The sequence below is a fragment of the Triticum dicoccoides genome, chromosome 4A (assembly GCF_002162155.2).
Source record: "Triticum dicoccoides isolate Atlit2015 ecotype Zavitan chromosome 4A, WEW_v2.0, whole genome shotgun sequence".
NCBI lineage: Eukaryota > Viridiplantae > Streptophyta > Magnoliopsida > Poales > Poaceae > Triticum > Triticum dicoccoides.
The window spans coordinates 137355219-137426563 of record NC_041386.1 but is presented as its reverse complement, the minus strand read 5'-3'; the positions used below and the strand labels follow the sequence as shown (position 1 = coordinate 137426563).

At 46.5% G+C, this 71345-nt stretch overlaps 3 protein-coding genes across 4 annotated transcripts; 2 read left to right on the top strand and 1 right to left on the bottom strand.

Moving 5' to 3' along the window:
- Window positions 1-15282: 15282 nt before the first annotated feature.
- LOC119285418 (mitogen-activated protein kinase kinase kinase 11-like) lies at window positions 15283-18561 on the top strand. The gene is made up of 3 exons (XM_037564687.1): window positions 15283-16240; window positions 16462-17569; window positions 18104-18561. The coding sequence occupies exons 1-3, from the start codon at window positions 15843-15845 to the stop codon at window positions 18386-18388; spliced, it is 1791 nt and encodes a 596-aa protein (XP_037420584.1). The 5' UTR covers window positions 15283-15842; the 3' UTR covers window positions 18389-18561.
- Window positions 18562-21275: 2714 nt separating this feature from the next.
- On the bottom strand, window positions 21276-25700 carry LOC119285417 (NADH dehydrogenase [ubiquinone] 1 alpha subcomplex subunit 8-B-like). The gene is made up of 2 exons (XM_037564686.1): window positions 25365-25700; window positions 21276-21712 (listed from the first exon to the last, which is right to left on the bottom strand). Exons 1-2 carry the CDS (start codon window positions 25559-25561, stop codon window positions 21577-21579), a joined length of 333 nt encoding a protein of 110 aa, XP_037420583.1. The 5' UTR covers window positions 25562-25700; the 3' UTR covers window positions 21276-21576.
- Window positions 25701-57639: 31939 nt separating this feature from the next.
- Window positions 57640-69346, top strand: LOC119285415 (ubiquitin-activating enzyme E1 3-like). Of its 2 annotated transcripts, none has more exons than XM_037564685.1 (7): window positions 57640-57842; window positions 57969-58252; window positions 64707-64873; window positions 65433-66227; window positions 66309-67177; window positions 67368-67800; window positions 68459-69346. In XM_037564685.1, exons 2-7 carry the CDS (start codon window positions 57982-57984, stop codon window positions 69053-69055), a joined length of 3132 nt encoding a protein of 1043 aa, XP_037420582.1. In that variant the 5' UTR covers window positions 57640-57842; window positions 57969-57981; the 3' UTR covers window positions 69056-69346. The 2 variants fall into 2 exon arrangements, with proteins under 2 accessions (XP_037420582.1, XP_037420581.1); XM_037564684.1 differs by having other exon boundaries at window positions 57685-57842; window positions 64656-64873.
- The last annotated feature ends 1999 nt before the right edge of the window (window positions 69347-71345 follow it).

The following is a 71345-nucleotide window of genomic DNA, read 5'->3' as shown; positions in this document are numbered from 1 at the left end:
TGCTCCCTCTGAGTGTTGGTCCGAACTGAGCTGCCTGCGGGGCCACCTCGGGGAAACTTGAGGGTTGGTTTTACTCGTAGCTAGTCTCATCTGAGTGTGCCCTGAGAATGAGATATGTGCAGCTCCTATCGGGATTTGTCGGCACATTCAGGCGGTGTTGCTGGTCTTGTTTTAACCTGTCGAAGTGTCTTATGTTACCAAGATACCGAGTCTGATCGGAACGTCTTGGGAGGAGGTCTATTCCTTCGTTGACCGTGAGAGCTTGTCATGGGCTAAGTTGGGACTCCCCTGCAGGGATTGAACTTTTGAAAGTCGTGCCCGCGGTTATGGGCAGATGGGAATTTGTTAATGTCCGGTTGTAGATAACTTGAACCTTAATTTAATTAAAATGAATCAACTGAGTGTGTTACCGTGATGGCCTCTTCTCGGCGGAGTCTGGGAAGTGGACACGGTGTTGGAGTAATGTTTGCGCAGGTTGCTCTCTAGTTTTTCGCTCGTGCTTTGCCTCCTCTTCTCGCTCTCTTTTGCGAATAAGTTAGCCACCATACTTGCTAGTCGCTTGATGCAGCTCCACTCATACTTTACCTTGGCTTGCCTATAAGCTTGAATAGTCTTGATCGCGAGGGTGCGAGATTGTTGAGTCCCTGTGGCTCACAGATTACTATTACACCAGATGCAGGGCCTGATGATTCCGCTCCAGGAGACGTGTATGAGCTCAAGTGGGAGTTCGACGAAGACTCTCAACGATACTACGTTTCCTTTCCCGATGATCAGTAGTGGTGCCCAGTTGGGGGTGATTGGGACCATTATTGCATGTTGGGTTCTCTTTTATTTTGGCGCCGTAGTCGGGCCATGAGTGTTTGGATGATGTAATGTTATTAATGTGCTTGATTGACGTGGCGAGTGTAAGCCAACTATGTTATCTCCCCTTTTATTATTCTATTACATGGAATGTTTGAAGATTGCCTAACTTGCGACATATGCCTTCAATGCGATTATGTCTCTAAGTCGTGCCTCGACACGTGGGAGCTATACCGCATCGGGGGTGTTACATATATCTAGGGTCATCGGCGGTGGTTTACAATGGAGTTTTTGATCCGACGATCTTGGAAACTTATGCGTGCAGGGAGGCTTTGGCTCTTGCTAGTGATCTTCAGGTGTCACATATGATAATAGCATCGGATTGCCAAGGAGTGGTCAATTACATTAACCAAGGAACATGAGGTCCGCACTCTGTGATCATCCATGAGATTTTGGGGCATAGGAACTCTTTCACCTCTGTTTCATTCGTTCATGAGCATAGAAACTTTAATTTCGAGGCTCACAATCTTGCCAAATTAGCTTGTAATCTTTAGTCTGGTAGACATTTATGGTTGGTCAATCCTTATGACCAACGTATTGTATCTGTCGTGGGTCTAAGACTGACAGTAGAATGGGGGGTAGGTATGAGGAGGCAAGATCTTAGCTATGGAGTAGTTGTACACACGAGTTTTACGAGTTCAGGTACTTCTCAGAAGAAGTAACAACCCTACGTCTCGGTGCCCTGAGGTGGTCGACTGGATTATGTGTGTGTGTGTCTGTGTTTACAAAAGATGCGAACCCTTGTCCCAGAGGAGGGGGGTGGCTTATATAGAGTGCGCCAGGACCCCTGCTCCCCTCCGTTACATAGGGTTCAATGTACATTAAGAGAGGAACGGTACTGGTAACGCTAGCCATTAAGTGCTATAAATGACAATTAAGCCTATAAGTAAATGCTCGACCGTTGTTGGTGCAGAGTGGCTTTAGATCTTCTGCTCGTCGAGTGGCTTCTGCGACGGTCGAGTGACATTGATTCTTCCGAGTGGAATGTCGTTGGTCGAGTGGGTGATGGTACCCTTTGAATGATTCTGGTTTTAGGGTGATGTCCTAGGGGAAGGTGTCTAGGTCAGGCCTATGACCCTACCCTAGGTACATAACCTCATCATTAGCCCCCGAATGGTTCAGGGTCCGAGTGGAGAAGGAGTTGATAACCTTTCCGATTCAGCTTTTGCGCTTCGGAAATGTCTTGTCCAGAGGTCGAATGACCATTCAAGATGACTTCAACTGCTTGTTCAATCGCCTTGATCCATTCTTGGTTTTGTCGAGTGAACTTTCATTGTTGGGCTTCGAGTGTTGATATGGGAAAAATCTTCCGTCTGACGGTTGCTCTGTTGTGTGCGGATTTCACGGGATTCGAATTTTGGGAAGCGCGCCGAACGGGGGAGGCCGCAGTAATCGGGGCTGATTAAGCAGGCCGCCTCGATCACCGTGCCACCTTTTTCGCCACATATCGCGCGCGCGACTGTTGCGGGATTTGATCGGATCGCCTGGGCCCACTAGTCAGCCACTCGGAAATGCCCTCATATAAGGCGTTGGACGGGGATTTTCGCATAGTGCGTGCGTTCTCATTGTTCCCCTTCCTCCTCTGTTTTCTCCACCGCATCTGCCTCTGCTCTCGGCGTCGTCGCCCTGCTAGAACTCGATCCGCTGCCATGGGGAAGGAGAAGACGGTGGTGTTAGAGCATGCGAAGAAGGCGACGGCGAAGGCAAAAGGGAAGAGGACCAGCTGGGGCGGGTCTTCGTCGAGGTCCAGCCTGCCACCTGGCTGGATCCAGGGCGAGTGGATCCGCTCTACAATCGGCCAAGATGATATCGATGACTTGGTTGAGGGAGGACTGATCCCCCACGAATCAGCGCGGCTCCCGGGGAACGAGACCGAGCCTCAGCCGCAGGAGGGTGAGTGTGTTCTCCTTGTCACTCATGTCGACCGCGGGTTTTCTTTGCCTCCCCATCCATTTTCCGAGGTTTACTGAACTTCTTTGGGGCTCAACTCCACCACTTTTCTCCAAACACCATCGTGTACCTTGCCGCTTTCGTGTCCATGTGTGAGAACTTCTTGGGTTGTCGACCACACTGGGTCTCTTCAAGCACATATTCACGTGTCGCTCTCAGACGGTCAAGAAGGCCAACTCGAGTGACGAGAGGACGCACATGATACAGAGGTGCGGGGGTCTTGGAATTCAGATGAGGAACAAAATCACTTTCCCAACTATGATCCTTCCTGACTCGGTCCGGGGTTGGCAGTCGACCAGGTTCTACTGCAAGGACCAACCGACTCCAGGCCAGTCGACTGGACTTCCCCCCTTTTCCATGGCTCGAGTGGAGAAGCCCTCCACCTTGAGAGTGATCCCAGAGGAGAAGGTGCAGGTGAAGGTGTTCGTCGAGCGGGTTGTCCAACTCGTCTGCGATGGAGTGACGGGTATGGACCTGCTGGAGGTCTTCCTCAGTCGTCGTATCCAACCGCTCCAAGCTCGTGACCATCCGATGTGGATGTATTCGGGACTCAAGGATTCCACTCGGATCCACCCGGAGGACGTTAGCGAGGACACGGTGGAGTAGTGGCTGAGAGGCATTACTGGCAATAAGGATAACCCCCGGGGGTCCAGGAGGGTGGTTCCATTCGATCATTTGTGCCAGCCGGAACAGGTACGATTCTGCATCATCGAGTTTCTTCTTGATTTAGACGGCCGACTGTCTTTCTTTTGTTCGTTGTCTTTCAGGCTCTTGTTGATATGTACTCAATGCCCAATGGAGTGCAGGAGCAAAATGTCGAGGGAGAGGCGAGCGGGGGCGAGAGTGGCGAGTGGCACTCGGATGCAGAGGAGGACGAGGAGAGCGACGACCCGAGTGATGAAGAAAAGGTCGACTTGCCTCCTCGCAGAGAAAGGAGGTCCAAGCACGCTCACAACCCGGCAAGCACCCCTGACCTGGTGGCCGCACCAACTGGGCAGTCTTCGAAGCGCCCTCAGACGTCTTCTTCAGTGCCGACCGAGAAGGTATCGAAACAGCCCAAGACTGCGCCGCCTCCAGTGTCAAAACCGCCAAAGGCCACATCTTCCAAACCTCCGAAGGCTTTGCCCCAAATCAAAGTGGTCATTCCACAGTCTCTGGGTAACAATCTGGCCTGATCCTTTGGTTGACTTAGGTAACAGAATGTAACCGACTAAATGATGATATTTGCAGTGCTGCCACTTCTTGAACTTCCACCCACCAGTACCGAGACAAGGAGATGGAAGACGCGGTTACCTCCAACCCAGGCACAACTCTCGTGATCTTGTTCTTGATTATTTGGTGGATTAAATTCTGGTGATTCACTTGGGGTCGACTGATTTCTTTGCAGCCCCACTCAATGTTATCGAGCTTCCGGGTGACGATGAAGACGTGGTACCTAGGCCCAGAAAGAGCAAGAAAGCAGCAGCTGGCAAGATATCCCAGTCGGAACTGGCGACATAACCAATGGTCCAGCAGCCTGAAGATGCAGGTAGAGCCTGTGTAACTTTTGTTGTCCCAGTGTCGAGTGAACGCCCCGCACCTTCGACTATACCAGTGTTTTCTTCAGTCATTCAACCTCATACCTCGGAGCCCCAAGCTGCTGCATCTGGACCATCTGTCCCCTTCTTCACCAGCTATCATGTTTCGGAAAGCCAATCGGGCGCTGCTGTTGAGGCTATCCGTCAGGCTGGCAAAATTATGGAGCGGATGAAGGCGGTGCATGACAATAGTCAGGCTGCTTACGACGCTAGCGTGGCTCTCCGAGCCAATGTACAGGTAAGTTGACTTCCGACTGAACTTGTTCTATTAGGATATGCTACCTGAATATTTTCCTTCGTACAATCTCTTGTTGTCTGCTTAGAATCTGTACACCCAGTGGGTGTTTTGTTGTCTTTAGTATTTGCACTCTTCCACTCGGTCTGGTTGAATGGGATCTGAACCAGTGGGGCACGCTAAGTGCACCCATTGGGTGTAGTCCCCGAGAACGCAATCGACTGCGAGCAGTCGGTTGGGGTCTGAGCGCTTCTTTCTCTTTCCTTTTCTTCACTCGACCTGGGCGGAGCATGCCGAGTGGGATCTGAACCAGTGGGGGCACGCCAAGTGCACCCACTAGGTGTAGTCCCCGAGACCGCGGTTGGCTGCTGGCAGTTGGCCGGGGTCTGAGTACATTGTTTTTTTACTCGACCTGGGCGGACCGGCCGAGTGGAATCTGAACCAGTGGGGGCACGCCAAGTGCACCCACTGGGTGTAGTCGCCGAGACCGCAGTCGACTGCTGGCAGTCGGTTGGGGTCTGAGTAAACTTTGAAGTTGTATTCACTCAAAAGTAAATAATCTTTGATCTTGTCGATTGATATGTCTTTTACTCTTTGCAGAAATCTTGTACTCTCATTTCCAAGTTTGCCGAATTTGAGGAGAAGCAGAGGCAGCTCAACCTTGACCTAGAGCTGGCCCAACAAAACTTGAAGAAGGCTCAAGATGAAGTTGCCGGTATGGAAGGTAACTGCCTGTCGACTGCTCATGTCGATCGTCTTTTTAAATTATCCCTTCGATCTTTTGTTTGATCTAAATGCTTATTTTGCAGAGAAAATGAGGTTGGCCTGGAGAAGAAGGACTTGGACCTTGCAGCTGCGCAGAAGGAGGCTCAAGAGAAGACTACCCTTGGTGACAAGAAGCTGGCTTCAATCGAAGCGCTGGAAGAGGAAGTAAGCAAGCTGAAGTCCTCTGTCACTGAATCCAACTGAGAGGCGACTCGTCTGAAGAAGGATAAGGTGGCTCTGAATGAGAAGCTGGAATCCATGGCTCGTAAGAGAAATGACTTGGAAGCTTATCTGAGAACCCTCACCAAGAAGCTCTTTCTTATGCTCGAAGGTACCCCTTTTAATCCGACTGCTTTACTGCTTGCAAGTTAGTCCTGTCCAGTCGACTCACTAACTCCTTGACTGCAGAATTTTGCCAAAACTTTGACGAGGAAACTAGACGGATCAAGACGTGTTTGGATCCTATCGTTTCTCCAGTCGGCGACGAGACTGCCATGAATGTGCTTCGACTAGAATCCCACGTCGCCAGTGTTACAAGTTATCTTGCTCGTCTGAAGGTGGCAGTTTCACGCATTGACTCATCGCTCTGGCCAAGGGCGACGCTTCAAAATGATATCGAGTCTCTGATGGCTCGACTCAACGAGGTCCCCGATCGAGTGCAGGAATGGAAGAAGTCCTCTGCCTGATGCGGTGCTGACGTGGCTCTGTAGCTGGTAAGAGTCCATTGCAAGGAGGCCCGCGAAGATAAGCTGGCGGCGATCAAGGTCGCCAACACCGAAAGGCATGACTTCCAGTCCTTCATGGAGACTTTCATTGCTGCTGCCATTCGGATCGCTGATGGAATTGACTTGGATGAATTCGTCGAGCCTGCGAGCCCTCCTCCTGCCGAATGAACAAACTTGAGATTTAAACTTGCCTTAAATTTGCCTCGGAATGCTGAGTGGTTTCTGTAATCGTTAAACTCCTTCGGGCCTGATGCCCGAGTACTTTTATCTTCGTTTTCAAACTCTTGAGATTTTTTTCGATCTTGGTTTATCTTCTGCACTTGCTTGCGTTCATCTTCGAGTAGAACTTGTTCTTCGCTCGGACTCTCCTTCAAAATGCAACTCTGAAGGGGATATCCCAGTTGACCTGCACCTCGCCGTCCTTGCGGATAAGGATGGAGCGCACATTGTATTTGTGGCGCAGCTCCGAGGAGAGGGTTGCGGTCGACCTGCACCTCATCGTCCTTGCGGAGAGGGATGGAGCGGACATTATACTTGTAGCGTAGCTCCGTGAGAGGATTGCAGTCGACCTGCACCTTGTCATCCTTGTGGATAGGGATGGAGCGTACATTGTACTTGTAGTGTAGCTCTTTGAGAGGATTGCAGTCGATCTGCACCTCGTCATCCTTGCGGATAGGGATGGAGCGGACGTTGTACTTGTAGCGCAGCTCCGTGAGAGGATTGCAGTCAACCTCCACCTCGTCATCCTTGCGGATAGGGATGGTTTTGGAACTTAGGCGAGTACTAGACTGCAGCTAAACCTCCGAATGTGAGGTTTGCTCATCACTCAGTAGGATTTTTGAAACTTAGGCGAGTACTGGACTGTAGCTAAGCCTTCGAGAGTGAGGTTTGCTCATCACTCGGTAGGATATTTGAAACTTAGGCGAGTTCTGGACTGCAGCTAAGCCCCCGAGTGTGAGGTTTGCTCATCACTTGGTAGGATTTTTGAAACTTAGGCGAGTTCTGGACTGCAGCTAAGCCCCCGAGTGTGAGGTTTGCTCATCACTCGATAGGATTTTTGAAACTTAGGCAAGTACTGGACTACAGCTAAGCCCCCGAGTGTGAGGTTTGTTCACCACTCGGTAGGATTTTTTGAAACTTAGGCGAGTATTGGACTGCAGCTAAGCCCCCAAGTGAGAGACTTGCTCATCACTCAGTAGGATTTTTTGAAACTTAGGCGAGTACTAGATTGCAGCTAAGCCCCCGTGTGAGAGACTTGCTCATCACTCGGCAGGATTTTTTGAAACTTAGGCGAGTACTGGACTGCAGCTAAGCCCCCGAGTGAGAGACTTGCTCATCACTCGGTAGAATTTTTGAAGATTAGGCGAGTACTGGACTGCAGCTAAGCCACCCACTAGGGGATTTCAGAAACATATATAAACAATTGACAATCTTTTTGGAAGACTGTAAAAATCTTGTCTTTGATAAACAAAATACAAAGGTGTTTATTTTATTACATCTCAGCAGACTGAGTGTTTAAGTATAAAAGGGGCGGAGCAGCTCCGCATTCCAGGCGCGTGGCTCATCTTTCTTGTGCTCGACGTCGTAAAGATTGTACGCTCCATTGTGGAGCACTCTGGTGACCACGAAGGGGCCTTCCCAAGAGGGAGCAAGCTTGTGTGGTTTCTGCTGATCCACTCGGAGAACTAAGTCTCCCTCTTGAAATGCTCGACCCCTCATATTTCTAGCATGGAATCGACGCAGATCTTGCTGATAAATGGTTGATCGGATCAAGGCCATCTCTCTTTCTTCTTCAAGGAGGTCAACTGCATCTTGTCGCGCTTGTTCTGCTTCTTCTTCTATGAAAAGCTCGACTCGGGGTGCATTGTGGAGCAAGTCACTCGGAAGTACAACTTCGGCTCCATAAACCAAGAAAAACGGGGTTTTGCTAGTCGACCGATTGGGAGTTGTCCTCAATCCCCATAATACTGATGGAAGTTCGTCCACCCAGGCTCCTGCTGCGTGTTTGAGGTCATGCATCAGTCGAGGTTTCAGTCCTTTGAGAATCAATCCATTTGCCCTTTCAGCCTGTCCATTCGACTTGGGGTGAGCGACCGAGGCATAGTCGACTCGAGTACCTTGTGAAGCAAAAAAAGTCCTCAACTCATCAGAATCAAAGTTTGATCCGTTGTCAGTGATGATGCTGTGGGGAACACCATATCTGAATGTTATCTCTCTGATGAAGCTCACAGCAGTACTGGCATCAAGGTTCTTGATAGGCTTGGCTTCAATCCACTTGGTAAACTTGTCGACTGCTACAAGCACATGAGTGAATCCACTCATGCCAGTCTTCAAAGGCCCAACCATATCCAATCCCCAGACAGCAAAAGGTCAGACGAGCGGAATGGTTTTCAGGGCTGACGCAGGCTTGTGAGACATGTTGGAGTAGAACTGGCAACGTTCACATTTGTCGACTATTTCTTGTGCCATCTCATTTGCTCGAGGCTAGTAAAATACCGCTCGGTATGCTTTGGCCACAATGGTCCGAGAGGACGCATGGTGACCACAGGTCCCCGAGTGGATATCAATGAGGATCACTCGCCCTTCTTCAGGTGTTATGCATTTCTGGCAAACTCTAGTCACACCTTCTTTGAACAACTGACCTCTTATCACGGTGAAGCCCTTAGATCGACGGATGATCTATTGAGCCTCTTCTTCATCATCTTGGAGTTCTCTTCTAAGAATGTATGCGATATATGGTACTGTCCAATCGGGGGTGATGGCCAAAACTTCCATGATCAAGTCGACCATGGCTGGAATCACAATTTCAGTCGGATCGGTGGCACTCTTCGGCTGTGGGGGCTCTTCAGTGAAGGGATCTTCTTGAACTGAAGGTGCATGAATATGCTCTAGGAACACATTACTGGGAATGGCTTCTCTCTTGGAGCCTATCTTTGCCAGATCATCGGCTGCTTGATTTTTTAGTTGGGGGATGTGATAGAGCTCTAATCCCTCAAACCTATTTTCTAACTTTCTTACTGCATTGCAATAACCAGTCATGGCTGGGCTTCTGACGTCCCACTCCTTCATCACCTGATTGACCACTAAATCCGAGTTGCCATAGACCATAAGGCGATGGATGCCGAGTGAAATGGCCATACACAACCCATACATAAGTGCATTGTATTCAGCCTCATTGTTGGAGGAGTCAAAATGAATCTGGAGAACATAATTGAGTTTGTCACCACGGGGGGATACCAATACCACTCCAGCACCGGAACCATTCAGCATCTTGGACCCATCGAAGAACATGGTCCAATGCTCCGAGTGAATTTGGGCTGGAAGTTGCAGTTCGATCCACTCGGCGAGGAAATCAGCTATTGCTTGGGACTTAATAGCCTTCTTTGCTTCAAACTTGATATCCAGGGGAAGGAGTTCAATCGCCCACTTTGCCACTCGACCAGTTGCATCTCTGTTGTTCAGAATCTCCGATAATGGAGCATCGCTCACGACTGTAATGGAATGATCAGAGAAATAGTGTGCAACCTTCTTTGTGGTCATGTAGATTCCATAAACAAGCTTCTGATAATGGGGATATCTTTGCTTTGATGGAGTCAGGACTTCAGAAACATAATATACTGGGCACTGAACTTTATAAGTTTTTCCTTCTTCTTCCCGCTCGACCGTGAGTACTGTACTAACAACTTGTCCAGTGGCTGCAATGTAAAGCAGTAAAGGCTCTTTGCTGATTGGTGCAGGAAGCACCGGCTGGGTGGAAAGCAGGGCTTTGAGCTCTAAAAACGTTGCATCAGCTTCGGGAGTCCACTCTAACTTATCAGACTTCTTCATCAGTCGGTAAAGAGGCAGTGCCTTTTCACCGAGACGAGAAATGAATCGACTCAGAGCGGACAAACAACCAGTAAGCTTTTGGACATCGTGCACATGCACAAGGCGTTTCATCCGAAGAATGGCACCAACTTTCTCTGGGTTAGCGTCGATCCCTCGTTCGGAAATGAGGAAACCGAGTAACTTTCCGCCAGGAAGTCCGAATATGCACTTTGATGGATTAAGCTTGATATCATACCTTCTGAGGTTGGCAAAGGTTTCAGCAAGGTCAGCCAGCAGGTCAGAACCTTTACGTGACTTGACTTGACTACAATGTCATCCATGCATGCTTCCACATTCTGACTGATTTGAGTGAGCAGACACTTCTGAATCATCCTCGTGAAAGTGGCTCCGGCGTTCTTTAGGCCGAATGGCATAGTGACGTAACAAAAACATCCGAATGGAGTGATGAAAGCCGTTTTTATCTCACCGGGTCCATACAGTCGGATCTGATGGTACCCGGAATAGGCGTTCAAGAAGGACAAGCGCTCACACCCCGCAGTTGAGTCGACAATTTGGTCGATGCGGGGAAGAGGAAAATGATCTTTCGGGCAGGCCCGATTGATATGCTTGAAGTCAATGCACATGCGAAGTGAATCATCCTTCTTGGGGACCATGACAACAATGGCGAGCCACTCGGAGTGGTAAATCTCTCGAATGAACTCAGCTGCCAGGAGCCGAGCCACTTCCTCGCCAATTGCTTTTCTCTTCTGGACGGCGGACTGTCGGAGATGTTCCATGACTGGTTTTACTTTCGGGTCGACTCGCAAACGATGCTTAGCCAGTCCCCTGGGTACACCCGACATGTTAGAAGGTTTCCATGAAAAGATGTCCCAGTTCTCACAGAGGAACTGGATGAGCGCTTCTTCCTATTTGCTGTCGAGTGTTGACGAGATATGGGTCGGAGCAGCATTGGGATCGGTCGGGTGGATATGAATCGGCTTCATTTCTCCTGACGACTGAAATGCGGACTCTGTGGCAGGCTTCTTGGCTCGCAGCAAATCACCCGGATCTGCATTTTTCTGGTACTCTTGCAGTTCCACTACTGCCATCTGTGCATCGGCAATTTTTGAGCCCTTCTGGAAACACTGTTCTGCCTACTGCCGATTGCCGGTAACAATGATTACTCCTTTGGGACCAGGCATCTTCAATTTGAGATACACGTAACATGGTCGAGCCATAAAACATGCATAAGCAGGTCTCCCCAGAATGGCATGATAAGCACTCTTGAAATTCACTACCTCAAATATCAACTTTTCCTTGCGGTAATACTTGGAATCACCGAAAACCACATGAAGTGTGATCTGGCGGAGTGACCGAGCCTTCTTGTCGGGCATAACTACGTGGAAACTCATGTTGCTTTCACTAAGCTTGGACATCGGAATGCCCATTCCCTTTAAGATTTCAGCATAAAGGATATTCAGGCCACTGCCACCATCCATCAGCACTTTAGTCAGTCAAGTGCCTTCGACTACTGGGTCGACCACCAGTGCTTGCCTCCCAGGGGTGGCTATATGTGCTGGATGGTCTGACTGGTCGAATGTGATGGCAGTCTGGGACCACTTTAGATAACTGGGTGTTGCTGGAGCAACCATGTTCACTTCCCTGTTAATAACCTTCAATCGACTTTTGCTTTCAACATCAGCAAAAATCATCAGCGTGGAATTGACATTGGGAAAGCCGTCATCATCTTCTCCCCATATCCTCGCCTCCATCCAACTCCTTTTCCTTTTCCTTGGGTTGTTTCTCTCGGAACTGCTGGATCAGGAAACGACACTGTCGAGTGGTGTGTTTAGGGTAAATGATGTTCCCCTCTTCATCTTTCTTGGTATGAATATGGCACGGTAAATCCAACACATCATTTTCATCTTTATCCTTAACTCTTTTGGGAGCCTAGGGCCCTCTGGGTTTTCCTTTGAACTTTCCTTGGGCAACAGCTAAAGCTTCACCAGGAGCAGCTAGTTCGGCCTTTCGCTTCTGTTTCCAACTGGAATTCCCTCCTCCGGTTTCTTGGGTGACTGTTTTGTGTTTTCCACTCCGGAGTCGGTCTTCCTCTTCACCATTGGCATATTTGGTGGCAATCTCCATCATCCGAGTCAGAGTCATATCTCCTGTCCGACCGAATTTCAGGTCCAACTCCCGATACTTAACGCCTTCCTTGAAGGCACAAATTGTTTGGTGATCTGACACATTCTTCACTGTATGGTGCAACATGATCCATCTCTAGATATAATCTCTCAAAGTTTCATTCGGTTTCTGGACACAACACTACAATTCTGTCAATCCAGCCAGCCTTTTGCAAGTGCCTTCAAAGGTCCTAACAAACACTCGAGCAAGTTCTTCCCAACTTTATATGCTACCAGGAACCAACTGATTCAACCACGCTCTAGCAGAGCCCTCCAACATCAAGGGGAGGTGCTTCATGGCTACATCATCATTGCCACCACCAATCTGCACAGCCACTCGATAATCCTCAAGTCAAGTATCTGGCTTGGATTCGCCGGTGAACTTGCTGACTCCAGTCGCCAACCTGAAGTTTGGAGGAATCACTGCTGCTTTGATGGCTCTGCTGAAACACTCGGGTCCTGAAACGTGTACCCTGCTTCCAGTAGGATGATCTCTATCGTGGCCTTCTCTGTGAGCTCTGTTTCTATCAACCAGACCTTGAACGAGGATTGACCTTGCATCAAAGCCTGGTTCTCTGGGGTCGACTGAAATTCTCCGTTCGTTCCTGTGGGGGCGCCTGTCATCTTGCCGTCGAGGCACGTACGACCCACTCCTTGGAGGAGGCGTGGGCACTCGATGATGATCGTCGTGGTCGAGTCGATGATCATACTGCTCACGGTTCCTGTACTGATCTTGCTGGTATCCACGTCCCTCATGCCGCGGAGGCGGTCTCGGGCTATGGGCAGACTGGACAGTATCCGCCACCACAGACCTGCTATGAATCGTATTCCGCGACTGAGATACCGTTGTATTCTGCTCTCCCGCTGCCCGGAGTAAAGCCCGGATCTGCATCAAACCTCGGCCAGCTTCTAACTGGGAAGGTTGAATTGACTCTGCTATTCGAGCTGCAGCTGAGAGATTCTGGATCGGAGTTCGATATACCTGAGTCGGAGGCGGAAAAAGTTGTCGTCGACTGGACTCGAGGATCCGCTGCCGAGCACGCTCGTCGAGTGCGCGCTGGAGGTTCTCTAGTCGAGTGCGCTCAGCCAAGTTGGCCAGGCGCGCCTCCTCCAAGGCCTGGGCCTCGGGGGTTTCTCCAACGATAGGAGTGTGAAGTGCATCCATATTGCGGCGACGAAGATCTTCCCTCCGCTGCGAAGAGAGGGGTTCGGGGCGGTACTCCTCGTGAGCACGCGACGGATCACCACCGCCATCGCCACTGCCTTCCCGAGTGAAGCCAGGAGGACTGCGTGGTCCATTGACCATCAAGACTTCCGCCGCGGGGTCGCTGCTGTCGCATTCGGACGCAGTCTCGACGAAGCCAATCGACAGATCAAACGGGCCGTAGAGAGTTTATCGGGCTCGAGTGCCGTGATTTGCAGGGTGGCTGATTGGCGGGCCACCGCGTGCTCACCCACCGCTAAAGTCGCGACCGACCGGATCGCTGGCGCCGGCGAACAATGGAGAGGGAGGTTGCCACAGGAGTCGACTGATACGGAGTCGACGGTTGTCGAAGAAGGACGCCGCGAACGCACACACGGAAGTGCGTCGCCCCTCGGACGGGGAACGCCTCGACGTCGAGTGGAGCTTCGTGAAGCCAAGCGGAGTCGTCGGCGATGAAGACGAGCGCGCCGAGACGGATCTCGTGGCCTTCAGCCAATCCTCCGCCGGAAACCATGATGATGGGAATCGGAAGAATCGCAACTTCTCCAATAAACTGCTAAGACACCTGCCCCACGGTGGGCGCCAACTATCGTGGGTTTAAGACTGACAGTAGAATGGGGGGTAGGTATGAGGAGGCAAGATCTTAGCTATGGAGTAGTTGTACACACGAGTTTTACGAGTTCAAACCCTTCTCGTAAGAAGTAACGGCCCTCCGTCTCGGTGCCCTGAGGCGGTCGACTGGATTATGTGTGTGTGTTTACAAAAGATGTGAAACCTTGTCCCAGAGGAGGGGGGTGGCTTATATAGAGTGCGCCAGGACCCCTGCTCCCCTCTGTTACACATGGTTCAATGTACATTAAGAGAGGAATGTTACTGGTAACGCTAGCCATTAAGTGCTATAAATGACAATTAAGCCTATAAGTAAATGCTCGACCGTTGTTGGTGCAGAGTGGCTTTAGATCTTCTGCTCGTCGAGTGGCTTCTGCGACGGTTGAGTGACATTGATTCTTCCGAGTGAAACGTCTCTGGTCAAGTGGGTGATGGTACCTTTTGAATGATTCTGATTTTAGGATGATGTCCTAGGGGAAGGTGTCTAGGTCAGACCTATGACCCTACCCTAGATACATAACCTCGTCAGTATCCACGAACATTACTGATAATCAATAAAGTGGCGAGATTACTCAAAAAAAAAAGATTATGTCCCCCTTTGTATCTTTGAAAGAAAAGATAATGCCCCCCCTTTGTATCCTTGACAGAAAAGGTAGATGATGCCCTTTGCGACATGATTCCATCTCACCGCTCCCTACAGTGGCGAGCAGCACATAGTAGCAGTCGTCAACCTCAAGCGACGCGACACTTGTCGCTGTGTACCCAGCGAGCCTCGTCCTCTACACTACAGAGAAGGATACATACGATGATATCCTGACCGAAACGTCTTGTTAAGTATCGATCGGCGAGAAATGGACGTGGAAGAAGAGTAAAGCTGGCTGGCGAGGCGATCCCCGATATCTACGTATCTATCTATCAGATGAGGCAAATGGACAAGACAGACACACACACAGGCAGGCAGCAGCCGCCGCAGAGAAGCCATCCTTTCTCGTGATACCATCAATGTATTGCCACAGCCGGGGGAGATGAAATGAAAGGAAATCCCTTTTTTTACCACGTCTTGTCCGAAACTTCCATGCTCGCTGCAGATTATTTACCGCCGTCCGTCTCTCTCGAGAATGCGCATCTCTGTCCAAGCGTCTAGTGCTAATCACCCTTTCAAAGCTAAACATAGTTAGTTAGTGCTAATCCCTTGCATACAGATACAGTGCGTGAGACAAAAAAGACGAGGCTCATACATACAAGGGCATTTGCAAGGAATCTCATCCTTAACTGGGTTTTCTGCGCCTGTCAAGCGCAGCAAAATCACATGAGCGCACCAAACCCGCCCTCCTTAAAATAATCGCGCCTCTACACCAGCCCCACCCTCTCCCCATGATGCATGTTCCTCCACCTCCACCTCTCTCCCCCTCCCTCCCTGTCATGGGCCAGAGCCCCTCTCTCTCTGCTCTGCTCTGCTCCGCTGCTACAAAAGACGGCATCGTTTTCTGCCCCCCTCTCCTGCTTGTCCGGCTCCTTTCTCCCCCTCCAGTCCTGCCCCATTCCAGCTGAGCCGGGAAGCTGGACACGCATAGCTATGCAGAGGAGGAAGCATCACATCTCGTGATCCCCTCACAAATCCACCAAGAACGGCATTCTCCGAGCTGTCCCTCTTGCTGCTTCACCTACTCCTTTTGCAGTGTTTTCCTAGTTCCTACTAGCAGTCTCCAGTCTAGCACCGCACCAAGAACCAAGAAATCCAGCAGAAGGGATTGATTCCATCCTTTTTGCGCCTACTCTGTCCCAATCTGCCACGCACAAGTTGCCGAGACAAGAACCGCTCTTGCAAGATCTTGCCATACTCCTCCAGCAATTTGGCGCCAGCTAGGCTGCCAATCTCGCGCCGGAGGTTGAGATTTAGAGGCGGGAGAAGCCTAGTCTCCAGCGATGGCGGCCGCGCTGGAGTGCTGGTCGGGCCGGCCGAGCACCGACGAGGAGTCCATGGTGGAGCAGGTTCTCATGAAGCCCCACGCCCGCTCGGACGGTTCGCTCCCCACCTGCGCTGACTCGGTCGGCGCGGGTGACCCGATTTCGGGCCCGGCGGCGCCCAAGAAGTGGCAGCGCCTGGGCCGCAACTTCGCCGGCGCCATCGCGGCATTCAAGAACACGCTCAACCTGGACAACGGCGGCGTCCCCCGCGACCCCTCGCCGCGCGCCGGCGGCGAGAAGCCGCCGCTCCTCCTCCGCGGCCTCGCGCAGCTCTACTCCCGTGGCGCCGCAGCCCAGCAGCTGCCGGAGAAGCTCGTTTCTGACCTCCGCCGCCACTTCGATGCTCTTCCCAACAGGTGAGCGACCATCTTCGCAAGTTCTGGAACAGACGAAATTTTGCCGCGGCATCAAGCGGCCACATACCACTTAAACTGCTTCCTGTTTCTAATTTCTATACAGTATTTACGACCTTTTATCTGGTTTGTTAAACCAGAGGTGCTAAATCAAGCGCATAATTTATTTATTTGGATGTGCTGAATGGTTCCGTTGCTGACGGTCAGAAATCTCGGTTTTGCAGCTACGCACAGGCAGGATTTGACATGAAAGATGTCCTCTTGCACGCCCGCCTTGTAGAGCAGGCGGCCGGTGAGGATCAGCCTGCACTGAGCATCGAGGAAGTTCATGGCAGCAATGGCAGAGAAAGTGGTGCCGAGGGCACTGTATTTCAGCTCACCTTTGCCTGCAACGCCCCACTTTCATGGCAGTCAATGTCAGGCTCACTCGACAGCCCATTGTTCAGTTGCAAGAAGATCCAGATCTTCGAGAAGAGAGGACTGACACTTGGTGTCGTCCTGATAATTGTGCAATTCGGGAGCGAGGAGCTCTTCAAGAGCCGGGTCGAGGCCGCGCTAAAATCGGCGACAAAGAAGCATCGGAAGAACAGTGGAGGCGGCAGTGGCGGTGTGAAGCTCCCCTTCGGGCTCTGCGGCTGCCAGGAAGAAGGATCGCGCAACTTCGACGAGGAGTCCATGTTTGATCCCGAGGAAGGCCAGGATCTTGACAATGAGCCTGCTCGCAGGCCATACCTTCCCACTCCCCTACCACAATCATCAGTCTTTGTCTCAGTAGATGAGTGGCAGACCGTCCGATCCGGGGGCGAGGAGCTCGGCCGCTGGATTGTGAGCTCCGAGGAGATCGAATTCGTCGACTGGGTTGGCCAAAACTCGTTCAGGGGAGTCCACAGAGGAAGGAAGGTTTGGGTTAACAAAATGAGGGGTTGCAACATGGGCAGTGCTTACGATGTCGAGATCCGTCAGGACTTGCTGCAACTGATGAGCTGCGGTCAGAAGAACATCCTCCAGTTCCATGGCATCTGCTTCAACGAGAGCCATGGCCTCTGCATAGTGACTAGGATGATGGAAGGGGGCTCGGTTCATGACATCATTATGCAGAGAAACAAGAGACTGTCGCTCCGGGACACGATTAGGATTGCTCTTGATGTTGCTGATGGCTTGGCGTTCATGAACGGCTACGGCATTGCGTACCGTGATCTTAACGCACGAAGGATCCTGCTAGACAGACAGGGAAATGCCTGCCTTGGGGATATGGGCATTCTTACCCCTTGTAATAATGCTGGCGAGGTTACTGAGTATGAGACGTCTGGATATCGCTGGCTAGCTCCAGAGGTTAGTTTTCTTGACTTGATTTAATGTAAATAAACTCTTCTAGAAATGCTCTTTCTGAAAGCGAGTTTAGTCCCAGCATGCTAGAAGTTCTTTCTTTGAGCTAATTGCTCTATTTTAACTGTAGCCATTATCTGGGATCTTCAAGTAACCCAGTAAAACAGCAACATTGACGATGAAACATGTATTTTTACTTGTCATCCTGTAGGAGTACATAGAACTCTAGGACAAACCGTGTAGAACACTGCATCATCTTGCCTTTTAATTTTATGAGCAGAGCATAATAAAACTTCAAATACGAAATGTGAAAGAAATACTACTTTGATCTGACCAACTTGATGCTCTTATGCACTAGATCAGCCTGCCAATGCCAGTTAGTAGTACTATCTTGTGTCCACCCAATGGTCAGGGAATCCATCCTTTTAACCCTGAAAAACCAATTTTGTGCTCCTATTGTACTCCTTATCATCCTTTTAAGCTTATGTTATCTGAACTTATCCTTACTGAGAGGTGGTTACTTAAATGCTTTGTTTACAGATCATTGCTGGAGATCCAGAAAGCGTATCGGAGACCTGCATGAGCAACGTCTACAGCTACGGCATGGTTCTGTGGGAGATGGTGACCGGCGAGGAGGCCTACTCGACGTACTCGCCGGTGCAGGCGGCGGTGGGGATCGCGGCGTGCGGGCTGAGGCCGGAGATACCGAGGGACTGCCCGCCGTTCCTGAGGTCGCTGATGAGCCGGTGCTGGGACAATTGCCCTCTCAAACGCCCTCAGTTCTCGGAGATCATATCCACCCTGCAAAAGCAGAGCCTGAGATAGTTTTTTTCTCTTCTTCTTTCTTTTTCTTTCCTTTTTACCATTATAAATCATGCTATAGTAGTATATGTGCTATGTTTGGCTGAGTGCCCAGAGATGCAGGAGACTGCATATGAGATGAGATGAGATGAGAAAAAGTATAATATATGTGCAAAGGCTTGATATATTTTGCTGCCGTTTCTTGCCCAATGCATGCATCTTGGATGAGCTATGTTAGTAGGTCCCCACATCCACATGTAGAGTGAGTGAGATGAAAAATCAACAGAGAGCATCAAAGATTTAGTTTAGCGGACGGATCTATAGGACAAGGGACAGTTGTTTTTTGCTTGCCCTCCCTATCCTATGCTATCATCCACAACGAACTAACTGCACAGTGAGTCCATGCAATGCTCTTGGGACACTTGGACGCAGGCTGCTCATCTCATCTGCTGCTATAAACAATGGTGGATCTCATCTCCTTTGTTTTGTTTGACCCGTTCAAGGGTGCGGCTGGCTGGCTGGCACGCACACCTGGGCTGGGTCCAAATTTGACGAGCAAACAGCCCTTGGGTCGTTTCCACACCACATCTGGCGATTAATCAGTGACTGAGCGTGATGCATGTGCGGCTGTTCCTCCAAAGTTCATGGCCATCATTAGTTTCCAAGGAACGGTGCAAACCCTACGTAGTATGTACGACTTTGTCATTCTTGTATGCGGCCAAATAAGACGATGATGCTTTCTCTTTTTCGTGCCTTTTTGATTCGCGGGATTGCAAAAACACAGGAATAGAAAAAACGTGGGATTGAAATGACATGTCCATTGGATTTCTATAGGATTTGAGTTTGTTTGATTGTATCACAGAAAAAATAAAGGATTTCTTCCAAGAGGTCCGAGCCCATCCACCTCCTCCCTCTCCAGCTCCGGCGCTCTGCCCACAGTCGGACGCTCCGCCCATGCTCGAGCACTCCGCCATGGTCCGACGAGATGGCCGAGCAACAGGCCATCCTGGAGTCCATCCAGAATGAGGCCTATGTGGAGGCCAACTGGGCGTTTCTCCGGCAGGAGTAGGCGGAGACCGACGCGCTCTTCACCAAACTTGATGCGAAGATAGATGCGGAGGAGGCCGGAGCGGAGCAGCCGGAGCCGGGCACGGAGATTGTCGTGATCTCCGACGAGGAGTGGCTAGGATCGATGTAGTACGTAGGTTCTACTTTTTTTGCGTGTCTTTATATAAATATAAGAATCGAGTATGAGATGTCCGGATGCAACAAGTGAAATTCGAGGCGTGCCCGGTCAATGTCCACGGACGCGCCGGGCATTTGAAGGGCCATATTTGTCATATATGGTCATAGATACTGTAAAGCGAGCCGAAGGTGTCGCCGCTCCCCCGTTGTAACCGGACAAAACTTGCTGTTGTAGACGGACAAGAAGTCGTTGTGCTAAGGCCCCATAGAACCAGCGCATCAGAACAACAACCATCGCTGTTGAAGAGTAGCGGATATTAGAAAAATACAACTTGAAGACGCACGAACATAGACGAACTACGGACAGACCCGACTAAATCCACCAAAGATAGATAAATTTTTTTGTTCCGAATGTTGGGAGGCCCACAGACTGAGATAGATACCCGTGGACTGCAAGATTTGTGCATCCCAAGCTGGCGTGGCAAGTTGCTCCATGCTCTCCTCCCATTCGAGGGTGGTTTGCCCGGAAGGAGCGGAGGCGGCTTTTCTTTGGCACGGTGCGGGGGCTCTGCTCTGCTGTGGCGCGCACGTATGCCATGAGCCGGGGAGGCCACCACAGCCCCGACACGGCTTGCAGGGGCTGCGCTGTGACTGACCGCTCACGCGGGCGCCGGAATTGCAGGTGGCTGGCTCCCTCCCTGCACGGGCGACTCCCCTGACCCTCCCCGGATCGGCGCTGCAGCGGCAGCATCCGATGAGGCGGGCGGCTGCTTGTCCATCGCAAAAGTAATCACGTACTAGTAAAATCAAATAACCATGGGTGCCATCCATCTGCAAAACGGTAAATGCAGCAGTAAGTGCGCGCTGAACCTTTGTACAGCGACTCCATTGAACCGAGGCATGGGCACAACAGAGACAGCAGGAGTAGTAGTGGCAGCAAAGGTACAGCGCTGCATCTGCATCTGCATTACTGCATCCATCCATCCACTCAAGGCTGAGGCCATAACCATGACTCCATGAGGCGTGCAACGCGTGCACGACGCAGTGGAGTGCCTCGGTCGGTTCGTGCCATGCCATGAATCTTCACTCTCTGCGGCCCGCGGATCGTCGGCACTGTCGCTCACGCGCCTCTCGCTGAGCGAGCCGCATTCACGCCTTCCCTGCGTGTCCTTGCCACGCCTCCTCCCGTGCGTTGGCCTGGCGTCATCAGCCAGCGCCCCATGAATGAATGAATGAACGAAATGAATGGCATGGTAGGATGGTACAGGCCGTAGATCTGAAACAATTCCGTAGCTGAGCTGCTACAGCCTAGAGATAGATAGGCACGCAGGAGCAGAGAGCGCACGGAGCTATTGATAGTGACGGAACGGACGCCATGAGGGCCTCTTTGGAAACAAAAGCAGACGCAGTAATAAGCTCTGGCCCATGCCATCCGTCGTCGGCGCGCTTCACATGAAATTTTCCTTTCAGGACCATGCTCCTGGTAGCACAAATTTTGTCTTCCACAACAACTGTACATTTTTTTTCGAGAGTACTCAACAACTGTACATGAACCATGCAATCCAAACGAAGGGTTAGGATCCTCCGCAGTAGCCCACCATACACTACTGCAGAGAATCTCAACCCCAAACGAAACATGAAATGGCCGCTTATATTCCTACCAGTTGCTTTTCGTTTCTACTCTACATGGATTTGATAGGGCCATCAATTCCTGTATTCCAAGAGGTAAAAGGACATCACGTTACGCTGTTAACCAAAGCCAAAGGAAGAATCATCATCATCAACAACAACTTGGGACTACAGCTGAGTCAAGTTTGGCATCCAACTCGAAGGTTAAAACAGAGATGTAATTGCTGAAGAAAGACGAGCGAATGGGATGAGCAGCTCAATGACGCGCTATTCACCCATACAAACAAAACTCTCTGGGTACAATAAACATGGGAGATCGTCAACTTGGAGGGTTTGCCGGCTTTTCTCCTTATTTCTCAAGAGATCACTGGGGGTAAAACTCGCTCTCAGAGGACGGGCTACTCGGAAATAGGGCACGCACCCTCGAAAGCTTCCTGCTCCTTGCGGCAGAAGTCAAATTCATTCGTGTAGTAATACATGCACCCAGCATACGCATCCATCTCCTTGGGGCACTTTTGGTGAAGTTCTTTCAACCTGCAATCAGAAATGTGATCACAAAGTGATTACTTACCAGAATGAGAAAGTAGAGCAGGTAGATGAAGAAGACACAAAAGTGATTGGCTTCACGGAAGCGACATCACAGCTAAGCAGTCTAAAAAATATGTACAAGAAACATGATGAAAAGGTCTGAAATCTGTAGTCCATAAAGGGAAGGAAGAATATCCAATTTTCAGATTTAACACACGGAATAAGAACTTTTAATGACAATAATAGATCCTGCTAGGTTGCTACTCAAATTGGATGCCCCTATCAACCTTTTTGACATGACCAAACACAATCAGGAAAACAAATACAGGCATAAAATCATCATGTATGCATTTTTGTTCTCCATACGTAACACCCATGCAACATCACCCAAGAGGCAAAACAACTTGAACATGGAGCACTACCTCACCAACTTAAAAACCAATCCATCACTATGCCAGTGATTTTTTAAGTCCCGAACAAGCAAGTTTTCCACACAAAATGAGTAAAATAAAATGCAAGTTCTTTTTCTAGAACACACGTCAAAATCCATGCTATTTTGCATTGAAAGCATCAAAATGACGTGAAGGACAAACCCGAAAACGCTACAAGCAACGAAAAAGCTATCTACAAAAAACTAGCAGGCTTACGAGACAAACCAAAAGGAAGGAACCAGAAAGCTAAGAAAACTAGCAAGCAAAACATAACCAAGAACACAGACCTAAACAGAACAGAGCAGGATCTATTAGATGGTGTCTGGAGATCTAGCATGCACAATAATGTGCAAGTCTGAAATCACTGATGAAGGTTCAGTTCAAGCAATGGCCCAAACCAAAAAAAGTAAATTTTGCCTCCATTTATTCTCACCTAATCATTTCAATACTAGATAAACAAAAACAAATAGAAGTAACAGAAGTCAGAAAAGGCAAGCATTATTCAATCCCACATTATGCTTGTCTACTCACGAGTCGCATATGCATTACATTTGATTATTGAATAGATGTTATTGAAATCTTCATAACCACCCAACGCCCCAAGTCACACTCATATAAATGACTTAGCCAGGGAATTTTGCACTTCAACACTAGAAGGAATAGAAACAACAGCACTAAGGCGGAAAGATAGAACCATATTTGTTTATATCACATATGCACTACCGAGATCAAACTGATCATAGGGTATTCTACAAGCAAATAAGGAAGGGATATTATCATTGATACTTCATACAATATTTCACCAAAAAAACAGGGGTACTGTGAGTTACAGGATTGTATTGGGAGGCAAGGTCTGTTGTTGCCAGGCAATGCAGCAGCACATTGCACAGGAAGACAAAGACAAGAAGAAGTAAGCAGTCACACACTCATACAGGTACTTCCCACAAGCCTGATTTGTCCCAACATGTGCAGGTTCTACAAGAGAGCAGGTCTGTAGACTCTGTTCTCCCAACATTCAGTGCATGCCGGAGTAGGGACAGATTAGTGGAGGCAGCACCAAGTATAAAGAATGAGAGGCAAAAGGTGAGACAGCGACTTTTCAAATTTAAGCTGTCTGCATTCACCTCTCATTTTGCCTTTCTCTTATCTGTTCATGTATTGCCTCTACATGCGCTGGCGTGCACCGACCCTGAGGACAGCAACCTCTCTGGAAGTGCTTTTTTCTAGACCCTGTAGAGTGGGGTGAATCAGGTTTCTAAAAAGCTCTCAGTAGAGTTCTCGCTAATTCCCATCTTCGTGCTCCACTACAACATCCCTACTGCATACGCTTTGTTTTTTTTTTTTTGGTGACAACACCAGACCCTACTGCAACCCAAATTACAACACTCCTGTTAATTTGGGTCTAATACTTTCTTAGGCATCAATTATGATGTCTCTTGCTAGTAGTATTCTTGTGATTATGTCTGATCTTCTAGCACATGTCCATGAGATGACATATGTGATGTGATCATACTATTGTTTAATGTTACTCTTATGCCCAGTGCCTATGCTGTGCAAACCTCAATCACAGACTCACAGTTTTACAGAATAAAAAATGTGGCATGCGCCCTCCATGTACTCTCCACAAAAGGGCATTCAAGCCAATTGAGCGGTTCATAGATTCGCTACCACATGCTGGTATAGATGTGGCGGCTTAACATCTCTTGGCCTTCACTGAATTATCTTAACTGAAAACAGCAAACAGTATAACACTGACTGCTTAGTTCAACAAAACCCAAGAGCAATATGGCTTGCTTACGCAATCCTTATAAAGTAGAGTAGTTCTTAACGAACCACTGTCAGTGGATACCTATTTAGTGCCTGTATACAGAATTGCACTGGATGTTGTTCGCCCCTTGTGTTCCCAGAATAGACTACCACTCCCTCCGTTCACAAATATAAGATGTTTGAACTCTTTTTCTGAATCTGATGTATATATAGACATGTTTTAGTGTGTTTGTTCACTCGTTTCAGTCCATTTGTAGTCCATATTGAAATATCCAAAACATCTTATATTTGTGAACAGAGTATTTAATAGAAATGGACGGTGAGATGGTCTAGGTCTCAAAATGATACCAAGCGCAGCAGGTCTCACCTGGCAAAGGAAACAGGAGTCATCACCTGTATTTTGGCTAGAACTAGATAATACTTTTATCAATTTGTTCCTCTTAGTCACCTTAGGAACTCTACTAGTTTGTCCGCTGAGGACTATTTGATTATAACTTTTTTGTCACTCATCTGAAAATGGGATACAGAAGACAGCTGATTGCAATTGCAAACTTGCTCTGGCAAATGAATAGATCAGAATCAATTATTATCTGTTAGACTGTCTCACAGGGGAAAAAATTCAGATAAACATTCGAAGTAGAACATAAACAACCAAAATTATAAAGCTTCCATCTAAGTGTACGATTCAGATCTAAGAATGGATTTAGTCACACATGATCTGATCAGAAAGGTAGCACTGCATGGTGTAAGCCCTACATCATCAGAAATTATATAGCAATTGCAAACAGCTTATCCGTAATAATTATGCAGTTTATCAGCCAAATGACAAACTCAATTCCCATCTTCACCAGAGAATGTGGAACTCACTACTAAATTACTCATTACCCATGGTTGGGGCTGAGATTGGGTAGCAACAAACCCAACAGTCACCACATATCCCAACCTTTGCATACGATAGCGCGGCAGTGAACCCTGAACTCGGTACAAAGTAGTACAAATCGATGAACAAAAGCACATATGTATTACCCCATAACTGTCACCAACTAGCTAATCCCTGTACCACCACTACTCTTTAATCCCCTGCGTGACCGGATACGGTTAAATACAAACAAAATGATCATCGCCAACGATTTACAATTGGCTGCTTGGCTCTCGGCTAGGCATAGGCTAAATACAGAGGCACAAAATCTGCTTACAAGCTCGTCGTCTAACACTAAATGGTAAAACAAGTTCAGTATAGCACGCACTAGACATCACAAGTTCACAAAAGAGCAGCATTACGGCGCACACACACACTAACAAAATTTGGACGCACGTCAGCGACAGAGGATACGCCTACCAGAATAAATTAATCAGTCGCTGGCAGCACGATCGAAGCAACATTTCAGGAATCCGAAATGAAATCAGGCACGAGGGGATGCGATAGGGCGATGGCGAGGAGGGTATGGCGAGCGACTCACAGGTTGAAGACGCAGCGCGTGACCTGGCGGCCCTTCTCGAGGCACTTCTCGGGGTTGGGGTCCTTCTTCTTGCAGTTGAGGAAGGCCACGTTCTCCGGCCGGCACCGCACCGCGATGTGCTTGGACGCCGCCATCAGCACCGACGACGTTGGGATCGGCTCGCCCGAGGCGTCCACCGGCGTGCTGCTCGCTGACATGGCTGCGGGCGTAGGGCCTCGACGGCTTCTGGCAGATTCTCGGGTTGGAGATCTGGGGGCGAGAGGGGCCAAGGGGAGGAGAGGACCGGAGCAGATGGAGAGAGGCGAGGTTGGGGGCCGGAGGCGGAGGTGCCTTCCTCAGTCAGTGCCGTTCCTGGGCTTTGGAGTAGCTACGGGCCTTTTTGTTGGGTATAATCGTGACATTGGGCTAGGCTGCTTGGGCTTATCTCTATCTGTAGCCTGGTAAGAAAAGGGCCCGCCCTTAGCTCTCATTTCTTTCCCTTAAAGTCTAAAGAAATGTAAGAATTGGCCCCCTCTCCCCGTCTTCAAGAAAAAGAAAAGGAGAAATAATACCCCTTTTAATTTCCTTTCGAGAGACCACACGTTTATGTCATTTTTGGAGGGAAAAACTTCCGATCTACTCCATGTGTTTCTAAATATAAAGTGTACTAGTTTTTTTAGAAGTCAAACTTGCTTAACTTTGACTAAATTTGTAGAAAAATATATCAATGTAAATTATATCAAATCGGTATCATTAGATTCGTGTATTTTCATAGTGTGTTTATTTAATGATGCAGATGTTAATACTTTTTTCTATAAACATGGTCAAAGTTAAAGAAGTTTGACTTTTCAAAAAACTTATACACTTTTATCAAATGTCATGGCACTACAAAGAACACAAGGAGTAACGCAAACTACATCCATCCATAGACGATCTAACAATGACTATAAACACTAAAACGAGCCGAAGCAAGCTGCCTTCATCGCCCCTTCTTCGTCGAAGCCATACAAAACCTGGGAAGAAAGCCAAAGAATATTTATAAGTCTTAGCAATTGAGTTGTCAATTCAATCATACCTGAGAAGATAACTTGCTTGCGGCAATTTATTAGTGGCAAAGTAACATGACAACAGTGGTAGAAATAGTAAAAAGTTTGCAGAATAGTATCAGAATAAAGCGGTAGTAGTTGTTAGGGAAACAATAGTAATAAAGGCGTAGGCATGGAGTAAGTGATGGGGTTGCTCGGATGCGATTCAATATGCAACGGTTATAACCTAGATCGATAACAAGCTAGCTTCAATTTAAAGTCATTATACGCCTTCGATAAATGTTGGCATGCATCCCATAAATAGTCATACACGCCTTTGATAAGAATTTGCATAATATCTTTTATCCTACCCTCTCGTGGCAGTGGAGTCCTAATAAAAACTAATGGTAATTAAGACACTCCTTTTACTAAAGAGCCGGAACAAAGTATTAACACGTAGTGAATACATGTAATCCTCAAGTTAAAGTCATTATGTTGATATCCCAATTATTGCCAGCTTGGGGTCTTAGAACGATAATATATGCACACAACTTACAAATATGATCAATAACACAAATATATTCATGAAAATATAGAGGGTTCAGATCTGCAATCACAATACTTGGACCCTAGTGACAAACATTAAACATAGCAAAACCATAACAACATCAATCTATCCCCTACATTTCTAAATATAAGACTTTTTAGAGATTTCAATGCGGATATAAACATGTTTTTGAGGCTATATTCACTCATTTTGTTTCATATGTAGTCCATATTGGAATCTCTATGTAGCGACCCGACCTCAAATGGTCAAGTCTATGTGCTTCTGTGTCATCCCTGGATCGGTAATGCTGACACACACAGTACTCAAGGATTTATAACAGAGTAGCAATCACACACTTATTACATCGAATGTCTCAAAAGAGAACTTATTACAATAAATATGGCTTAAGGCCATCTAATACGATAACAGCGGAAGGCTTGGAAGATAAAGTGAGTCCATCAACTCCAACAACATAGCTGAGCTGCACGGCAACGACCTAACGAACCTTACTCCTCGTCTGAAAAGTTTGCAACATAATACGTTGCAGCCGGAAAACGGGCCAGCACATGGAATATGCTGGCAATATAACACAGTAGAGCAAGAACAGAATAATGCTATCACTACATGCATATTTGGCTGGTGGAAAGCTCTATGGTTATGGTTTTTGCGAAAAGCCAATTTTTTCCTACAACAAAGGAATATATTTTAATTTAACTATCATGGTAGTTGAAACATCATTGAGAAGGTTCCTCCAACTCAATCCCAATTAAAGTAATTATCAACCCAACAATATTAATTTAAGAGTGATGAGATACTTAAGATACTCCAAGTACTAGATACTCAAGATTGTTCATAACCGGGGACACGGCTAACCATGATTAGTTTGTACACTCTGCAGAGGTTTGCGCACTTTTCCCCACAAGACTCGATCTCCTCCGTTGGATTTCTCGCACTACATGGTGTTTGAGAAATGGATGACCGAGACACAGTCTTTTAGAAACATTAACTCTCTACTCCGGGCAGACCATACCAAACCTACAACCCACTACCTGATAATCCACCTCTTCGAGAGCTTCACGTAACTTACTCAACTATGCTAGAGCCCATAGTAGCTTGTGGCTGCACACGGAAGTTTCTAGCATGAATCATCTCAGTTCCCTTTGAGCCTGAGTGGCGGTCCATAGGAGAATCACACGGAACCCCGGGATTTCCAAAAATACAGGCAAGACTGGATTCTCCAGGTGCCTCAATCCACCCAGATGTGTGTTTAAGTTGTCACCTTAAGTTGAACCATTAATTTAAAAGTCTCACATCTGTCATGGATTTCACTCACCCAAACCACGTCTACGAGCATAGCATAGCAATATAAGCAACACGTAGAAGTAACTGCCAAGGATTTGAATATAACAGGGCAATAGGTTCTACCTCATCAACTACTTCCCAACCCATATGTTAATGACATCCTAATCATGCAATGTTTGAGGATTGAACTAATGCATAAAAACTGGGTATGGAAAGGGTATGATCAATGTGTTACTTGCCTTGCTGATGATCCGCGAAACCTAGGGATTCGTAGTAGCATTTATTTCCCTTAAGTCTAAAGAAATGTAAGAATTGGCCCCCTCTCCCCGCCTTCAAGAAAAAGAAAAGGAGAAATAATACCCCTTTTAATTTCCTTTCGAGAGAACACACGTTATGTCATTTCTGGAGGGAAAAACTTCCGATCTACTCCATGTGTTTCTAAATATAAAGTGTACTAGTTTTTTTAGAAGTCAAACTTGCTTAACTTTGACTAAATTTGTACAAAAATATATCAATGTAAATTATATCAAATCGGTATCATTAGATTCGTGTATTTTCATAGTGTGTTTATTTAATGATGCAGATGTTAATACTTTTTTATATAAACATGGTCAAAGTTAAAGAAGTTTGACTCTTCAATAAACTTATACATTTTTATCAAATGACATGGCACTACAAAGAACACCGGGAGTAACATAAATTACATTCGTCCATAGATGATCTAGCAATGACTATAAGCACTGGAACGAGCCGAAGCAAGCTGCCTTCATCGCCCCTTCTTCATCGAAGCCATACAAAACCTGGGAAAAGAGCCAAAGAATATTTATAAGTCTTAGCAATTGAGTTGTCAATTCAATCACACCTGTGAAGATAACTTGCTTGCGGCAATTTATTAGTGGCAAAGTAACATGATAGTAGTGGTAAATAGTAAGAAGTTTGCAGAATAGTATCAGAATAAAGCGGTAGTAGTTGTAAGGGAAACAATAATAGTAAAGGCATAGGCATGGAGTAAGTGATGGGGTTGCTCGGATGTGATTCAATATGCAACGGTTATAACCTAGAGCGATAACAAGCTAGCTCCAATTCATCAACATATGTTGGCATGCATCCCATAAATAGTCATACACGCCTTCAATAAGAACTTGCATAACATGTTTTATCATACTATCTCGTGACAGTGGAGTCCTAATAAAAACTAAGGGTAATTAAGACACTCCTTTTAATAAAGAACCGGAACAAAGCATTAACACGTAGTGAATACATGTAATCCTTAAGTTAAAGTCATTATGTTGATATCCCAATTATTGTCAGCTTGGGGTCTCAGAACAATAATGTAACACCCACGATGCGACTATATCTCCCACGTGTCGAGGCACGACTTAGAGGCATAACCACATGGTGGTTTAGTCGCAAGTGGGGTAATCTTCGCACAATCCCATGTACTGAATAAGAATGGGATAAAGAGTTGGCTTACAATCGCCACTTCACACAAATAACAAGTTAAACATACATCATCCAGAATACAATCAAGGTCCGGCTACGGAACCAAAACGGAAGACAACCCCAAATGCTAGATCCCCGATCGTCCCAACTGGGCTCCACTACTGATCAACCGGAAAAGACACATAACAACGACCAAGATCTTCATCGAGCTCCCACTTGAACTCGGTTGCGTCACCTGCACTGGTATCATCAGCACCTGCAACTGTTAGGAAGTATCTGTGAGCCACGAGGACTCAGCAATCTCACACCCGCGAGATCAAGACTATTTAAGCTTATGGGTAGGAGAAGGTAGTGAGGTGGAGCTGCAGCAAGCACTAGCATGTATGGTGGCTAACACACGCAAATAAGAGCGAGAAGAGAAGCAACGCAACGGTCGAGAAGCTAGAAGTGATCAAGAAGTGATCCTGAAACTACTTACGTTCAAGCATAACACAAGACCGTGTTCACTTCCCGGACTCCGCCGAAAAGAGACCATCACGGCTACACACACGGTTGATTCATTTTAATTAAGTTAAGTGTCAAGTTCTCTATAACTAGATATTAACAAATTCCCATCTGCCACATAACCGCGGGCACGACTCTCGAAAGTTTATACCCTACAGGGGTGTCCCAACTTAGCCCATCACAAGCTCTTACGGTCAACGAAGGATATTCCTTCTCCCGGGAAGACCTGATCAGTCTCGGAATCTGTTGGGGAACGTAGTAATTTCAAAAAAAAAATCCTACGCACACACATGATCATGGTGATGCATAGCAACAAGAGGGGAGAGTGTGTCCACGTACCCTCGTAGACCGAAAGCGGAAGCGTTAGTACAACGCGGTTGATGTAGTCGTACGTCTTCACGATCTGAACGATCCAAGTACCGAACGTACGGCACCTCCGAGTTCAGCACACGTTCAGCTCGATGACGTCCCACGAACTCCGATCCAGCAGAGCTTCGAGGGAGAGTTCTGTCAGCACGACAGCATGATGACGGTGATGATGATGCTACCGACGTAGGGCTTCGCCTAAGCACCGCTACGATATGATCGCGGTGGATTATGGTGGAGGGGGGCACCGCACACGGCTGGGAGAGATCAACAGATCAACTTGTGTGTCTAGAGGTGCCCCCCTGCCCCCATATATAAAGGAGGGAGGGAGAGGCCGGCCCTAGAGGGGGCGCGCCAAGTGTGGGGAGTCCTACTAGGACTCCCAAGTCCTAGTAGGATTCCCCTTTCCTTTCTGGAGTAGGAGAGAAGGAAAGAGGGGGAGAGGAAAAAGGAAAAGCACCCCTTGTCCAATTCGGACCAGAGGGGGCGCGCGCGCCTCCTTCCTTTTGGCCTCTCTCCTCGATTCTCATATGGCCCAATAAGGCCCAAATACTTCTCTCGGTGAATTCCCGTAACTCACCGGTACTCCGAAAATACCCGAATCACTTGAAACCTTTTCGATGTCCGAATATAGTCGTCCAATATATCGATTTTACGTCTCAACCATTTCGAGACTCCTCGTCATGTCCCCGATCTCATCCGAGACTCCAAACTACCTTCAGTACATCAAATCACATAAACTCATAATACAATCGTCACCGAAACTTTAAGCGTGCGGACCCTACGGGTTCGAGAACTATGTAGACATGACCGAGACACGTCTCCGACCAATAACCAATAGCGGAACCTTTATGCTCATATTGGCTCCCACATATTCTACGAAGATCTTTATCGGTCAAACTGCATAACAACATACGTTGTTCCCTTTGTCATCGGTATGTTACTTGCCCGAGATTCGATCGTCGGTATCTCAATACCTAGTTCAATCTCGTTACTGGAAAGTCTCTTTACTCGTTCCGTAATACATCATCCCATAACTAACTCATTAGTTACAATGCTTGCAAGGCTTATAGTGATGTGCATTACCGAGTGGGCCCTGAGATACCTCTCCGACAATCGGAGTGACAAATCCTAATCTCGAAATACACAAACCCAACAAGTACCTTTGGAGACACCTGTAGAGCACCTTTATAATCACCCAGTTACATTGTAACATTTGGTAGCACACAAAGTGTTCCTCCGGTAAATGGGAGTTGCATAATCTCATAATCATAGGAACATGTATAAGTCATGAAGAAAGCAATAGCAACATACTAAACGATCAAGTGCTAATCTATCGGAATGGGTCAAGTCAATCACATCATTCTCCTAATGATGTGATCCCGTTAATCAAATGACAACTCATGTCCATGGCCAGGAAACTCATCCATCTTCGATTAACGAGCTAGTCAAGTAGAGGCATACTAGTGACACTCTGTTTGTCTATGTATTCACACATGTATTATGTTTCCGGTTAATACAATTCTAGCATGAATAATAAACATTTATCATGAAATAAGGAAATAAATTATAACTTTATTATTGCCTCTAGGGCATATTTCCTTCAGAATCCCGGTTACAAGACATTTCGACAATGGTAAAACAAGACCAGCAAAGCCACTCGATGTGCCGACAAATCCCGATAGGAGTCACACGTATCTCGTTCTCAGGGCACACTGGATGGGCAAGACGTCGGGTTGGCATAGACCCTGGTTGCCCAGGGGGCGCCGGACATCGCCCAGTTTGGACCAACACTCAGAGGAGCACTGGCCCGGGGGTTTAAAATAAAGATGACCCTTGAGTCTGCAAAACCCAAGGGAAAAAGGCTTAGGTGGCAAATGTTAAAACCAAGGTTGGGCCTTGTTGGAGGAGTTTTATTCAAAGCAAACTATCAAGGGGCTCCCATAACACCCAACCGCATAAGAAACGCAAAATCAAGGAACATAACACCGGTATGACAGAAACTAGGGCGACAAGAGTGGAACAAAACACCAGGCATAAGGCCGAGCCTTCCACCCTTTACCAAGTATATAGATGCATTAATTAAATAAGAGATATTGTGATATCCCAACATATCCATGTTCCAACATGGAACAAACTTCAGCTTCGCCTGCAACTAGCAACGCTATAAGAGCGACTGAGAAAAAGCGGTAACATAGCCAAACAATGGTTTTCTAGGAAGGTGGGTTAGAGGCTTGACATGGCAATATAGGAGGCATGATATAACAAGTGGTAGGTAGCGCGACATAACGATAGAGCGAGCAACTGGCAAGCAAAGATAGAAGTGATTTCGAGGGTATGGTCATCTTGCCTGAGATCCCGCAAGGAAGAAGAACGAGTCCATGAAGAAGACAAACAGACGTAGTCGTACGAATCCTCATAACTCCGGACCGAAACCGAAGCTAACGAGAGAAGAAACCCGGAAAGAAGCAAGCAACATAGTAAACAACCATCACATAAACATGGCATGTGATAACCCACAAGTATAGGGGATCGCAACAGTTTTCGAGGGTAGAGTTTTCAACCCAAATTTATTGATTCGACACAAGGGGAGCCAAAGAATATTCTCAAGTATTAGCAGCTGAGTTGTCAATTCAACCACACCTGGAAACTTAATATCTGCAGCAAAGTATTTAGTAGCAAAGTAATATGATAGTAGTGGTAACGCTAACAAAATGTAACAGTAGTGAAACTAATGTTTTTGGTATTTTGTAGTGATGATAGCAATAGCAACGGAAAAGTAAATAAACGGAGAACAATATATGGAAAGCTCGTAGGCAATGGATCGGTGATGGAGAATTATGCCAGATGTGGTTCATCATGTAACAGTCATAACCTGGGGTGACACAGAACTAGCTCCAGTTCAATGATATAATGTAGGCATGTATTCCGAATATAGTCATACGTGCTTATGGAAAAGAACTTGCATGACATCTTTTGTCCTACCCTCCCGTGGCAGCGGGGTCCTTATGGAAACTAATGGATATTAAGGTCTCCTTTTAATAGAGAACCGGAACAAAGCATTAACACATGGTGAATACATGAACTCCTCAAACTACGGTCATCACTGGTAAGTACCCCGATTATTGTCACTTCGGGGTTAACGGATCACAACACATAATAGGTGACTATAGACTTGCAAGATGGGATCAAGAACACTCATATATTGATGAAAACATAATAGGTTCAGATCATAAATCATGGCACTCGGGCCCTAGTGACAAGCATTAAGCATAGCAAAGTCATAGCAACATCAATCTCAGAACATAGTGGACACTAGGGATCAAACTCTAACAAAACTAACTCGATTACATGATAGATCCCATCCAACCCATCACCGTCCAGCAAGCCTACGATGGAATTACTCACGCACGGCGGTGAGCATCATGAAATTGATGATGGAGGATGGTTGATGATGACGATGGCGATGGATTCCCCTCTCCGGAGCCCCGAACGGACTCCAGATCAGGCCTCCCGAGAGGTTTTAGGGCTTGGCGGCGGCTCTGTATCGTAAAATGCGATGATTTCTTCTTCCTGATTTTTTTTCTCATTGAAACTCAATATATGGAGGCGGAGTTGGAGTCGGAGAGGCAACATGGGGCCCACGAGGTAGGGGGGCGCGCCCTAGGGGGGCAGGCGCACCCCCCACCCTCGTGGCAAGACGGTGGGCCCCCTGGCCTTCATATTTGGCAGGTATTTTTCTTATTTTCTGAAAAGTGTCTCCGTGAACTTTCAAGTCATTCCGAGAATGTTTGCTCCTGCACATAAATAACACCATGGTAGTTCTGTTGAAAACAGTGTCAGTCCGGGTTAGTTCCATTCAAATCATGCAAGTTATGTTGGAAATATGCCCTAGAGGCAATAATAAATTGATTATTATTATATTTCCTTGTTCATGATAATCGTTTATTATCCATGTTAGAATTGTATTGATAGGAAACTCAGATACATGTGTGGATACATAGACAACACCATGTCCCTAGTAAGCCTCTAGTTGACTAGCTCGTTGATCAATAGATGGTTACGGTTTCCTGACCATGGACATTGGATGTCATTGATAACGGGATCACATCATTAGGAGAATGATGTGATGGACAAAGACCCAATCCTAAGCCTAGCACAAGATCATGTAGTTCGTATGCTAAAGCTTTTCTAATGTCAAGTATCATTTCCTTAGACCATGAGATTGTGCAACTCCCGGATACCGTAGGAGTGCTTTGGGTGTGCCAAATGTCACAACATAACTGGGTGGCTATAAAGGTACACTACAGGTATCTCCGAAAGTGTCTGTTGGGTTGGCACGAATCGAGACTGGGATTTGTCACCCCGTGTAAACGGAGAGGTATCTCTGGGCCCACTCGGTAGGACATCATCATAATGTGCACAATGTGATCAAGGAGTTTATCACGGGATGATGTGTTACAGAACGAGTAAAGAGACTTGCCGGTAACGAGATTGAACAAGGTATCGGGATACCGACGATCGAATCTCGGGCAAGTATCGTACCGCTAGACAAAGGGAATTGTATACGGGATTGATTAAGTCCTTGACATCGTGGTTCATCCGATGAGATCATCGTGGAACATGTGGGAGCCAACATGGGTATCCAGATCCCGCTGTTGGTTATTGACCGGAGAGTCATCTCGGTCATGTCTGCATGTCTCCCGAACCCGTAGGGTCTACACACTTAAGGTTCGGTGACGCTAGGGTTATAGAGATATTAGTATGCGGTAACCCGAAAGTTGTTCGGAGTCCCGGATGAGATCCCGGACGTCACGAGGAGTTCCGGAATGGTCCGGAGGTAAAGAATTATATATAGGAAGTGCCATTTCAGCCATCGGGACAAGTTTCGGGGTCACCGGTATTGTACCGGGACCATCGGAAGGGTCCCGGGGGTCCACCGGGTGGGGCCACCTGCCCCGGAGGGCCACATGAGCTGTAGGGGGTGCGCCTTGGCCTATATGGGCCAAGGGCACCAGCCCCAGAGAAGAAGGAAAGGAAGAGTCCTAAAGGGGGAAGGCACCTCCAAGGTGCCTTGGGGAGGAGGGACTCCTCCCTGGCCGCACCCTTCCTTGGAGGAAGGGCCAAAGGCTGCCCCCCTCTCCCTTGGCCCTACATATAGTGGGGGAAGGGAGGGCAGCACACCCCTGAGCCCTGGCGCCTCCCTCTCCCTCCCATGACACATCTCCCTCCTCCCGCAGCGCTTGAAGAAGCCCTGTTGGAATCCCGCTGCTTCCACCACCACGCCGTCGTGCTGCTGGATCTTCATCAACCTCTCCTTTCCCCTTGCTGGATCAAGAAGGAGGAGACGTCGCTGCTCCGTACGTGTGTTGAACGCGGAGGTGCTGTCCGTTCGGCGCTAGGATCATCGGTGATTTGGATCACGACGAGTACGACTCCATCAACCCCGTTCTCTTGAACGCTTCCGCGCGCGATCTACAAGGGTATGTAGATCCACTCCTCCCTCATTGCTAGATGACTCCATAGATAGATCTTGGTGACACGTAGGAAAATTTTGAATTTATGCTACGTTCCCCAACAGTGGCATCAGAGCCAGGTTTATTGCGTAGTTTCTATGCACGAGTAGAACACAAAGTAGTTGTGGGCATTGATTTTGTTCAATATGCTTACCGTTACTAGTCCAATCTTGATTGGGTGGCATTATGGGATGAAGCGGCCCGGACCGACCTTACACGTACTCTTACGTGAGACTGGTTCCACCGACTGACATGCACTAGTTGCATAAGGTGGCTAGCGGGTGTCTGTCTCTCCCACTTTAGTCAGATCGGATTCGATGAAAAGGGTCCTTATGAAGGGTAAATAGCAATTGGCATATCACGTTGTGGTTTTTGCGTAGGTAAGAAATGTTCTTGCTAGAAACCCATAGCAGCCACGTAAAACATGCAAACAACAATTAGAGGACGTCTAACTTGTTTTTGCAGGGTATGCTATGTGATGTGATATGGCCAAAAGGATGTGATGAATGATATATGTGATGTATGAGATTGATCATGTTCTTGTAATAGGAATCACGACTTGCATGTCGATGAGTATGACAACCGGTAGGAGCCATAGGAGTTGTCTTAATTTATTTATGACCTGCGTGTCAACATAAACGTCATGTAATTACTTTACTTTATTGCTAATCGTTAGCTGTAGTAGTAGAAGTAATAGTTGGCGAGGCAACTTCATGGAGACACGATGATGGAGATCATGATGATGGAGATCATGGTGTCATGCCGGTGACGATGATGATCATGGAGCCCCGAAGATGGAGATCAAGAGGAGCAAAGTGATGATGGCCATATCATGTCACTATTTGATTGCATGTGATGTTTATCATGTTTATACATCTTATTTTCTTAGAACGACGGTAGTAAATAAGATGATCCCTCACTAAAATTTCAAGAAGGTGTTCCCCCTAACTGCACACCGTTGCGAAAGTTCGTCATTTCGAAGCACCACGTGATGATCGGGTGTGATAGATTCTTACGTTCGAATACAACGGGTGTTGACGAGCCTAGCATGTACAGACATGGCCTCGGAACACATGCGAAACACTTAGGTTAACTTGACGAGCCTAGCATGTACAGACATGGCCTCGGAACACAAGAGACCGAAAGGTCGAGCATGAGTCGTATGGTAGATACGATCAACATGAAGATGTTCACCGATGATGACTAGTCCGTCTCACGTGATGATCGGACACGGCCTAGTTGACTCGGATCATGTAATCACTTAGATGACTAGAGGGATGTCTATCTGAGTGGGAGTTCATAAGATGAACTTAATTATCCTGAACATAGTCAAAAGGTCTTCGCAAATTATGTCATAGCTCGCGCTTCAGTTCTACTGTTTAGATATGTTCCTAGAGAAAATTAATTGAAAGTTGATAGTAGTAATTTTGCGGACTAGGTCCGTAAACTGAGGTTTGTCCTCATTGCTTCATAGAAGGCTTATGTCCTTAATGCACCGCTCAGTGTGCTGAACCTCGAACGTTGTCTATGGATGTTGCGAACATCTGACATACACATTTTGATAACTACGTGATAGTTCAGTGCGTAATGCTAAATGGTTTAGAATTGAGGCACCAAAGACGTTTTTTTTGAAACATCGCAGAACATATGAGATGTTCCAAGGACTGAAATTGGGATTTCAGGCTCGTGCCCACGTCAAGAGGTATAAGACCTCCGACGATTTTCTTAGCCTACAAACTAAGGGAGAAAAGCTCAATTGTTGAACTTGTGCTCAGATTGTCTGAGTACAACAATCGCTTGAATCGAGTGGGAGTTGATCTTCCATATGAAATAGTGATGGTTCTCCGAAGTCATTACCACCAAGCTGCTTGAGCTTCGTGATGAACTATAATATATCAGGGACATATATGATGATCCTTGAGATATTCGCGATGTTTGACACCACAAAAGTAGAGATCAAGAAGGAGCATCAATTGTTCATGGTTGGTGAAACCACTAGTTTCAAGAAGGGCAAGGGCAAAAAGGGATGCTTCATGAAATGGCAAATCAGTTGCTGCTCTAGTGAAGAAACCCAAGGTTGAACCCAAACCCGAGACTAAGTGCTTCTGTAATAAAGGGAACAGCCACTGGAGCAGAATTACCCTAGATACCTGGTAGATGAGAAGGCTGGCAAGGTCGACAGAAGTATATTGGATGTATTATGTTAATGTGTACTTTACTAGTACTCCTAGTAGCACCAGGGTATTAGATACCGGTTCGGTTGCTAAGTGTTAGTAACTCAAAATAAAAGCTACGGAATAAACGGAGACTAGCTAAAGGTGAGATGACGATATGTGTTGGACGTATTTCCAAGGTTGATCAAATATCGTACGCTCCCTCTACCATTGAGATTGGTGTTTGCGTTGAGCATAGACATGATTGGATTATGTCTATCGCAATATGGTTATTCATTTAAAGAGAATAATGGTTACTCTGTTTATTTGAATAATACCTTCAAATGGTCTTACACCTGAAATGAATGGTTTATTGAATCTCGATCATAGTGATACACATGTTCATGCCAAAAGATAGTAATGATAGTACCACCTACTTATGGCACTGCCACGTAAGTCATATCGGTATAAAACGCATGAAGAAGGTCCATGTTGATGGATCTTTGGACTCACTCATTTTTGAAAAGTTTGAGACATGCGAACCATGTCTATTGGTGTATATGCATGAAGAAACTCCATGCAAATGGACCGTTTGGACTCACTTGATTTTGAATCACTTGAGACATGCAAATCATACCACATGGGCAAGATGACTGAAAGCCTCGTTTTCAGTAAAATGGAACTAGAAAGCAACTTGTTGGAAATAATACATTTTGATGTGTGCAATCCAATGAGTGCTAAGGCATGTAGTGGATATCATTATGTTCTTACTTCACAGATGATTTGAGTAGATGTTGACTATATTTACTTGATGAATCACGAGTCTGAATTATTGAAAGGTTCAAGTAATTTCAGGGTGAAGTTGAAAGATCGTCATGACAAGAGGATAAAATATCTATGATATGATCATAGAGATGAATATCTGAATTACGAGTTTGGCACAGAATTAAGACATTGTGGAAATTGTTTCACAACTAATACAGCCTGGAACACCATAGTGTGATGGTGTGTCCGAACGTCATAACTGCACCCTATTGGATATGATGCATACCATGATGTCTCTTATCGAATTACCACAATAGTTTATGGGTTAGGCATTAGAGACAACCACATTCACTTTAAAAGGGGCACCACGTAATTCCGATGAGATGACACCATATGAACTATGGTTTAGAGAAACCTAAGCTGTCATTTCTTAGAAGTTTGGGGCTGCGACGCTTATGTGAAAAAGTTTCAGGCTGATAAGCTCGAACCCAAAGCGGATAAATGCATCTTCATAGGACACCCAAAACAGTTGGGTATACCTCCCGTCTCAGATCCGAAAGCAATAAGGGATTGTTTCTAGAATCGGGTCCTTTCTCGAGGAAAAGTTTCTCTCGAAAGAATTGAGTGGGAGGATGGTGGAGACTTGATGAGGTTATTGAACCGTCTCTTCAACTAGTGTGTGGCAGGGCACAGGAGTTGTTCTTGTGGCACCTACACCAATTGAAGTGGAAGCTTATGATAGTGATCATGAAACTTCAGATCAAGTCACTACCAAACCTCGTGGGATGACAAGGATGCGTACTACTTCAGAGTGGTACGTAATCCTGTCTTGGAAGTCATGTTGCTAGACAACAATGAACCTACGAGCTATGGAGAAGTGATGGTGGGCCCGGATTCCGATAAATGGCTCGAGGCCATAAAATCCGAGAGAGGATCCATATATGAAAACAAAGTGTAGACTTTGGGAGAACTACTTGATGGTCGTAATGCTATTGAGTACAGATGGATTTTAAAAGGAAGACGGACAATGATGATAGGTATCACCATTAAGAAAGCTCGACTTGTCGTTAAGATGTTTTCCGACAAGTTCAAGGAGTTGACTGCGATGAGACTTTCTCACTCGTAGCGATGCTAAGAGTCTGTTGGAATTATATTAGCAATTACTGCATTATTTGTGAAATCTTGCAGATAGGATGCCAAAAACCATTGTTTCCTCGACGATTTTTTGAGGAAAGGTTGTATGTGATACAACCGGAAGGTTTTGTTAATCCTGGAAGATGCTAATAAGTATGCAAAGCTCCAGCAATCCTTCTAAGGACTGGAGTAAGCATCTCGGAGTTGGAATGTATGCTTTGATAAGATGATCAAAGTTTTGGGTGTATACAAAGTTTATGAGAAACTTGTATTTCCAAAGAAGTGAGTGGGAGCACTATAGAATTTCTGAAGAGTATATGTTGTTGACATATTGTGGATCAGAAATGACGTAGAATTTCTGGAAAGCATATAGGGTCATTTGAAAGGTGTTTTTCAATGGAAAACCTGGATTAAGCTACTTGAACATTGAGCATCAAGATCTATAAGGATAGATCAAAACGCTTAATGGTACTTTCAAATGAGCACATACCTTGACATGATCTTGAAGGTGTTCAAGATGGATCAGTCAAAGAAGGAGTTCTTGCCTGAGTTGTAAGGTATGAAGTTAAGACTTAAAGCTCGACCACGGCAGAATAGAGAGAAAGGACGAAGGTCGTCCCCTATGCTTAAGACATAGGCTCTACAGTATGCTATGCTGTGTACCGCACCTGAAATGTGCCTTACCATGAGTCAGTCAAGGGGTACAAGAGTGATCTAAGAATGGATCACATGACAGCGGTCAAAGTTATCCTTAGTAACTAGTGGACTAAGGAATTTTCTCGATTATGGAGGTGGTAAAAGAGTTCGTCGTAAAGGGTTACGCCGATGCAAACTTCGACACTAATCCAGATTATTCTGAGTAGTAAACTGGATTCGTATAGTAGAACAGTTATTTGGAATAGCTCCAAATGTAGCGTAGTAGTTGCATCTACAAGATGACATAGAAATTTGCGAAGTACATACGGATCTGAAAGATTCAGACCCGTTGACTATAACATCTCTCACAAGCATAACATGATCAAACCCAGAACTCATCGAGTGTTAATCACATGGTAATGTGAACTAGATTATTGACTCTAGTAAACTCTTTGGGTGTTAGTCACATGGGGATGTGACCTTGAGTGTTAGTCACATAGCGATGTGAACTGGATTATTGACTCTAGTGCAAGTGGGAGACTGTTGGAATATGCCCTAGAGGCAATAATAAATTGATTATTATTATATTTCCTTGTTCATGATACTCGTTTATTATCCATGTTAGAATTGTATTGATAGGAAACTCAGATACATGTGTGGATACATAGACAATACCATGTCCCTAGTAAGCCTCTAGTTGACTAGCTCGTTGATCAATAGATGGTTACGGTTTCCTGACCATGGACATTGGATGTCATTGATAACGGGATCACATCATTAGGAGAATGATGTGATGGACAAAGACCCAATCCTAAGCCTAGCACAAGATCATGTAGTTCGTATGCTAAAGCTTTTCTAATGTCAAGTATCATTTCCTTAGACCATGAGATTGTGCAACTCCCGGATACCGTAGGAGTGCTTTGGGTGTGCCAAATGTCACAACGTAACTGGGTGGCTATAAAGGTACACTGCAGGTATCTCCGAATGTGTCTGTTGGGTTGGCACGAATCGAGACTGGGATTTGTCACTCCGTGTAAACGGAGAGGTATCTCTGGGCCCACTCGGTAGGACATCATCATAATGTGCACAATGTGATCAAGGAGTTTATCACGGGATGATGTGTTACGGAACGAGTAAAGAGACTTGCCGGTAACGAGATTGAACAAGGTATCGGGATACCGACGATCGAATCTTGGGCAAGTATCGCACCGCTAGACAAAGGGAATTGTATACGGGATTGATTAAGTCCTTGACATCGTGGTTCATCCGATGAGATCATCGTGGAACATGTGGGAGCCAACATGGGTATCCAGATCCCGCTGTTGGTTATTGACCGGAGAGTCATCTCGGTCATGTCTGCATGTCTCCTGAACCCGTAGGGTCTACACACTTAAGGTTCGGTGACGCTAGGGTTATAGAGATATTAGTATGTGGTAACCCAAAAGTTGTTCGGAGTCCCGGATGAGATCCCGGACGTCACGAGGAGTTTCGGAATGGTCCGGAGGTAAAGAATTATATATAGGAAGTGCCATTTTGGCCATCGGGACAAGTTTCGGGGTCACCGGTATTGTACCGGGACCACCAGAAGGGTCCCGGGGGTCCACCGGGTGGGGCCACCTGCCCCGGGGGGACACATGGGCTGTAGGGGGTGCGCCTTGGCCTATATGGGCCAAGGGCACCCCCCAAGAGGCCCATGCGCCAAGAGAAGAAGGAAAGGAAGAGTCCTAAAGGGGGAAGGCACCTCCGAGGTGCCTTGGGGAGGAGGGACTCCTCCCTGGCCGCACCCTTCCTTGGAGGAAGGGCCAAAGGCTGCGCCCCCCCCCCCTCTCCCTTGGCCCTATATATAGTGGGGGGAAGGGAGGGCAGCACACCCCTGAGCCCTGGCGCCTCCCTCTCCCTCCCATGACACATCTCCCTCCTCCCGCAGCGCTTGGCGAAGCCCTGTTGGAATCCCGCTGCTTCCACCACCACGCCGTCGTGCTGCTGGATCTCCATCAACCTCTCCTTTCCCCTTGCTGGATCAAGAAGGAGGAGACGTTGCTGCTCCGTACGTGTGTTGAACGCGGAGGTGCCGTCCGTTCGGCGCTAGGATCATCGGTGATTTGGATCACGACGAGTACGACTCCATCAACCCCGTTCTCTTGAACGCTTCCGCGCGCGATCTACAAGGGTATGTAGATCCACTCCTCCCTCATTGCTAGATGACTCCATAGATAGATCTTGGTGACACGTAGGAAAATTTTGAATTTATGCTACGTTCCCCAACAAGTTAGAGTCCAAAACAAGGGCAAAAGTGTTTGGAAAAGTAGATACGTTGGAGATGTATCAACTCCCCCAATCTTAAACCTTTGCTTGACCTCAAGCAATTCAGTTGACAAACTAGAAGTGATAAAGAAAAACTTTTACAAACTCTGTTTGCTCTTCTTGTTGTAAATATGTAAAGCCAGCATTCAAGTTTTCAGCAAAGATTATAACTAACCACATTTGCAATAACGCATAGGTCTCAAGTTTACTCATATCAATAGCATAATCAACTAGCGAGCCATAATAATAAAACTCGGATGACAACACTTTCTCAAAATAATCATAATATGATATAACATGATGGTATCTTGCTAGCCCTTTCTGAGACCACAAAACATAAATGCAGAGCACCTTTAAAGACCAAGGACTGACTAGACATTATAATTCATGGTAAAAGAGATCCAGTCAAGTCATACTCAATGTAAACTAACAATAATGAATGCAAATGACAACACTGCTCTCCAACTGGTGCTTTTTAATAAGAGGACGATGACTCAGCATAAAAGTAAATAGATAGGACCTTCGCAGAGGGAAGCAGGGATTTGTAGAGGTGCCAGAGCTCGGTTTTGAAATAGAGATGAATAATATTTTGAGCGGTATACTTTCATTGTCAACATAACAACCAAGAGATGGCGATATCTTCCATGCTACACACATTATAGGCGGTTCCCAAACAGAATGGTAAAGTTTATACTCCCCCTCCACCAACAAGCATCAATCCATGGCTTGCTCGAAACAACGAGTGCCTCCAACTAACAAGAGTCCCAGGGGGAGTTCTGTTTGAAATTATTTTGATTTGATTTGCATAAAGCATGGGACCGGGCATCCCGGTGACCAGCCACTTTCTCGTGAGTGAGGAGCGGAGTCCACTCCTCTTGAGAATAACCCGCCTAACATGGAAGATACGGACAACCCTAGTTGATACATGAGCTATTCGAGCATACAAAACAGGATATTTATTTGAAGGTCTAGAGTTTGGCACATACAAATTTACTTGGAACGGCAGGTAGATACCGTATATAGGTAGGTATAGTGGACTCATGTGGAATAACTTTGGGGTTTAAGGAGTTTGGATGCACAAGCAGTATTCCCGCTTAGTACAGGTGAGGGCTAGCAAAAGACTGGGAAGCGACCAGCTAGAGAGCGACAATAGTCATGAACATGCATTAAAATTAATCAACATCGAATGCAAGCATGAGTATGATATAATCCACTATGAACATAAATATCATGAAGGCTATATTGATTTTGTTTCAACTACATGCGTGAACATGTGCCAAGTCAAGTCACTTAAATCATTCGGAGGAGGATACCACCCTATCATACCACATCATAACCATTTTAATAGCATGTTGGCACACAAGATAAACCATTATAACTCATAGCTAATCAAGCATGGCACAAGGAACTATGATCTCTAGTTGTCATTGCAAACATGTTTATTCATAATAGGCTAAATCAGGAACGATGAACTAATCATATTTACAAAAACAAAAGAGGTCGAGTTCATACCAGCTTTTCTCATCTCAGCCAGTCCATCATATAATAGCATAATTGCCTTTCACTTGCATGACCAAACGATGTGAATAATAATAATAGTGCACGTGCATTGGACTAAGCTGGAATCTGCAGTCATTCAATAAACAGGAGAAGACAAGGCAATATGGGCTCTTTTGTCAGATCAACAATAATGCATATAAGAGCCACTTCAACAATTTAATCATGGTCTTCTCCTATCGACCCCCCAAAGAAAAGAAAAGAAATAAAACTATTTACACGGGAAAGCTCCCAACAAGCAAAAGAAGAACATGAAATATTTTTGGGGTTTCTTTTTAATTACTACTACAAGCATGAAAGTAAAGTAATTAAAAGCTACAACTAATTTTTTTGGTTTTTTCCTAAGGTTTATTAAACACACAAGAAGAAAGCATAAAAAGGAAAATAAACTAGCATGGATGATACAATGAAAAAGTATGAGCACCGACATTTAGCAATGAGTGTTTGAACATGAATATAGTGTCAATGGGAAATATGTACTCCCCCAAGCTTATGCTTTTGGCCTAAGTTGGTCTATGGCCACGGCTGGCCTGGCGGATATCCATAATAATAGTTGTTGGGGTCGTACTGTGATGCAGCAGCTATCGCCTGCTGAGCTGCACCATGGCGACGAGCAGCCTCCTCTCTCCTCTCGTACTCATCTGCCTCCTCTCTCCTCTCGTACTCATCTGCCTCCTCTCTGGTAATAGTATATCCTCCTCTTGCCTGATAATCAAAGAAAGCAGGAGCAGGGAGAGTAATACGGACAACACAACGTCTGTCAAAGATTAGTCGATACTAGAGAGGTGATTCGTTCCTCTCGACAAACTGGTGGTGAACCATAGCATTAAAATCTAGATAGGTAGGAGGTAATTCAATATCATCTTCGCGCACATCTATACCAAGAAAATTAGCTACGCGGGTTGCATAAATTCCACCAAAGAAATCTCCATTACGTCTATTAAGATGCAACCTACGTGCAACAATGGCTCCCAAATTATATGATTTGTCTCCTAACACAGCACTCCTAAGAATACTGAGGTTAGGGACACACACGTGACATGCCTCATCTTTATCATTTATGCATCTACCTATGAAGAGAGCAAAATAATGTATGGCAGGAAAGTGAATGCTCCCTATGGTAGCTTGTGTAATGTCTCTAGATTCTCCCACAGTTATATTAGCAAGAAAATCTCTAAATTCAGATTTGCGAGGATCCCTTATACTACCCCATTGTGGAAGTTTGCATGCAGTGGTAAAATTCTCTAAGTCCATGGTATAAGATTTATCATAAAGATCAAACAGGACAGTTGGAGAATTACGTGAAGTTGAAAATTCAAACCTCCTCACAAAGGAGCTAGTGAGCTCATGATACTGACTGCACTTCTCTTCCTCGAAGCTCACGAGACCAGCGTTACATAAATATGCGTTGAATTCTTCTTTTATTCCTGCTTGATCCATAAAATTTTCAGAAGGCCACTCACAAGGACGCACTGGAGCGTCTCTTGGTGGCTCTTCGTCAGTATCACGCATTGCAAGCCTGGGTCCTTACTTCTTTGAAGAACCACATTGGAACATTTTCCTAAGCATTTTTCTTTCTCTGAAAAATTCTAAATTTTTTTAGTAACTTCAAAATAAAAGTAAACCAAACTCAATAATATTGATAGTAACTACTCCTACAAGTGCCTAGGGCCTATATCATGCATCAAAACTACTTTTGACCATATAAATTTAACATGCAAGCTCAAGAACAGGGTCACCTAAGCAACACAAATTTGCAATGAATAAAGCACTAGAACAAAAACTAATTGGACCAATGGAGGAGTCACATACCAAGGTACAATCTCCCCAAGCAGTTTTGTGAGAGGTGCTTTGAGCAAGGAGATCGAAAATGGCAGCAAAATGAGCTTGGACTCGGGTTTGAGCTGGATATTCGTGTTTGGGGGAGGAAGATGAAGTGTGTGGGTGCAGGAATAAGTGGAGGAGGGCCACCGTGGGCCCACGAGGCAAGGGGCGCGCCCTAGAGGGGTAGGCGCGCCCTCCACCCTCGTGGCAAGGTAGTTGCCCCCCTGGTGTGTTCTCAGTTCCATAAATCCTCAAATATTCTAGAAAAAAAACATATTTAATTTTCAGGGCATTTGGAGAACTTTTTTTAAGGTATTTTTATATTGCACGGATAATCAGATAACAGACGGAAAAATATTTATTTTTATTTTATTTAATATAAATAACAGAAAATAAAAGTGGGGTACAGAAGGTTGTGCCTTCTAGTTTCATCCATCTCATGATCATCAAAAGGAATCCACTAACAAGGTTGATCAAGTCTTGTTAACGAACTCATTCCGAATAACATGGAATCGGAGAAATTTCGAATAACAATATGTTACCTCAACGGGGATATGCACATCCCCAATAATAAGCATATCATATTTCTTCTTGACAGTAGGAAGAGGAAATTCAAAACCTCCAAATATAATCGATGGAATTTTTCCAATAGAGTTGATACTATGAACTTGAGGTTGTTTCTTCGGAAAGTGTACCGTATGCTCATTACCATTAACATGAAAAGTGACATTGCCTTTAGTGCAATCAATAACAGCCCCTGCAGTATTCAAAAAGGGTCTTCCAAGAATAATAGACATACTATCGTCCTCGAGAATATCAAGAATAACAAAGTGCGTTAAAATAGTAACATTTGCAACTACAACAGGCACATCCTCACAAATACCGACAGGTATAACAGTTGATTTATCAGCATTTGCAAAGATATTTCAGTAGGTGTCAACTTATTCAAATCAAGTCTACGATATAAAGAGAGAGGCATAACACTAACACCGGCTCCAAGATCACATAAAGCAGTTTTAACATAGTTTCTTTTAATAGAGCATGGTATAGTGGGTACTCCTGGATCTCCAAGTTTCTTTGGTATTCCACCCTTAGAAGTATAATTAGCAAGCATGGTGGAAATTTCAGCTTCCGGTATCTTTCTCTTATTTGTAATAATATCTTTCATATACTTAGCATAAGGATTGGTTTTGAGCATATCAGTTAATCGCATACGCAAAATTATAGGTCTAATCATTTCAGCAAAGCGCTCAAAATCCTCATCATCCTTTTTCTTGGATGGTTTGGGAGGAAAGGGCATGAGTTTCTGAACCCAAGGATCTCTTTCTTTACCGTGTTTCCTAACAACAAAATCTTTCTTATCATAACGTTGATTCTTTGATTGTGGGTTATCAAGATCAACAACAGGTTCAATTTCTATATCATTATCATTACTAGGTTGAGCATCATTATTATTAGCATTATCACTAGTTTTAGGTTCATTACCAGATTGAGTTTCAGCATTAGAAACAGAAATATCATTTGGATTCTCAGGTGTTTCAACAATAGGATCACTAGAAGCATGCAAAGTCCTATCATTTCTCTTTTTCTTCTTTTTAGCAGAACCAGGTGCATCTAAATTATTTCTCTGAGAATCTTGCTCAATTCTTTTAGGATGGCCTTCAGGATACAAAGGTTCCTGAGTCATTCTACCAGTTCTAGTAGCCACTCTAACATCATTATCATTATTCTTACTGTTCAATTCATTGAGCAAATCATTTTGAGCTTTAAGTACTTGTTCTACTTGAGTGGTAACCATAGAAGCATGTTTACTAATAAGTTTAAGTTCACCTTTAACATTAGCCATATAATCACCCAAGTGTCCAAGCATATTTGAATTGTATTTCAATTGTCTACCAAAATAAGCATTAAAATCTTCTTGCTTAGCCATAAATTTATCAAACTCATCTAAGCATGGGCTAGCAATTTTACTAAATGGGATTACAACTTCATCATATCTATAGAGAGAATTTACCTTTACTACCTGTGTCGGGTTATCAAGACCATGAGTTTCTTCAATAGGTAATGGATTAAGTGTTGGAAATATGCCCTAGAGGCAATAATAAATTAGTTATTATTGTATATATTTCATTGTTCATGATAATCGTTTATTATCCATGCTAGAATTGTATTGATAGGAAACTCAGATAAATGTGTGGATACATAGACAACACCATGTCCCTAGTAAGCCTCTAGTTGACTAGCTCGTTGATCAATAGATGGTTACGGTTTCCTGACCATGGACATTGGATGTCGTTGATAACGGGATCACATCATTAGGAGAATGATGTGATGGACAAGACCCAATCCTAAGCCTAGCACAAAGATCATATAGTTCGTATGCTAAAGCTTTTCTAATGTCAAGTATCATTTCCTTAGACCATGAGATTGTGCAACTCCCGGATACCGTAGGAATGCTTTGGGTGTACCAAACGTCACAACGTAACTGAGTGGCTATAAAGGTTCACTACAGGTATCTCCGAAAGTGTCTGTTGGGTTGGCACGAATCGAGACTGGGATTTGTCACTCCATGTAAATGGAGAGGTATCTCTAGGCCCACTCGGTAGGACATCATCATAATGTGCACAATATGATCAAGGAGTTGATCACGGGATGATGTGTTACGGAATGAGTAAAGAGACCTGTCAGTAACGAGATTGAACAAGGTATCGGGATACCGACGATCGAATCTCGGGCAAGTATCGTACCGCTGGACAAAGGGAATTGAATACAGGATTGATTGAATCCTCGACATCGTGGTTCATCCGATGAGATCATCGTGGAGCATGTGGGAGCCAACATGGGTATCCAGATCCCGCTATTGGTTATTGACCGGAGAATTGTCTCGGCCATGTCTGCATGACTCCCGAGCCCGTAGGGTCTACACACTTAAGGTTCGATGACGCTAGGGTTATAGGGAAAGTATGTACGCGGTTACCGAATGTTGTTCGGAGTCCCGGATGAGATCCCGGACGTCACGAGGAGTTCCGGAATGGTCCGGAGGTAAAGACTGATATATAGGAAGTATGGTTTTGGCCACCGAAAGTGTTCCTGGCATCACCGGTATTGTACCGGGACCACCGGAGGGGTCCGGGGGTCCACCGGGAGGGGCCACCAGCCCTGGAGGCACACATGGGCCAAGTGTGAGAAGGGACCAGCCCCTAAGTGGGCTGGGGCGCCTCCCCACCAAGGCCCATGCGCCTAAGGGGAAAAGGGGGGCAAACCCTAAGGGCAGATGGGCCCTAAGGCCCATGCCTGGTGCGCCTCCCTCTCCCCCCACTTGGCCGCCACCCCAGATGGGGATTGGGGCTGCCGCCACCCCTAGGGTGGAAACCCTAGGTGGGGGCGCAGCCCTTCCTCTCCCCCTATATATAGTGGAGGCAAAAGGGGCAGCCCAACCGATGAAGTCCTTCCCCTGTTGGCGCAGCCTACCCCTCTTTCTCCTCGTCTCTCGTAGTGCTTGGTGAAGCCCTGCTGGAGTCCCGCGCTCCTCCACCACCACCACGCCGTCGTGCTGCTGCTGGATGGAGTTTTCCCCAACCTCTCCTTCTCCCCTTGCTGGATCAAGGCGTAGGAGACGTCACCGGGCTGTACATGTGTTGAACGCGGAGGTGCCGTCCGTTCGGCACTAGGATCATCGGTGACTTGGATCATGACGAGTACGACTCCATCAACCCCGTTCACTTGAACGCTTCCGCTTAGCGATCTACAAGGGTATGTATATGCACTCTCCTTCCCCTCGTTGTTAGATTACTCCATAGATTGATCTTGGTGATGCGTAGAAAATTTTAAATTTCTGCTACGATCCCCAACATTAAGATTATATGTTTCTTCAACAGGCGGTAAATTAAGACCATGTATTTCTTCAATAGGAGGTAAATTCTTAACATCTTCAGCTTTAATACCCTTTTCTTTCATAGATTTCTTTGCCTCTTGCATATCTTCAGGACTGAGAAATAGAATACCCCTCTTCTTCGGAGTTGGTTTAGGAATAGGCTCAGGAATTGGCTCCGGAGGTGTCCAATTATTTTCATTTGTCAACATATTATTCAATAGAATTTTAGCTTCATCCAGTGTTCTTTCCCTGAAAACAGAACCAGCACAACTATCCAGGTAATCTCTGGAGGCATCAGTTAGTCCATTATAAAAGATATCAAGTATTTCATATTTCTTAAGAGGATGATCAGGCAAAGCATTAAGTAATTGGAGAAGTCTCCCCCAAGCTTGTGGGAGACTCTCTTCTTCAAGTTGCGCAAAATTATATATATCCCTTAAAGCAGCTTGTTTCTTATGAGCAGGGAAATATTTAGCAGAGAAGTAATAAATCATATCCTGGGGACTACGCACACAACCAGGATCAAGAGAATTAAACCATATCTTAGCATCACCCTTTAATGAGAACGGAAATATTTTAAGGATATAAAAGTAGCGAGTTCTCTCATCTTTAGTGAACAGGGTAGCTATATCATTCAGTTTAGTAAGATGTGCCACAACAGTTTCAGATTCATAGCCATGAAAAGGATCAGATTCAACCAAAGTAATTATATCAGGATCAATAGAGAATTCATAATCCTTATCAGTAACAAAGATAGGTGAAGTAGCAAAAGCAAGGTCATATTTCATTCTATCATTTAGGGATTGCTTACTCCATTTAGCTAATATTTTTCTAAGTTCAGTTCTATTTCTGCAAGCTAAAATGGCTAAAGAAGCATCTTGATCAAAAACATAACCCTTAGGAATAGCAAGTGGTTCTTCATCGTCACTTTCATCAGTATAATCAGATTCAATATTTTCAATTTCTCTAGCCCTAGCAAGTTGTTCATCAAGAAAATCACTAAGTGGCATAGTACTATCAGGCATAGAGGTAGTTTTATCATAAGTATCATGCATAGCAGAAGTGGCATCATCAATAACATGCGACATATCAGAACGAATAGCAGAAGCAGGTGTAGGTGTCGTAAGCTTACTCAAAACAGAAGGTGAATCAAGTGCAAAGTTAGATGGCAGTTCCTTACCTCCCCTCGTAGTTGAGGGATAGATCTTGGTTTTTGGATCTCTCAAGTTCTTCATAATGATAAGCAGATATATATCCCAAGTGACTCAAAGAATAGAGCTATGCTCCCCGGCAACGGCGCCAGAAAATGGTTTTGATAACCCACAAGTATAGGGGATCGCAATAGTTTTCGAGGGTAGAGTATTCAACCCAAATTTATTGATTCGGCACAAGGGGAGCCAAAGAATATTCTCAAGTATTAGCAGCTGAGTTGTCAATTCAACACACCTGGAAACTTAATATCTGCAGCAAAGTATTTAGTAGCAAAGTAATATGATAGTAGTGGTAACGGTAACAAAAGGTAACAGTAGTGAAAGTAATGTTTTTGGTATTTTGTAGTGATGATAGCAATAGCAACGGAGAAGTAAATAAACGGAGAACAATATATGGAAAGCTCGTCAATGGATCGGTGATGGAGAATTATGCCGGATGCGGTTCATCATGTAACAGTCATAACCTAGGGTGACACAGAACTAGCTCTAGTTCATTGATATATGTAGGCATGTATTCCGAATATAGTCATACGTGCTTATGGAAAAGAACTTGTATGGCACCTTTTGTCCTACCCTCCCGTGGCAGCGGGGTCCTTACGGAAACTAAGGGATATTAAGGTCTCCTTTTAATAGAGAACTGGAACGAAGCATTAACACATAGTGAATACATGAACTCCTCAAACTACGGTCATCACCGGTAAGTATCCCGATTATTGTCACTTCGGGGTTAACGGATCATAACACATAATAGGTGACTATAGACTTGCAAGATAGGATCAAGAACACTCATATATTGATGAAAACATAATAGGTTCAGATCTGAAATCATGGCACTCGGACCCTAGTGACAAGCATTAAGCATAGCAAAGTCATAGCAACATCAATCTCATAACATAGTGGACACTAGGGATCAAACCCTAACAAAACTAATTCGATTACATGATAGATCCCATCCAAGCCATCACCGTCCAGCAAGCCTATGATGGAATTAATCACGCACGACGGTGAGCACCATGAAATTGGTGATGGAGCATGGTTGATGATGACGATGTCGATAGATTCCCCTCTCCGGAGCCCCGAACGGACTCCAGATCAGCCCTCCCGAGAGGTTTTAGGGCTTGGCGGCGGCTCCGTATCGTAAAACGCGATGATTTCTTCTCTCTGATTTTTTTCTCATCGAAACTCAATATATGGAGGTGGAGTTGGATTCGGAGAGGCAACATGGGGCCCACAAGGTAGGGGGCGCGCCCCCACCCTCATGGCAAGACGGTGGGCCCCCTGGCCTTCATATTTGGCAGGTATTTTTCTTATTTTCTGAAAAGTGTCTCCGTGAAGTTTCAGGTCATTCCGAGAACGTTTGCTCCTGCACGTAAATAACACCATGGTAGTTCTGCTGAAAACAGCGTCAGTCCAGGTTAGTTCCATTCAAATCATGCAAGTTAGAGTCCAAAACAAGGGCAAAAGTATTTGAAAAAGTAGATACATTAGAGACGTATCAACATGATGCACAACCAAGTATGATGCATGTCCGGTTTAATGAGGCATGTCATTGCAAAGTGCAACAAGCAATACTACAAATTAAGTGGAGCTCAATATGCAACGAGTTGCATATTGACGAAACACCACCTTCATTAATTTAGTTCTCTCCCGTTTATGTACACATCAATATTAAATGTTATTAAACATGAAAAGGGGTGAAGCATAATAAACTACCTATCTAGGCAAGTTTAAATGAGGCCGGAACAACAAGCAACAATTCCGGAAATCCCCATATGTCATTTAGCAATTTTTAAAGCAAACAACAATTTTTTAAACATTTAAATGTTATTATCATGATGCGGATGACATGTGCAAGTTTTATGCAATTTTTGTTAAAAGTTGACATGAACATTATGAAGCAGTTGCCACCGTGGTGGAAAGAAAGGGTGCCACGGCGACGATAATGAAAACGATACCACGACAACATTCCGGTTCCAGTAACTCGATTGAGATGCCGATGCAAAAGAGAAGTGTGCGGATGCGTGCAAAAGAAGGTGGGGTGATCCCGGTTACCGGGTTCCCATGGGTGGACGGCAAGGCAACGAGGAGGAACGTGGAAGCGACATTTTCTGACACGGTGCAAACACGAGCATCTCATGCATCGCAAACATTCGTTCTCGGAAGGTCATCTCGGCAGTTATACCTTTGAAGCGTGCATTCGGGGTGGTTTGGGTCAAGCGGTGTAGTCGTTCACGGTCGTCGTGGGAAGTAGTGATACTCGGCGATGGTAGTGGGAGTAGTTGTTCACGACGACAACAGTTGTACATGGCAATCGTGGACGAACTTGGAGGGTCATCGGTAGTCGTTCACGGGTCTTCAGCGATGGTTGTGGTACATGTTCTGTAGATGTTCGGGCGGCGGTAGTGGTACACGTTTCGAAGGTGAACTTAACGAATTCGAATCCCTTCGGGGTTGTCGTGGTACTTGGGGTCTTCGGACCCGCCGGTCTCGTTCTTGCGATGTTAGTTGAACTTGACATATCCGAGGGCTCCGGATGTCGTGGTACTTGACGAATCCGCGTAGTCGTACACGTTCAAGAAGAAACTCATGCTACATCATGGAACTTGGCGCATCCAAAGGGTACTTGACGATCAACGGACGTCGTGGTACTGGTCGGTCCAGGTCTTGGCGTATCCGTGCGTAGAGCTACTTGGCGGATCCGTGGTGCTTGCGGTCTTGGTCACACTTAAAGAGGCACTTAGTGACTCCGTTCGGGAAGGAAGCAATGGATTGATGCTAGCAAGTGGTGGAACTCCACGTACAGACTAGGAGCCGTGGAGGAGCTGTTCAAGGTAGCGGCCTGGGTGGTGATTGACGAGGCCACCGATGGTCACTTGGTCGTGCAACACGGGCTCGGGAGGTGCACAGGGAAGCCGGAGCAGGCAATAAAGGATGTCGTGGGCCCTCGAGCGGAGGCGGGGCTTCTCCTGCTGGTTTCTGGCGACGAGCGGCGCGGGAACGAGGACGAGGCAGGAGGAGGAGGCGCGAGCGGGAGGAAGCGCTGATGCGGACCGGCCGGCGGAGGCAAACTTGGCGCGTGCTCCGGCGAGGGCGGCGCTGCTCTGGGCATGGATGGATGGGTGGATCAATGGAGGCCTGAGGCATCGACGCGGGCAGAGCTCGGAGAGGCCACGACGAGGTGGCTGTAGATGTCGAAGCAGGGGAGGTAGGCCGGCAGGCTGCGGTGCGCGGTGGCCTCTGGTGGGCTGAGGGGAGCAGGGCGGCCTGGCTGGCCAGCCCAGTGGAGAGGGAGGCTGCTGGGCTCTCCACTCCCTCTCTCGTCTCTTCTTTAATTCCAAAACAAAGAAATAGGAAGAAAGAAAAGAGAAAAGAAAATGGTAGAGAAGGAACTTGGGCACTGGGATTATTTTTTGAAGTGTCCAAAAGTGTTTGGATTTTTGGAGGAACCTCGGTAAATGGGAAGAGAATTTTTGGCAAGGTTTTGAAGTCAAGCTTGAACTAGAAACGACATGGGGAATATGCAAGTGTGTTTATGGGTGATTCCGAAAAATGGAATATTTTATAATAGCTCCCTAAATATCGGAAGGGTATGTTTTAAAGAGAAACCACCATGTGGGTTTCCTCAATTTAAATGGATTAGAAATCCATGCAATTTATTTAAGTGAGTTTTAGTTAGCTATGAGAAAATGATGGCATGATGACATGGCGCAATGCAAAATATGCAAAGAGAAATGCAGCAAGCAAAACAAATCACATAACAAATCTCAGAAACCGTGGAAGGCATCTGAAGCTCCGGTCTTGGGGCGTTACAGATAATATATGCACACAACTTACAAATGTGATCAATAACACAAATATATTCATGAAAATATAGAGGGTTCAGATCTGCAATCACAACACTCGGGCCCTAGTGACAAACATTAAACATAGCAAAACCATAACAACATCAATCTACCCCCTTCATTTCTAAATATAAGACTTTTTAGAGATTTCAATGCGGATATAAACATGTTTTTGAGGCTATATTCACTCATTTCGTTTCATATGTAGTCCATATTGGAATCTCTAAAAAAGATTGTATTTAGGAACGAAGGCAGTAGAACATAGTGGATACTAGGGATCAAACCCTAACAAATTTGACAACGATTTTATGAAAAATCTCATCCAGTCCCATCTACCTCCATATGCCTACAGAAGATTACTCACATATGCATGTGAGCATCATGAAATGGTTGATCGATAGGGGTTGGTGATGGCGACGACGACAAATCTCTCCCCCCGAGCTAGAAACATACTCCAGACCAGTGCTCCAGACGAAGAACAGGAGGTGACGACGACTTCGTATCCTAAAATGTGATGGTAATTTTCATTAATTTTTCTAGGATATACGGGAATTTATAGCGCAATCAAGTCAAGGTGGTGGCCAAGGACCCCACACAGCCACGTGGTGTGGTCTAGGGGTGGTCGCACCACCAGCTTGTGCGGCGCCCTAATGGCCCCCTCTTCTACTTCTGCGCTCCATAATTCATTATTCATTAAAAAATAATTCTTCAAAACCCCTCGTCCAATTCCCATCAATTTTATTTCGGCACAAAAGCAACACCATTATAGTCCTGTTGTGAACATTGTCAGTCCGGATTAGTTCCATTCATATCATGCAAATTAAAGGCCAAAATAAGAGTAAAAATGTTTGGAAAAGTAGATACATTGAAGACGCATTAGTCAGTCGCCACCGAGCAAAAGAAGCCGATGGCCGAGCACCACGATAAGCTTATCATGTCATCATTGAATAATCTTTCTAGCGATTCATGACCCCACAACATCAGTCCATCATCGATCGGTTAATTTAGGTTAGGTCTTCTATTGGTTAATTACATTAATGTGTATACATTTTCTATTTTGATAAACATTGTATTAAATAATCACATTTTCTAATATATTAGTATTGGAAAAGACTATGTATGATATTTTTATTAATGTTGTTATTTTTTTGTGTACATATGAAGCAGTTTTAGTATACATTTACTCTTTTAGCAACGATATTTTATATATTTTCAAAATGTTGTGGGAAATAACTCATATTCAAAGTTATACGCTTAAGTGAGCACATGCTTTGACCATATTAGTTCTTTAGCTATAAATTGTTTGTAAATTAGGGCCCCATTTTGTATATCGCACCAGGGCCCAAATTTAGGAAGATGATCCTAGTGCTCTTATTGCAAGTTTACCATCTCCAAGCTTCCTATTAGAAAAGAAGAATTGGGGGATTTTCAATCATTTGATTTTTCTAAATACAGAGTTTTTTAAACTAGCACTATTATTATGATTTCAATACATTTTCTACAAATTAGTACATTTTTACTAGGAAACAACTCTATAAATTTTAACGCAACTAAAACAATGCATGTGCGTTGCAACATGATATAAATATTCTAGTACATTAGCTTATGATTTACCTATCGATAATAATGCGATTGTGTAAATAAATGTTCATCAAATTCTTCCCGTGAATTACCTTATATTTTAATTAATAGTTTGATAAGTAGATTAAAGTGAAATTGATTCAGAAGGTAAGTAAATTAAGGTGATTGATTATCATATACATGAAAGGTTGGACGAAAGAGTGGTGGGAAGAAATGTGAAATGGAACCTTATGTTCTTTTTAAGAAGACTAGAACAATGCCCGTGCGTTGCAACGGAATTTAAATATTCTACTACGTTAGCTTGTGATTTACCTGTCAATAATAATGCGATTGTGTAAATAAATGTTCATCAAATTTTGACCTAATTATCTTATATTTTGATTAGAAGTTTGATAAATAAATTAAAGTGAAATTGGTTTAGAAGATAAGTAAATTAAGGTGATTGATTATCATATACATAAAAAAGGTTGAACAAAGGGGTGGTGAAAAGAATGGTGAAATGAAAACTTTAGGTTCTTTTTAAGTACAAGAAAGTAGAGATAAGAAGATAAGACAAGGAATGCAAAGAAACAATGAATTAGCTTTAATCAATGCTTTCAGTTCGCCATCCAGTCGAACCAAGCGCGACCCATCCGGCCTGGCCTGCCTTATCAGGCTTGTCCATCCCAAAAACCAACGGCCAAGATTCCTCGCAGCCCTCCGCCCTCCCCACCCCAAGCCTCTCTACCGCGCCGCATCGGCGACTCAATCCAACGCCACCACCTTGCGCCTTGCCTTGCCGCAAAACCCCAGTCTATATATACGCCATTCCACCGGCTTCGCCCCCAAGCCGAAGGTAACCTCACAAGCGACACGCCGTCCTCGAGGCCGCGGGCGCCGCGCGAACCCTAGCCGCCACTCCGATCGCCCGCACCGGTAAGGTCCCCCCACCGCCGACTCGGATCGGCTCCGATGCTTCGATCCGTGCTCCCCGATCGCCATTTCTGGGGTTTTAGGGTGCGGGTTTTGGCGTCTGATTTGGTTATATGTCGCGCGATGCAGGGGGCTGCGCTATATGCTTCCGACGAAGAGAGCGGACGGCGCTGAGGACAGCGGCGACGCGGCGGCGAAGAAGGCACGGGTAGGGGAATCGGCGGCGGAGGCGGGGTCAGAGGCCATGGTTGCCGGGGAGCCGGTCGGCGGGGGAAGTAACGGGAACGGGGTGGCGGAGATCGATGAGGACCTTCACAGCAGGCAGCTCGCCGTGTACGGGAGGGAGACGATGCGGCTGCTCTTTGCGTCCAACGTGCTCGTCTCCGGCTTGAACGGGCTTGGGGCTGAGACCGGTGCGTGCCTCCTTCAATATGTGATTCAGTGCTTTATTTAGGAGTACATTGATATCTAATGTTGGCGCTGGCGGCGTTACTGTCGCGTTCTGTTTTGCTGCTCTTAAGTATTTGTTGAATCTGTGATTACTTGCTTAGTTGCTGGATTGAGAAACATGGATCTGCGATTACTTCAATTTATCCCGTATATGTGCAGACAGGGCTGAGTTGCTGGATAGAGAAATACATTTTGTATAGTTATCTGATTATCTGATGTCTTATATTTGTTCAAACAGAGTGAACCCTTAAATTACTGACATATACTGCTATGATCATCAGATTGTTTGCTGCATCCTCAGTTTGTTGTGTTACATAGAGAAATGCAAATCAAATGTGTCCCTTTTCTGCTTGTTATGCAGATTGAATTATACTTTTCTGTCTAGAATTCCCAAGGCATGTCTTTATTGTAATACAAAAAGGCTGATTACTTCTATTCACTATGAATTGTTGATTGTTTTGTGATCCTACTTCATGTTTACATTGGTAGCTTTTGTAATTGCCACTAGAAATAGGCGAGAAAATGGTACAGACAGTTGATAGAATTACTGGTTTTGCAAACTGTGATAAGCGCTGAACTGCTTGTTGCCTTAGTGAAACTGTTTAATGTAATAGTCTATGGAGCTGCAGTTACTAGTTCTGACTTATTGACGGACTGACATTATGGAAATCAGATTTGGGTGTTAGAATGATCTAGCCCGACATGTATTTTTGTGGCACTTTAGGCATGGATCTCTTGCAAGTCCTTTTTAGAGGGGAGTGAGCACCCAGTGATTCTGAGGAATCAAACCTGAGTTGTCCGAGGGGCACACGCTGCATGTAGCAACCAATCTGAGTACCCTGGTTTGATAGGCGGTAGTTGCACAAGCAGATGAGCCTCCTGGAAAAGGGAACACACAATCTGATGAGCCTCCTGGAAAAGGAAAATCTAGTTATTATATTGAGTTGGTAAAATTAGTGGATTGTTATTCTGTTCTTTTACTCCTGTTCAGCCCAGGAACACGAGCTATGTAGCTAGCATTTTCATGTCTTATTGGGCAAGTAATATGGTTATAAATGAGCAATTATTTTCCTTACTTCTCCTGCTCAGCCCAGGAACCTGAGTTATTTAGCATTTTCATGTCTCATTGGGCAAAGTAATATGGTCATTCCTGAGCAATTATCTTCCCTTTTCCCGTTTGCCAGTGCACACATCCTAATGCATGGTTTGCTTATTGTTATTTGTATGGTATTGTCATACTGTCATGTGGGGCACGTCCTACAGGCGTGGGCCACGCGGCCAGGAGCAGCAGCCGTCGGCCGCATCAGGCGAGGCGTAGGTTGGGCAGGAGTCCTGGTCCTGATACATTAGTTCCTAGAATAAAAGACTAGTTTGTTACGTATAGGTTTCTAGTTTGTTAGCAGCCCATGGGGCCTTTATATATCGTATAATCAGCACCCTTTGAGGGAAAGCAATAAAGTTATTATCTCCTACCTCTTCCTCCGTCTCCTATCCTCTCCTCCCGCACCATTGAGCAGCCAGGCAAAAACCCTAGCGCTCCTATCCACCGAGACTACGAACTACGTAGTCGAGGCCCCGCTGTCTTGGGCACTGAGGCCCTTGACAACTTGGTATCAGGTTCCAGCCGCTCCTCGGCCTCCTCCACGCTGCACCCGCCGCCCCGCCCACCTCCATCGCCGCCATCCGCCGCCGCCTCGGTTTCTTCCGCCATGTCGGAACCCACCACCGCTGATTTGGCCAAGATGATCGAAGCCCTGACTGCAACCGTGACATCCCTGCAGTCGTCCGTGGCAGCCCTCCAGAAGGAGAAGTCGGCCTCCTCGTCAGCCGCCGATATCAGCCACGACGGACAGCACCACAACGATCGGCCCCCGCGGTTTCAGAAGATGGACTTCCCCAAGTTCGACGGCAAGTCCGACCCGCTCGCTTTCCTCAACAGATGCGAGTCCTTCTTCCATCAACAACGGATCGCCGAGGAGGAGAAAGTCTGGATGGCGTCATACAACCTCGAGGGTTCTGCCCAGCTGTGGTACATGCAGGTCCAGCGTGACGAGGGCACTCCGCCGTGGCGCCGCTTTTCCGAGCTGCTCAACCTCCGCTTCGGGCCTCCTCTGCGCGCGAACCCGCTGGGCGAACTGATGGCGTGCAAGCGCACGACGTCCGTCGTCGACTTCCAGGAGCGGTTTGAGGCGCTCCTTCCCCGGGCAGGCTCCTTGTCGGAAACGCAGAAAGTTCAGATCTTCACCGCAGGCCTCCAGCCACCCCTTAGCCTCGACGTGGAAATCCATAACCCGCAGTCCCTCGCCGTCGCCATGAGCCTCGCCCGCAAATTGGAGCTGCGCGACCAGTGCACGCTTTCCGCCGCGCCACCGGTGCGTTTTCCGCAGAAGGGCATTCTGCCGACGCCAGGACCACGCCTCGCGCCCCCCGCACCGGCCCCACCAGCCGCACCCCAGCATGGCCACAGTCTGCCGGACGGGCGCCCAATCAAACGTCTCTCCCAGACAGAGATGGAGGAACGCCGTCGCCTGGGCCTATGCTTCAACTGTAACGAGAAGTTTGGCAGGGGCCACAACCGCGTGTGCCAGCGCATCTTTCTCCTCGACTTAGCGCCGGACGACGACGACGACGACGCGGCCTCCGCTACTGATGATGCATCGCGGGCCGACCCTCAGATCTCGCTCCACGCAATCTCCGGGGTGCGCACGAGCGAAACCATGCAGATGCATATTACTCTCGGGGGTGTCTCCCTCCTCGCCCTGATCGACTCAGGCTCCACCCACAACTTCATCGCCGAGGAGGCGGCCGCTCGTGCTACGCTGCCATCCCCCACCACCGAGAAGATGCGCGTCACGGTGGCCAACGGCGAGCGCGTTCCGTGCCAGGGCGCGTACCGCGTCGTGCCCTTCCGCATCGGCCAAGAGGAGTTCTCGGAGGATTTCCTCGCCTTGCCGCTCGCGGGCTACGACATCGTCCTGGGCACGCAGTGGCTGGCGACGCTCGGACCGATCCTGTGGGATTTCCGCGCCCTCTCCATGACATTCTGGCGGAGGGGCCATCGGGTGTGCTGGCGCGGCATTGCAGGACCGGACGGGCCAGCCCTGAAATCATGCAGCGGCCGCGACTTCCTCGACGCCATCATCACCGAGTTCGACGGCATCTTCGTCGAACCCTCCGGCGTGCCACCGCCCCGCAGCCGCGACCACGGCATCACCCTGCTGCCCGGTTCCGCCCCGGTGGCCGTCCGTCCGTATCGCTACACGGCCGCGCACAAGGACGAGCTGGAGCGTCAGTGCGCCGCCATGCTCGCTCAGGGCATCATCCGAGCGAGTTGTTCCGCATTCTCGTCCCCGGTACTGCTGGTCCGCAAGGCCGACGGGTCCTGGCGCTTCTGCATCGACTACCGCGCCCTAAACGCCATTACTGTCAAGAATGCGTTTCCGATCCCGGTGGTGGACGAACTCCTCGACGAGCTCCGGCACGCTCGTTTCTTCACCAAGCTCGACTTGCGCTCCGGCTACCACCAGGTGCGGATGCGTGCGGAGGACATCCCGAAGACCGCCTTCCGTACTCATGACGGCCTCTACGAGTTCCTGGTGATGCCGTTCGGCCTCTGCAACGCGCCGGCAACGTTCCAGGCCCTCATGAACGATCTGCTGCGGCCGTACCTGCGCCGTTTTGTTCTCGTCTTCTTTGACGACATCCTCATTTTCAGCGAGACATGGGCTGACCATCTCCGACATGTGCGCACCGTCTTCACCGTCCTGCACCAGCACCGGCTCTTCGTCAAGCGATCCAAATGCGCATTCGCCGTCGAGTCGATCTCATACCTGGGTCACACCATCTCCGCTGCAGGAGTGGCCATGGATCTGGAAAAGGTGCAGGCAGTGGCCGAATGGCCGCAACCACGCTCGGCGCGCGTGGTTCGGGGTTTTCTCGGCCTTGCGGGGTACTACCGCAAGTTTGTCAAGGAGTTTGGCGTGGTTGCCGCGCCACTAACGGCCCTCCTTCGCAAGGATGGTTTCTCCTGGTCGCCGGAGGCGGCAGCAGCTTTTCACGCCCTCAAGACGACAGTCACCACGGCTCCCGTCCTCGCGTTACCGGATTTCACGCGGCCGTTCATCGTCGAGTGTGACGCCTCGACATACGGCTTCGGGGCCGTCCTTCTTCAGGACCAACACCCGGTGGCTTTCTTTAGCCGGCCAGCCGCGCCACGTCACCGTTCCCTGGCAGCATATGAACGGGAACTCATCGGCCTGGTGCTCGCGATTCGTCACTGGAGACCGTACCTCTGGGGGCGCCAATTTGCGGTAAAACCGGATCACTACAGTCTCAAATTTCTACTTGACCAGCGTTTGGCAACCATCCCGCAGCATCATTGGGTCGGCAAACTACTGGGGTTCGACTTTACCGTGGAGTACAAGGCCGGTAGTACAAACACGGTGGCGGATGCCCTTTCCCGCCGCGACACGGAGGAGACGTCGATCATGGCGATCTCGGGTCCTCGCTTCGACTTCATCGATCGCCTCCGGCAAGCGACGTCCACAGATCCGGCGCTCGTCACGCTGCGTGAGGATATCACGGCGGGTACGCGGCAGCAGTCGTGGGCTCTCTCCGACGGCCTCGTCACTTTCAATGGCCGCCTCTACATTCCGCCGTCGCCCCCGCTACTCCAGGAGATTCTCAGTGTCGTGCACGATGATGGGCATGAAGGCGTCCTGCGCACCTTGCATCGTCTCCGCCGCGACTTCCACGCACCTAACCTTCGCAAGACGGTGCAAGAGTACATCCGCACTTGCAGTACTTGCCAGAGGTACAAGTCCGAGCACTTGCACCCCGCTGGGCTGTTGCTGCCGCTGCCGGTGCCCACGGGCGTGTGGACTGACGTCGGCATCGACTTCGTGGAAGCGCTCCCTCGCGTGGGCGGGAAGTCTGTCATCCTCACCGTGGTGGATCGCTTCAGCAAGTATTGCCACTTTGTGGCGCTGGCCCACCCGTACACGGCAGAATCAGTGGCGCAGGTGTTCTTCGCTGAGATTGTTCGTCTCCATGGCGTGCCGCAGTCCATGGTCTCTGACCGCGACCCCGTCTTCACCTCGGCTTTTTGGCGGGAGCTCATGCGCCTCACCGGGACAAAGCTGCACATGACGTCAGCGTTTCATCCACAGTCGGATGGCCAAACGGAGGCTGCTAACAAGATCATTGTGATGTACCTACGTTGTCTCACCGGGGATCGTCCCAGGCAGTGGCTCCGGTGGCTTCCCTGGGCCGAGTACATCTACAACACCGCCTACCAGACAGCGACCCAAGAAACTCCGTTCAAGCTTGTGTATGGTCGTGACCCTCCCACTATTCGCTCTTACGAGCCGGGCGACACGAGGGTAGCCGCAGTGGCCAGGAGCATGGCGGAGCGCGACGAGCTTCTCGAGGACGTCCGCTATCGTCTACAACAGGCACAGGCGGTCTACAAGTCCTACTACGACAGACGCCATCGGGACATTCGGCATGACGTGGGCGATTGGGTCTGGCTTCGCCTTCGCCAGCGCGCCGCGTCCTCTCTCAACTTGCCAACCAGGGGCAAGCTGAAGCCACGCTTCCATGGGCCGTACCGCATTTCAGAGGTCGTCAACGACGTGGCTTACCGCCTTGAGCTTCCGGCACGCTCGCGCCTCCATGACGTGTTCCACGTGGGCCTCCTCAAGAAGTTCTTCGGCACGCCTCCAACTGCACCGCCGGGTTTGCCTCCGATCCACAACGGAGCGGCTGTTCCAGAACCGGAGCGCGTGACTCGTGCGCGCCTAGCACGCGGCGTTCGCCAGCTACTCGTCCACTGGAAGGGTGAAGCAGCATCATCAGCTACATGGGAGGATCTTGACAGTTTCGTCGAGCGCTACCCCGCTTTTCAGCTCGAGGACGAGCTGCTCGTCGAGGGGGGGAGAGATGTCATGTGGGGCACGTCCTACAGGCGTGGGCCACGCGGCCAGGAGCAGCAGCCGTCGGCCGCATCAGGCGAGGCGTAGGTTGGGCAGGAGTCCTGGTCCTGATACATTAGTTCCTAGAATAAAAGACTAGTTTGTTACGTATAGGTTTCTAGTTTGTTAGCAGCCCATGGGGCCTTTATATATCGTATAATCAGCACCCTTTGAGGGAAAGCAATAAAGTTATTATCTCCTACCTCTTCCTCCGTCTCCTATCCTCTCCTCCCGCACCATTGAGCAGCCAGGCAAAAACCCTAGCGCTCCTATCCACCGAGACTACGAACTACGTAGTCGAGGCCCCGCTGTCTTGGGCACTGAGGCCCTTGACACATACTCCTATGCGTGTGGATTACATGATTTTTATAACTAATATATTTCTTCTATACAGCAAAGAATCTTGCTCTGGCGGGTGTTAAATCTGTCACCCTACATGATGTAGGAAATGTGGATATGTGGGACCTATCTGGCAATTTCTTTCTATCTGAGGATGATATTGGGAAGAACAGGGCTGCTGCTTGTGTTGAAAAGCTGCAAGAACTTAACAATGCTGTTCTTGTATCTGCTGTAACGGAAGAACTGACTACTGAACACCTTTCTAAGTTCCAGGTCTGTTAACTGTATTCTGTGTTAAATTTTGTTAGTACCATTCTTGTTCAATAGTAGTGACCATCGAGGTTAATAAAATAACTTTACTTATTTGAACTGTGCCTGAAATCAAGTGGATGGTATTATGTGTTTAAGCTAATTTCTGTTTTGGATGGTAATAAGTAAATCCGTGCGGACCTTATCCTGCATTTGATGTCAATATACTGATGAGTTCCTCCTAATAGTGCCAAACTATTTTTCTTTCATAATACCCAGTAGAACTCCCTTTTTTTAGCTGAGAACTCATTTGTTTCACTGCATGTGTCATAGCTGATATATGGATGATCTATATATGCAGTGTACTTACTTGATCTCGTCAAGTGACCTGCATGTCAGCTGTCCAGTTAGTAAGCTTGTGTGACTGAAGCTAATGTGAATAAGTAAAGCTACATAGTTGGTCATCATCATGCACTAATTAGTTGATAACATTTGCTGATTTTTTTGTTGCGGCGTGTTTGTGTTTTATTATGAAACATGTATTCCTTCCTGCGTATATGCTGATCGTACCTCTTATTTGCAGGCTGTTGTTTTCACCAACTTAAGTCTAGACAAGGCAGTTGAATTTAATGATTGCTGTTGTAGCCACCAGCCTCCAATTCCATTCATCAAAACAGAAGTCTGTGGTCTTTTTGGTAGCGTGTTTTGTGACTTTGGGCCTGAGTTTACTGTTCTTGATGTTGATGGTGAAGATCCCCACACTGGTATAATTGCATCCATCAGCAATGACAATCCTGCAATGGTTTCCTGCGTTGATGATGAGCGCCTTGAATTCCAAGATGGTGATCTTGTTGTTTTCACGGAGGTCAGTGGGATGACAGAACTGAATGATGGCAAGCCCAGGAAGATAGTAGATGCAAGGCCATTTTCATTTTGCATTGAGGAGGATACACGTAACTTTGGCATTTATGCAAAAGGTGGGATTGTTACACAGGTGAAAGAACCAATGATCTTAGAGTTCAAGAGTCTGAGAGAATGTATAAAAGAACCTGGGAATTTCCTTTTGAGTGATTTCTCAAAATACCAGCGTCCTCCGCTGCTTCACTTCGCATTTCTAGCCTTGGATAATTTCAGAAAAAAGTTTGGGCGCTTCCCTGTTGCTGGTTGTGACCAGGATGCTCGAAAATTTGTGGAGTTTACTGCTTCTATTAATGAGGCTGCAATTGATTACAAGATGGATGAACTTGATGAGAAGCTGCTGCAACATTTTGCAAGTGGTTCTAGAGCTGTTCTGAACCCAATGGCTGCAATGTTTGGTGGTATTGTTGGTCAAGAAGTTGTGAAGGCTTGTTCTGGGAAATTTCATCCGCAGTACCAGGTCTGTGTCATGAACTGTAAAATATTCACGTTTATGACGTTCTGTTGGTTTTTGTCTGATTTTTCTTTTCTTTTTTGCCAGTTCTTCTATTTTGACTCGTTAGAATCTCTGCCAACCTATGCATTGGACCCTAAAGACTTGAAGCCATTGAATAGCCGCTACGATGCTCAGATTTCTGTTTTTGGTTCTAAGCTTCAGAAGAAGATGCGGGACTCTAATATTTTTGTTGTGGGATCTGGTGCTCTTGGATGTGAATTCTTGAAGAACTTTGCTTTAATGGGGGTTTCTTGTGGCCGTAAAGGGAAGCTAACTATAACAGATGATGATGTCATTGAGAAAAGCAACTTGAGCCGGCAATTCCTGTTTCGTGATTGGAACATTGGACAGGCAAAATCTACAGTAGCCGCTACAGCTGCTAGTGCTATCAACTCCAGCCTCCATATTGATGCTCTTCAGAATCGTGCCTGTCCAGAGACTGAACATGTTTTCAATGATGCATTCTGGGAGGGCCTTGATGCTGTCATCAATGCACTTGATAATGTCAATGCTAGGATGTACATGGACATGCGATGCCTGTACTTCCAGAAACCACTCTTGGAATCTGGAACGCTGGGTCCGAAATGTAATACACAGATGGTGATTCCTCACCTTACTGAAAACTATGGAGCTTCACGTGATCCTCCTGAGAAACAGGCACCAATGTGCACAGTTCATTCCTTTCCACACAATATTGACCATTGTCTAACATGGGCTCGCTCAGAGTTTGAGGGTCTGCTAGAAAAAACTCCAAATGAAGTGAACTCATTTATGTCTAATCCTGCTGAATATGCTGCTGCTATGAGAAAGGCAGGTGATGCTCAAGCCAGGGAATTGTTGGAGCGTGTACGTGAATGCCTTGACAAGGAGCGATGTTATAAATTTGAAGACTGCATAGCCTGGGCAAGACTGAAGTATGATATATGTCTTCTACATGCCCCCCTTTTTTTAATACAACAATTTGTTATTGGCTTTCTTCCACTTTCTTTTCGTCTTCTGCTATTTGAAGTTAAAACTGTTTCATTTTGATTATATTGCCATCAAATAGGACAGTATTTTTTGTGCTCCAGATGCCATGTCATAACATCTGGTTTCTTTTGCCAGGTTTGAAGATTACTTCTCTAATCGTGTGAAGCAGCTAACATTCACATTTCCTGAAGATGCTGCCACTAGCACTGGTGCTCCTTTCTGGTCTGCCCCTAAGCGTTTCCCTCACCCGGTGCAATTCTCAGCTGTTGATTCATCTCACATTCAATTTATACTGGCTGCTTCCATATTGAGAGCCGTGTCTTTCGGGATCCCCATACCGGACTGGGCAAAGAACATGGGTAATCTGGCTGATATAGTAAGTAAGGTTGCAGTGCCTGAATTTGAGCCAAAGAGTGGGGTTAAGATTGAAACAGATGAGAAGGCCACTAACCTCTCCAGTGCCTCAGTTGACGACGCTGCTGTTATCGAAGACCTTTTAACCAAGTTGGAAGCATGTGCCAAGAAACTACCTTCAGGATTCCAAATGAAGCCTATTCAGTTTGAGAAGGTTAGCCTCTTTTTAACTACTTCTGATTCTGATGTGTTAGAATAAGACTGTTTTTTCCCTTGCCCTGGTTGTTTAAGAACATCCTTACTCGTTTCACACTAGAAAACAAACACACATCACTAATGCACATAGGTGCATATTTGGTAAGCAGAAACATCAACAGGGATTATGTAATTCAGTCACATTTCTTTCTGTTATGCATTGAGTTACAGAACTTAGTTGCTAGTATCTGTCTTCTCCCTTGTTGCTAGTAGCAATATATTCTCCACTTCTGCCCAGATACATTGAGGATAAGTAACTTCACAGTTCGTGTTTTCTGTATGCACCTCTCCACTTATCCTTCCATGTTGGTCTATATTCTATTTGTGTGCGCTTCTGTTTTATGTGCTGGTACCGTAAAGATGTTTTCAATACTGTGACTGCCTGTGTCAAATAGCTGTAGTTGACTATATTCTTAATAACTTACTTCCTTATTTCTGGCATGAGGCATGAGGCATGAGGCATGAGGCATGCAATTATAACTTATGGGCATTTGTTTAATTTCAGTTGTCAAAATATCTTCTGACGTACCACTGTAAAAGGACAGAAATAATCAAATATTTAAGGCTATGCCCTTTCTTCACTAGTTCTGGTTACACACCACATGTTTCTTTTGCAGGATGATGATACAAATTTCCACATGGACTTGATTGCTGGTCTTGCTAATATGCGTGCGAGAAACTATGGTATTCAAGAGGTTGACAAGCTGAAGGCGAAGTTCATTGCAGGAAGAATCATTCCAGCTATTGCAACTACGACAGCCATGGCCACAGGCCTTGTGTGCCTTGAGCTGTACAAGGTTCTGGCAGGTGACCACCCAGTTGAAGACTACCGCAATACGTTTGCCAACCTGGCACTACCAATGTTCTCCATGGCTGAACCTGTACCGCCCAAGGAGATGAAGCATCAAGACCTGAGATGGACAGTGTGGGACCGATGGTCTATCAAGGGCAACATTACTGTCGCAGAACTCCTGAAGTGGTTAAGCGACAAGGGCCTGACTGCTTACAGCGTCTCCTGTGGCACATCCTTGCTGTACAACACCATGTTCCCGAGGCACAGGGATCGACTGAAGAGGAAGATGGTGGATGTCGCCCAGGAGGTGGCTAAGGTAGATGTTCCAGCATACAGGAAGCATTTTGATGTTGTTGTGGCTTGCGAGGATGACGACGGGAACGACATTGATATTCCTCTTATCTCCATTTACTTCCGATAGGCAGGCGCTGTCACTCTATTGTGAGGATAGATGACGAGTGTGCAAAGAATTCCCGTGGAGAGATGTTTGAAACATTCCTAAACTCTTCTTAGTCGGCTTGGTTTTTTTATGCATTGGTAGCCTAGTGATCGCTGATGGTGTTAGCGTCCATCTCCCTAGCGTTTTGTGTGGGTCGTTCCGCTATGTTTGTTGCATGCCAACTATTTGCAGGTGTGCGATGCTGTCTGATGATGTTTTAATGAATGGATCATAACCTCAGGGTAACATTGGGTTGATGTTTTGGGATGGTTACATGCATATGGTAGTTCAGTTGTCCTTTACCTCATCATCAGTTTCACTTGCATAGTTTTCTAAATAAAAAGAAAGCTTGCTAGTTATCCCATTATGCATTTGTCCTCGCAACTCTTTAACCTTTAGTTGAGGTGTCATATGTCGTTGTGCATAGATAGGTTAGGGTACATTGGTCAGCTGGCAGTTCTAGTTTTGCTACAACCTTTGCGTGTTTAGAGCATCTCTAACCGAACTCCCAAACAGTTAGGATAAATTATACCCCTCGGCCTGAAAGTGAGGTCAATTCTCCTGAATATACTCCCTCCGGTCCTTTTTACTCTGCATATTAGAATTCTCCGAAGTCAAACTTCACAAAGTTTGACCGTATTTATATGAAAAAATATCAACATTTGTCATGCTAAAGTTATATAATATGAAACTTTAAGTCATAACACATATAATGGTATTGATTTTAGATTGTGAATGTTGACACTTTTTTCTACAAAGTTGGTCAAACTTTACGAGGCTTGACTTTAGTCAAATTTTATATGCGAACTAAAAAGAACCGGAGGGAGTACTTGCCTGGCGCCTCGTGAAGTAAAAGTTTTGCCCCCTATCCCTTGTTAGAGCGGCCACCATCGATGCCCCCGATTCCAGCTGTAATGGAGAGGCAAGACCCTTTCGCCACCCCGCCAACCACTGCCGCTGGCGCGACCCCATCGGAAATGACCCTTGCTCCACTGCCACCAAGGAAGAGGTTGGGCACCAGAAACCTTCTTCGGGCCATGACATAGCCAACCAGTGCCAGCAGCAAGGTCGCTCGTCTCCGGCGACGGTTGGTCACCCTCCCGCTGCTCCGGTCGCAGGCAAGCGAGCAAGGAAACCGACTGCGGTGCTCGCCGAGGAGGTGGTGAAGAAGAGGAAGAAAGAAGGCGGCTCCGGTGCCTCCTCACCTGTCGTCTTGTACCCCGTCTCCAATCATCCCTACACCCATTCTTCCGGCCGTGGCACTCATCACCAAGGGATGTGGCCGCCAAGTGGTCGATGAAATGCCATCAAGGTAATTTTTTTGCACTTTCCATTTCGGCCAGTGCATTGTTTGGTGATTGCTTGCGGTCGTAGGGTGATGAGATTGTTGTTGTTGTCCTAGTGTGGAGATGAATGCTGTTGAATTCTTGTCGCCTTTAGAGGAGTAATGTATGCTTTGGCTTGAAGATCTCAATTATGACTCGGTGTTCGATTAACAACAAGAGCGCGAGGAGAATTATGAGCCGCAGTGGAGGAGGAGGCCGAAGAGGTTGATGATCCCATGGAGACACAATCATTCGTGAAAGCACCATCAAGATCAAGGGCTCACAATTATTGCCAAGATGGAGATATTGCTTTGTGTCATGCATCGGTTGGATGGATCAATTAAAGGACCGGTTTTGGGGTAGAATTGTCGAGTATTACAACAACATCGTGGAAGTAACATAAAGCCGCACCCAAGGTTCTCTTGGACACCGTTAGGGTACCATCCAAGAACAATGTGTAATAAACCAAAGAAAATTAAGGATCGAAACCAAAGGAGGGGATGAGAGATCGGAGCTCTGGTGTAGCGCCCAAGATGCGATACTATCCCAATCACGTGATGAATTCATGATTGGGGCACAACCGCATTTCGAGCGCGTAGCAAGGTGGATATCATTACAACAGACCATGCACTGAATAGATGAGGATACAAGATAAAGGCTTACACTCGCCACAAGCTACAACATGAGTACAAGCAATCATCATACAGAAGAGTAGGATCCGACTACGGATGAAAACAAACAAAAAATAAGAACGACATCCACCCTATTAATCCCAGGCTCCCAACCCGGAACCTATCCCTTGATCGAAGAAGAAGCAGAAGAACTCCAAAACAAGCAAGCATCGCTCTCATGTCAGATCATCGCATTACCTGTATCTGCAACTGTTGTTGTAGTAATCTGTGAGCCACAAGGACTCAGCAATCCCATTACCATGGGTATCAAGACTA

Coding starts and splice junctions, on each gene's coding strand:
- LOC119285417 (XM_037564686.1), bottom strand. CDS start 25,561: ATGTCAGCGAGCAGCACGCCGGTGGACGCCTCGGGCGAGCCGATCCCA. Junction 21,713..25,364: donor ACGCGCTGCGTCTTCAACCT/GTGAGTCGCTCG, acceptor TTCTGATTGCAG/GTTGAAAGAACTTCACCAAA.
- LOC119285415 (XM_037564684.1), top strand. CDS start 57,982: ATGCTTCCGACGAAGAGAGCGGACGGCGCTGAGGACAGCGGCGACGCG. Junction 67,178..67,367: donor ATAGCCTGGGCAAGACTGAA/GTATGATATATG, acceptor TTCTTTTGCCAG/GTTTGAAGATTACTTCTCTA. Junction 67,801..68,458: donor AGCCTATTCAGTTTGAGAAG/GTTAGCCTCTTT, acceptor TTTCTTTTGCAG/GATGATGATACAAATTTCCA.
- LOC119285418 (XM_037564687.1), top strand. CDS start 15,843: ATGGCGGCCGCGCTGGAGTGCTGGTCGGGCCGGCCGAGCACCGACGAG. Junction 16,241..16,461: donor TTCGATGCTCTTCCCAACAG/GTGAGCGACCAT, acceptor TCGGTTTTGCAG/CTACGCACAGGCAGGATTTG. Junction 17,570..18,103: donor ATCGCTGGCTAGCTCCAGAG/GTTAGTTTTCTT, acceptor CTTTGTTTACAG/ATCATTGCTGGAGATCCAGA.